Below are 72,089 nucleotides of genomic sequence, written 5' to 3' on the forward strand. Positions count from 1 at the left end.
TTCAAGGAAAAGGAGAAGGTGGGGGAAGGGGATGAAGTCGTAGAGGATGCGTATAGGGGACGTAAGGCAGATACAGAAGGCTAGGTGGAGTGCATGGTGCTAGAGGATTTGGAGGGCGTTATAGAACCTGGGAGGGGCGGTTATCCAAGCAACACTGTGATAACAAAGGATGGGGCAGATAAAGGATTGGTAGGTGTGAAGGATGGTGGAAGGATGCAGTCCCCATGTCCGGCCAGACAGGAGTTTCAGGAGGCAGAGTCTGTTGTGGGCTTTTTGTTGGATTGTAAGGAGATGGCGAGTCCAGGTGAGGTGGCGGTCGAGGGTGAGGCCAAGGTATTTGAGGGTAGGAGTGAGGTGGATAGGATGGCCATAAATGGTGTCATGGAGATGGAAGGAGCAGGTGGTGCTATCTATGATGATCGCCTGGATCTTGGAGGGGTTGATACGAAGGAACCACTAGTTGCACCAAGTGGTGAACTAGTCAAGGTTTGGAGAGTACGTTGGGACCATTTAAGGGTAGGACAAAGAGCTAGGAAGGTGGTGTCTTCAGAAAACTGGAGGAGTAGAACAGATCAGGGAGGTTTGGGCATAGCAGCAGTGTACAGGAGATATAGCAAAGTGAAAGGACTAGGCCTTGGGGTACACCTGTGGAGGGATAGAACGTACGGGAGTTGGAATTGTGGATAGTGGCATAGGAGGGAGGATGGGAGAAGAAGGAAGCAACAAGAGGGACGAAATTGATAGGGAGTTTGAACAGGAGCCCGAGATGCCAGACATGGTCATAGGCGTTCTGGAGGTCAAGGAAAACAAAGTGGAGTGACGGTAGTTAACTTGGAGGGAAAGAAGATTGGTACAGTTAAGAAGCTGGTCGTCAGCTGAGAAGGAAGTCCAGAAGCCACACTAGGTAAGGGGAAGGAGGTGGTGCTGGTTAAGTTGGTGGTGAATACAGCACGAGGGGATGGTCTCCAAGACCTTACTGGACATGGATGTGAGACAAATGGGATGATAGGAAGAGGTATCAGAGGGGTATTTGTTGGGGTTACGGAACAGCAGGACATGGGAAGTCAGGTTGGGGTAAAAGTCAGTGGAGAGGAGGACATTGTACAGGATCGCAAGGACTGCCAGGAAGGTTGGGGGGATTCCTTCTACGTGGCGGTAGGTGACGCCATCATGACCAAGGCCAGTGATGTCTTTGGAGCAGAGGATGAGTGTGATGTCATGAGTGTTGATAGGAGTGTTGATGTATGGGGGGATCTGATCCAAGAAGTGGAAGCTAGGGGCGAGTAGTGGGACAGAGGTTTCAGTCCAGTCAAGGATGGTGGGGAAGAGAGAGTAATCAAAATGGGGATCGTCAGGAATGAAGAAGACCTCAGAGAGGTGGAAAGCAAAATTGTTAGCCTTACTGTGGTTCTCAGGGAAGGGACGATCGTCGTGAAGGGTAGGGTAATGAGGGATGGGATGGCCACCAGTAAGTCGGTGGCAGGCTGACCAGTAATTGGAGGAGTTGACAGCGAGGGTGGAGTTAAGGCATGCGCATGTCTGGCCCCAGTCCTGGCGTTTCTTGGCTGTGAGGAGGTTTCAGATGAGTGGCTGTAATTGTCGGTGGTGGATGAGTGTATCCTGGTCATGGGTGCAGGGGAAGGAGCGGTAGAGCTTGCAGGACTCATGAAGAAGAAGGACAGCCTGCGGAAGAATTGTAGATCGGTGAGGGTGGAAGAGTTTGATAGGGACAAGAGCCTCCACAGAGTCAGTGATGGTCTTCTAAAGGAAGAAAGAGGCATGGGTGATATCAGTGGGACAGTGAAAGGTGAGGGAATGGCTTTCGACTTGTGAGGCAATGGATTCCGCATAGGCACCCAAGTTGGCATGGCAGTAATGGTAGGACTTCGGTGGGGCACCTAATCAGGTGGCTGCAGGGAGGCCACAGGCAGAGGCGACGGTGAGAATGACGGGGAGGTGGTCACCACTAATTAGATCGAGGACATCCACAGCCATGGGACCAAGGAGGTTGGTGGAAGGTGAGGGTAATATCAGGGGTGGAGTTACTTTCAGGATGGGTGTGTTGTGAGAGTGGAACAAGGTTACCATGGAGGGTGGCAAGGAACTGATGCCACCGTGGAAAGGTAGCAGGGTCACAGCTGTGGATGTTGAGTTCAGCGGCAATCACATAGATGGAAAAGGTTCAGTCAACATGGGAAATAAAGTTGTAGGGGAGAGGACCAACAGGACAGATAAAGATAGTGGCACGTGTGATGGTCAGGGAGGGATAAAAGATGCTGAGGGGTATGTATGTGTTCAGTTGGGTCATTGAGGAGGGGTTGTGGCCTGACAGGGAAATGCTTGAGGTTGCCAATAGCGAACCTGCCTCGGACGAGCGCCAGGGAATTGTTGGTGCAGTGAAGGAGATGGGGAGAGGTGCAGACAACATGGTGAGGTTGGAGTAAGGTTCCAAAATGGTTCAGCTGGCTGTAAGCACGATGGGACTTAACATCTGAGGCCATCAGTCCCTTAGACTTACAACTAATTAAATCTAAAAGAAGTCGGTTCTGAACGGAAGTGCCTAGCACAACTCGCCACTGCCGTCAGCAATGGGGAAATGTTTCATTAAGGATGAAGGAGTCAATCTGGTGCTGGTATAGGGTATGCATTAACAGGTATTTGTTGGCATGGAGGGAGCAAACGTTGAGGTAGAGGAGACGATACCAGGAGGTGGGAGGGGGAAGGAAGTGGGGCGAGGAAAGAGGGTCTTAAATGAGGTTGTCTGGGTAGGTGAAGGTGAAGTGAGTGGAGGGTGGAAGTATTGTGTCAATACTTCCATATATTTGACTTCATGATCTGGCTCCACACATGAGAAGATTGTTATTAATATGACGGTGTATACATATTAGATATGCTATGTACCATTTTGTAGTGCAGAATAACTGATATATCATGTTGATATAATGCGACAGTGTAAGGAGCCGTCATGTCTGTTGATAATATCGAATGTAGCTACCCAGCTTAGTGCAATAGGTGGACTGACCGATATTGTGTACATCGACTTTTGATTCACTAAAGCTGCCACCAGGTGTCAGTTCAGTGGAATGTCAGATTCCTTAATCGGGCAGGTAGGTTAGAAAATTTAAAAGGGAAATGGATAGGTTAAAGTTAGATATAGTGGGAATTAGTGAAGTTCGGTGGCAGGAGGAACAAGACTTTTGGTCAGGTAACTACAAAGTTATAAACACAAATTAAAATAGGGATAATGCAGGAGCAGGTTTAATAATGAATAGGAAAATAGGAATGCGGGTAAGCTACTACAAACAGCATAGTGAACGCATTATTGTGGCCAAGATAGATACGAAGCCCACACCTACTACAGTAGTACAAGTTTATATGCCAACTAGCTCTGCAGATGACGAAGAAATTGAAGAAATGTATGATCAAATAAAAGAAATTATTCAGATAGTGAAGGGTGACGAACATTTAATAGTCATGGGTGACTGGAATTCGGTAGTAGAAAAAGGGAGAGAAGGAAACATAGCAGGTGAATATGGACTGGGGCAAAGAAATGAAAGAGGAAGCCGCCTGGTAGAATTTTGCACAGAGCACAACTTAATCATAGCTAACACTTCGTTCAAGAATCCTAAAAGAAGGCTGTATACATGGAAGAAGCCTGGAGATACTAAAAGGTATCAGATAGATTATATAATGGTAAGACAGAGATTTAGGAACCAGGCTATAAATTGTAAGACATTTCCAGGGGCAGATGTGGACTCTGACCACAATCTATTGGTTATGACCTGTAGATTAAAACTAAAGAAACTGCAAAAAGGTGGGAATTTAAGGAGATGGGACCTGGATAAACTAAAAGAACCAGAGGTTGTACAGAGTTTCAGGGAGACCATAAGGGAGCAACTGACAGGAATGGGGGAAAGAAATACGGCGGAAGAAGAATGGGTAGCTTTGTATGATGAAGTAGTGAAGGAAGCAGAGGATCAAGTGGGTAAAAAGACAAGGGCTAGTAGAAATCCTTGGGTAACAGAAGACATATTGAATGTAATTGATGAAAGGCGAAAATATAAAAAAGCAGTAAATGAAGCAGGCAAAAAGGAATACAGACTTCACAAAAATGAGATTGACAGGAAGTACAAAATGGCTAAGCAGGGATGGCTAGAGGACAAATGTAAGGATGTAGAGTCTTATCTCACTAGGGGTAAGGTAAATACTGCCTACAGGAAAATTAAAGTGACCTTTGGAGATAAGAGAACAACTTGTATGAACATCAAGAGCTCAGATGGAAACCCAGTTCTAAGCAAAGAAGGGAAAGCAGAAAGGTGGAAGGAGTATACAGAGGGTTTATACAAGGGCAATGTACTTTAGGACAATATTATGGAAATGGAAGAGGATGTAGATGAAGATGAAATGGGAGATATGATACTGCGTGAAGAGTTTGACAGAGCACTGAAAGACCTGAGTCGAAACAAGGCCCCCGGAGTAGACAACATTCAATTGGAACTACTGACGGCCTTGGGAGAGCCAGTCCTGACAAAACTCTATCATCTCGTTAGCAAGATGTATGAGGGAGCTGAAATACCATCAGACTTCAAAAAGAATGTAATAATTCCAATCCCAAAGAAAGCAGGTGTTGACAGATGTGAAAATTACCGAACTATCAGTTTAATAAGTCACAGCTACAAAATACTAACGCGAATTCTTTACAGACGAATGGAAAAACTAGTAGAAGCCGACCTCGGGGAAGATCAGTTTGGATTCCGTAGAAATGTTGGAACACGTGAGGCAATACTGTCCCTACGACTTACCTTAGAAGCTAGATTAAGGAAGGGCAAACCTACGTTTCTAGCATTTGTAGACTTAGAGATAGCTTTTGACAATGTTGATTGGAATACTCTGTTTCAAATTCTGAAGGTAGCAGGGGTAAAATACAGGGAGTGAAAGGCTATTTACAATTTGTACTGAAACCAGATGGCAGTTATAAGAGTCGAGGGACATGAAAGGGAAGCAGTGGTTGGGAAGGGAGTGAGACAGGGTTGTAGTCTCTCCCCGATGTTATTCAATCTGTATATTGAGCAAGCAGTGAAGGAAACAAAAGAAAAATTCGGAGTAGGTATTAAAATGCATGGAGAAGAAATAAAAATGTTGAGGTTCGCCGATGACATCGTAATTCTGTCGGAGACAGCAAAAGACTTGGAAGAGCAGTTGAACGGAATGGCTAGTGTCTTGAAATGATGATATAAGATGAACATCAACAAAAGCAAAACGAGGATAATGGAATCTAGTCGAATTAAGTCGGGTGATGCTGAGAGAATTAGATTAGGAAATGAGACACTTAAAGTAGTAAAGGAGTCTTTCTATTTGGGGAGCAAAATAACTGATAATGGTGGAAGTAGAGAGTATATCAAATGTAGACTGGCAATGGCAAGGAAAGCGTTTCTGAAAAAGAGAAATTTGTTAATATCGAATTTAGATTTAAGTGTCAGGAAGTCATTTCTGAAAGTATTTGTATGGAGTGCAGCCATGTATGGAAGTGAAACATGGACGATAAATAGTTTGGACAAGAAGAGAATAGAAGCTCTCGAAATGTGGTGCTACAGAAGAATCTGAAGATTAGATGTGTGGATCACATAACTAATGAGGAAGTATTGAACGGGATTGGGGAGAAAAGAAGTTTGTGGCACAACTTGACCAGAAGAAGGGATCGGTTGGTAGGACATGTTCTGAGGCATCAAGGGATCACCAATTTAGTACTGGAGGGCAGCGTGGAGGGTAAAAATCGTAGAAGGAGACCAAGAGATGTCTACACTAAGCAGATTCAGAAGGATGTGGGTTGCAGTGGGTACTGGGAGATGAAGAAGCTTGCACAAGATAGAGTAGCATGGAGAGCTGCATCAAACCAGTCTCAGGACTGAAGACCACAACAACAACATAAAATAAAAAATATACAGTAGGGTTAAAATGGATGTAAAATACAACACAAGTTCCGTATTTAAGAATATGAAAACTGCACAGATAAGAGACAATGGATGGCGTAGATGCTTAAGACTGGCAGTCTCATAGTGCAGTACATCGTACTATATGCAAATAATTTAAAGTGATATGATGGCATCTTCAATTTTTTTCTTCTGTTATGACCATCCCACCTGGATTTCCAAACCCTCCTACCTACTACAAGTACCTTCAAATCCTGGAACGCCATGCTCCCCACCTGGCCTATCACATCCGCCACCCATCCCCCACGCGGCTCCTCTATGACTTAATTCCTTTCCCACACCTCCTCCTCTCCCTCGAACAGATACAGATCCTTTACACCTACAGTAAACTTGATGCCACTCACCCACTTGTCTCTCCCATCCTCTCTCACCCCTCCCTGCTGCCACGCCTGTACTCCTGCATCCCACATGCTCTCCTATTTTTGGCTATTAATGTATGTCTGTTTCTATGTCTTCCTGTTTACTGTCTGTTTTTCTATGACCTAAGAGCGGCGTAGATAGGCCGCTGGCCGCCTACCTTTTGTAAGGTATGAAAATAACAATAAAGGAAAGAATCTTCAATTTAACAACGACGTTTTATACCACATTTTTAAAAAACAAGAACTCACAGTTATGAACTTACATTGTGAGATGATCAATGTCTATTTACTACTGTGTTTGCTGTAAAACATAATCCCAGTTTAATATTGACTATAAGAAGCAATAATACCAGTAACAGAAAAGCATGGTAGAAACGTAGTGTATGGAGGCAGATCTAAGTAACCACTATAATTCTATATATTACAGGCAAACGCTCAAGATTGACATACTGCAGAGATACACGCCATTCATAACAGAATGAGAAGAAAAGAAAATTATTAGAGAAGGGCACATATTGCTTTTGCCTAAAGACGTGGAAAGGCTATCTAATATGAACAAGAAGTAATGTTAACAAAAAGTTTGTGATCATAGACGTAAATTAAAGGAATCTTACTACATATACGGGTCACTGTTTTTTCGCAACGATGTCGCAGGTTTTGAAAGAAGTAATGTTATTTTCTCCTGTCTTCCTAGTAAAAATGAAGAATACATGAAGTATCCGGGACAATGCACGATTTCTACCTTAAAATCTTGTTGGCTCTGACCACTATGGGACTTAACATCTAAGGTCATCAGCCCCCTAGACCTTAGAACTACTTCAACCTAACTAACCTAAGGACATCACACAACACCCAGCCATCACGAGGCAGGGAAAGTCCCTGACCCCGCCGGGAATCGAACCCGGGAACCCGGGCGTGGGAAGCGAGAACGCTACCGCACGACCACGAGATGCGGGCAAAATGTTGTTATCGAAGCATATAATACGTGGACTGTTTCCTATATAATGTTATTACTCAACAGTTATGCTGTAGTATAACATAGGGATCTATCTTGAAGGTACAGAAACCATTATTTGAAAAGTTATATTAATGAAATGTACGATATGTAGCTAGGTGTCTACTTTGTAATTCTGCTTACACACCTGAAAGCACATTCAGTTATTGGTTCGTTTAAACGCATGTCAGAGTTTCCTTCTGAATAACAGAAAAATTAAATTACCGTATCGAAATTGCCGACCATAACCTGACAGGTACGTCTAAGTGAATGTTATATAAAAATAACGAAATAAGTCTGTCTAAAGGCAAAATACCATAAGTACGTACCGTGGTATTCGATGAGGAAGTAAATAGAAATATGATGCCACCTTACATACAATCAACATAAGTGAACACTGTGTGGAGAGTGCAGTATTCTAACTCGTTTCATGTGATATACAGGGTGGTATTTCAGGGTCGACTAGGCCGAAAATAACTGTTAAGAAAATAAATCGATACGTTGTGCCGTTCCCGAGTTAATTAGCGTTGAAACTAACCAATTAGGCCGTTGCGTGCGTAAATTCAAGTGGCCCGCCAGGTACAATTAGTGTCAATTGTTTCACAGCGTAGATGATAGCACATGAGACTCCCCAGCCTTTGGTTCGGGTTCGATCTTTAACTTCCATTCCATGTCCAATGTTTGTGTGGCCGTATTGTTCGGTTTTAGGAAAGCAAACGAAGAAGATGTTTGGCCACACGGTCTGTGGCAGGCCACTTGAATTTGGGCGCGCAACAGGCTGACTGGCTGACTCTAATGCTAATTAACTCGGAAGCGACGTTGGTATCGAATTTTTTCTCGACGATTATTTCTCGGCACAAAATATCCTGCAATATCCTCACAACCTTTTTGGACTATTTCTGATCAATCTGTATATGTACTAATTACAGCACTTCCGTTTGTAACACCACCGGAATATAGCCTTTCTTCACAAAACAAAACAGTTTTGTTTAAATAATATATTGTGTGCAGATCGAAGTCTGCGTTATGATTATGTTGATTATAGACGACATTGCGATTCCCGTGTTGATTACAGACATTTATAAAAATGGTTCAAATGGTTCTGAGCACTATGGGACTTAACTTCTGAGGTCATCAGTCACCTAGAACTTAGAACTACTTAAACCTAACTAACCTAAGGACATCACACACATCCATGCCCGAGGCAGGATTCGAACCTGCGACCGTAGCGGTCTCGCGGTTCCAGACTGTAGCGGCCAGAACCGCTTGGTCACTCAGGCCGGCCAGACATTTATACATTTACATACTAGACATACGGCACCTCCAGCAGATTTTTCGAGACGGAACATCAGATGAAGTGAACCTCAGAAACTTAAATGATTTTACTGTGCACTCTGTTTCAGTTACAATACATATGGTATCTTTGGAAACACTGTATCGACTTTTACTATAACGAAGTACAACGGACTAGCTATGGCTTATAGCTACTTACATACAGAAGAACTTCCCAAGCAGCATAAAAATGGAACGATAATTATGTATGTACGCTGCCTAATAAAACAAATGAACCACCACAAGACATGGTCGGATGTCAATATACCTTTGTACACGCTTAGATCATTGACGGCTATGTAAATGATTAGAACTGTGATTCTGTGTGGCAGGCAGAACAACAACCCGGGAGCACAGTGTAGTTCGTGTTTAATGTTGTTAACCAAGTTTGGTGCAGTATATAAAAGGCATGAACAGCGTCAGATTTTGGGTGATCACTGCGAAGGACACGGAGCTGCCTCATACAACTGTGACACAGTGTTACCCGTATGTGACAGAGTTTGAAAGAGGCCCATTTTGGGTCACCATTTGGTCGTATGGTCGATGTGGTGTGCGTACTGTAATACCTTCGGTACACACACCATCAGATTATTTGACTTGTCGCTCTAACGAAGTAGGCGAGTGTCAGCAATATGTCTCGTGGTCTTATCGTGGCGTGTTTATCTTCTGCCGTTAGGTCAGACGATAGAAATGACACTTGCACGCTTAGAGTAGCAGGTTGACGGTGACCAACTTTAAACAGAACTTGATTAATTTTCACACACATTTATTAAAATAATAAAAGGCATAAAAATAACTTAACTTGGTTCTGGATGTTATTTACAATTGACAATCTGAAGTTCCTTTGGTCTCGGTGCATTAATCTTATTCTCACATATCTCTGATACTTGACAAAATGTCTATTCATTTCTCTTCATGGCTATGTACAGGAATATGATACTCTTATTAGGCGCAGACTGAAACTTGACTATAGACTGGTACAGACAAATGCAGACTGGTACAGACTAATGCAGACTGTGTATATACTAAGATGGTATCTGTTCTTTCGCACATGTCCGAAAAAAACAGATGCCATCGGTGACCATGCAGCTAGTGAGACTGAAATTAGAATGAAATGAACAGATACCATCTTAGTATATATATAGTTAAGGCTCACCGGCCACTTGACCTTCTTCTGTGCGAATGTACAAACAGTGCCCAAACTCTTACGGGAATTTGCAACGCGCCGCGAGTAATGAGTATAATGGGCGGGGGCACTACGAATGTAGTGCGGGACAATACGTTGAGAATGTTGGTTTCGCGGGAGGCGTGCCAGAGATATATCCCTGCAGTGACGCTTCCCTCTGTATCCTCGGTGGCTCAGATGGATAGAGTATCTGCCATGTAAGCAGGAGATCCCGGGTTCGTGTCCCAGTCGGGGCACACATTTTCATCTGTCCCCGTTGACGTATGTCAGCGCCTGTATGCAGCTAAGGGTGTTCATTTCATTCTAATGCAGACTGACTAATCGGGGGTCTGTACACTCGTTATAATACCTCTCACGTTCAGGTATCACTGCGCGAGTGGGATCCGGGAGGAGAAAAGGTTCTACGTTAGCAGCAATCTCATTGGCTGCGTTACATATTAATACGCGGATCAGGGGAAGCAGAATTTGGTCCGTGTCTAAGACAGCGCCATCTCGTAGTGCGGAGACGGACGAACGCTGCGCCTGCGCTGTTGTGCTTAGCGGGGCGCGCTCTATTGGGAAAGTTGTGTACGCGCTGACTACGCCGAACTATGTACACAACAGTCGAACTGTACAATACCCAGATTTTTCTTGCATTTGAATTTGACAGTAGTCCGATTCTGGACTGCATGGAAACGTGAGGATTGACATACTTGTTGTAAACTTATGATTGACTACATTTAACCATCATAAAGGAAGATGGCACTTTTGTGCACCAAGCACGTCTAACCCCTTCACATCAGAGCCTGCTATCTGACGACAAGAAATGGTCTCCCTGAAATACTGGGTTCTATCTTGCACCAGTAGTCGGAGACTAACAGTAGCAGGACTAGGGGGGAGTACCGTCCCATGCGTAGGCTGCTGTTTATACCATAACACAATCGGCTGTGTTGGGATTGGATCCCTGACAGAGAAGTGTAGACTGCTGATGAAGGGCGTCGCATTCTGTTCAGCGATAAATCGAGGTTCTGCACTATCTCGGAAGACTATCGTCGGGAAGTATGGCAGCAGCTTGTAGAGATATGTCATTCTTCCAATGCTTTGGAGAAGCACAGCGGTGTCACTCATGGCGTCATGGTTCTTGGTTAATGCACACGCAGAGTACTATGATCACGCGAAGTCTACCTTTATCTCTAACGGGGACGTAGCGAAGAAACTATTACGGTCGTGTTTGCTGACTGCTGGAGTAATAACAGATTTCGCTGTCGTAATGCGGAAATGGTTTAGCCGGCCGCGGTGGTCTTGCGGTTCTAGGCGCTGCAGTCCGGAACCGCACGACTGCTACGGTCGTAGGTTTGAATCCTGCCTGGGGCATGGATGGGTGTGATGTCCTTAGATTACTTAGGTTTAAGTCGTTCTAAGTTCTAGGGGACTGGTGACCTAAGATGTTAAGTCCAATAGTGCTCAGAGCCGTCGAGCCGCGGAAATGGACGTTCAAAAGAGCATGATCACTGGCTTTCGGACCAAGGATGCAAGCATTTCCAAAACGGCCAATTCTGTAAGACATGCGCTTGCCACCGTGATTAAAGTATACCGTGCATGGTGAAACAGCGCTATCCAAAACCGATGCCGAAACAACTGTAGTGGACCAAGCGCCATAGAAGACAGGGGTGAACGACAGCTTAATAGATGTGTACGGGAGAACAGACTTGCAGCTGTTGAGCAGCTGACCACCCAGATGAAGCGAGGGGCTACCAACGTTGTCTCTTCAACGAACGTTCAGCGAACATTGTTGCGTAAGGACCTCCGCCTAGTTCACATACCCATACCGACTGCTGTTTATCGGTGACTAAGGCTGGTCCGGCTGCGGTGGTCTAGCGGTTCTAGGAGCTCTGTCCGGAACCGCACGACTGCTACGATCGCAGGTTCGAATCCTGCCTCGGGCATGGATGTGTGTGATGTCCTTAGGTTAGTTAGGTTTAAGTCGTTCTAAGTTCTAGGGGACTGATGACCACAGATGTTAAGTCCCATAGTACTAAGAGCCATTTTTGAACGAAGGCTGGGATTTGCACACCAATAACGCAATTGGATGTCCACTGAACGACGACTGGTGATCTCTCTCCCTGCACGTGTCGCAGCGTTCCGCGCTGCCAAAGATGGTTACTCAAGCTATTGACAGTAATAATAACACTGGAAGCAATGACAGGAACTATCATCACTCAAAACAAGAGATTAACTAAAAACTGCCGTTATGTCAGGAGAGCGAGCTCAAAAAATGCTGAACAACGAAGTGTGGTTGGGACGCCATCTAAGGTCGTCTATTACAACATTGTTTTATCTACATTAATTAAACCATATGAAATAACCGAATGTATTACGATGCACGTGAGTAATGAATGATATTATTGCATGTAAACTGGTCTAATACAAGAACCACACTGCAGTCTTTCTCGGCGTATTCCACTGATGAATTCTTCTGGGGTTATCTGCCGAGTGGTGGCGTCGTATTGTCGCAACGTTTCGACGAGTTTCGTACCCATCATCTTCTGGCGAAATGCCGGGATACTGCTGCTGCTCTCATCTGTTACTTTCCCCTCTTTGGGGAAGTATGAGGGGGAGTTTGTAGCCTTTCGGCCATTAATCCCCTGTGTACGTGTGTGTGTGATTATATCTGTAGTTTTTTGGTGTCTGTGAAATGTGATGATTGTTCTGTTTGTGTCTGGTACTTGCCTCAGGTTGGCGAGAAGATTGGTGTTATATGGGAAGGGGGAGGATTAGGGATTGGATATCGGGATTTTCTCTTCGACTTAATCGTTGAAGATCGTCATGGGGCGCTTGTGCTTGTCGCGGGACATGTCATGCCGACCTAGGGAGTGGATGAGGGCGTTTCGTGATGGGGAAAAACCCTCATAGAAGGCCCTTACCAGATCTTGGAAACGCTCTCTCAGGAGTGGGATTTCAGCTGCGGCGTTCAGATGATCTATGGGGAATCAAAGAGGTAAATGCAATGTCCTCCTGAGGGCGCGGTTCTGCAGCCTCTGGAGTTTGTTCAGGCGCTACTTTGTCGCGTATCCCCAGACAGGGCACGCATATTCCATTACTGACTGGATCAGGGCCTGGTACACATTTACTCCTACTGCGCAGGGAAGGGAACTGGTTGAGTTCAGGATTGGGTATAGGATGGACATTCTGACGCAGAACTTCCTGTGGACCTCGTCTATGTGGGGTTTCCACGTAAGGCGAGAGACCAAAGTGACGGCAAGGTACTTGGCGGTTCTGCGCCAGGGGAGTTGAGTTCCGTTTAGGTGAAGGTGGAGGGAGGGGGGACGATAAGGAGGTTCGTGCCTTCCGAGCCTGCGGGTAATCAGCATAGCCTGCGTCTTTTCAGAGTTGATGGTGATACGCCAGCGACGGCCCAAATTTCTGCGTCGTCTAAAACCCTTTGTAGCCTACGAAGAACCAGGTCCTTGTTCGCGTTTCTCGTGTAGAAATCTGTGTCGTCCGCGTACTGTGCAGTGTGCATCAGGGGGGCCGTTGGTGTGTCCACAGTGTACAGACTGTATAAAACGGGCCCCAGGACCGATCCCTGTGGCACCCCAGCACGAATACGCCTTTTGGTGGAGTTGGCAGTTTCTACTTTGACGGAGAAAGTTCTTTTCGTAAGATAGCTTTTAATCAGCTTAACTGTACTCCCGGGAAACCCTTGTGTGTACGACTTGTAGAGTAGCCCTCTATGCCATACTAAGTCAAAGGCTTTGGCTACGTCTAGTAGCACTATCCCACAGTATCCTCTGTAGTTGAAGCCCACTGTGGCTGCTTCAAGCACTCTCATGACCTGTTGTGGGGTAGAGTGGTTTTTGCCGGAACCCGAATTGGATTCCGGCAGAAGTTGCTCTCTGGTAATATGTTCTTGTATGGGACTTAGCAGGAGGCGTTCATAGATCTTGTTGAGAGTTGACATGAGGCTAATCGGCCTGTAGTGCTGCGGGAATAGAGGGTCTTTCCCTGGTTTGTGTATCGGGATGCTGAGTTCTGCATATCTATATAGCTGCTTGGCCGTCGTCCTCTTCTGTAGACCGGCCAATCACGTTTCTCCAGAAGGGGGTACCGCGTCAGTGTTGGTGGGAGCGACCGCGGCGCGTCCCGGTGTCGAGACCCGGTGGCTATTCCTATCTGTTTGCAAACGCCGCTGAATTAAGATTTGAGCGTTCCTGACGTATTTTGTCAGTTGTGGGATTCCACCTGCACTGAGCTGAAAACCGCTATCCCTGTTTACTAAATTGTTGTGCAGACGTATCGCCACTGCCTCTTTGAAGATCGAGTGCCAGAAGCCGTTGGCGCTGCACAGCTTCTTCGTTTTTTCTAATTCTAAGGTGTGTCCCTCGATAATGCTATGTTCTACTACCTCGGACTTGTTTGTCTGTCCTAGTCGTACGTTTTTGATGTGTTCAGTACAGCGCTGGGAGATACATCGTTGTGTTTGCCCGATATATTCCATCCCACATTCGCACTCAATATTGCAAATTTCCGGCGTCTGCAACCCCAGTTGGTCTTTGGCAGAGCCAAGTATATCTCTGACTTTTTTCGGTGCGCGAAAGATGGTCGTTATTTCGTGCTTCTTTAATATTCTTGCGATCTGGGCTGTCGGCGGGCCAGCAAACGGCAGAAAAGCCACAAGTTTTGCTTCATCTTCTTCTGAGTTCTTCTCCCACCACTTGTCTGCACGCAAGGCTTGTCGTATTTGTGTCTCGGTGTAGCCGTTCTTTCGGAAAGTTTCCCGCAGATGTGCTAACTCACGCGGCAAACTCTCGCTGTCACAGATCGACCTGGCTCTTTGTACTAAGGTGTTCAGTAGTGAGTTACGTTGTGCTCGGTGGTGGCAGCTCCGAGCATTGAGATACAAATCCGTGTGCGTCTTCTTCCTGTCGACCGAGTGTCCCAGCGTACTGTCCAGATTTTTCTTGATCAAAATATCCAAGCAGGGAAGGCAGCCACTCTCTTCTACCTCCATGGTGAATTTGTTGCTGTCATATATGCCGCTCAGATGTCGTAGGAACCCCTGTAGTTTCTCCTTGGCATGGGGCCACACCACAAAAGTGTCGTTTACGTATCTGTAGAACACTTTTGGTTTATGGTGGGCGGTGTTCACTGCAACATCTTTAAAGTTCTCCATGTAAAAGTTGGCCATACCTGGGCCCAGGGGGGAACCCATGACTACACCATCAGCTTGTTCATAGAATTTCCCACCAAATTTGAAAACCATCGTGCTTAAGAGTCTGAGTGTGTCCTCATTGAAGTGATCTTCGAGTAGCGCTAAGAAATCATCCAGCGGCGCCCGGGTGATAAGAAACGTGACATCAAAGCTGACTGGTAGATCCTTCTCGTCCAGGCGTAACCCTTGGAGTGCCTTAACAAATGCGGTAGAGTTCTTGACATGGTCAGGGCAATGACTCACGAGTTGTTTTAACAGCTGTGATAGTTGCTTGGCTACACCATACGTCGGAGAACTTATGGCGTTCAATATAGGACGTTCTAGGACATTCTCCTTATGGATCTTCGGGAGGCCATACAGTCGCGGTGGAGCCGGTGCCCGAGGGTAAAGCTTCCTGATGGTGTATCTGTCAAGTCCTGAGCTGTTGAGAAGATCGATGGTCTTGTAGTAAGGTGTCGATCTTCTGCCAGTCATCTTCTGACTTCAGTTGTCTGTTGCTAAGACCACTATATCCTTGTCATCGCGAAGGTTCAACAGTGCCTTGCGCTCTTCTGCCGTAATGTTGTTATTCGGCATTCTTGCTTTCTCGAGTACCCTGCTGGCCTCCAACCCTAATTCCTCGGCTGCTCTAGGCGGGAGTCCACGTATGGCTTGCTCGACGTTGCTGATGCTGTCGCGTTTTGGTAACGTTCTTGGAGTCGGAGCAAAATTAAGGCATTTCGACATTACGGAGACTGTTGGCTCATCCAGTGCTCTCTCTGTCAGGTTGATGACGGTCTTAATATTGCTGGCTTTCTCCTCCTGTTGACGTTCGCCCGGAAGTCTGAGGAACTTTTCGCACTGTTTGTTGGGACGGGAACACATACGTGTTACCAGAATAGAACTTGCGAAGAACGCTGACTTTGCTCACTCATCACCTGTACCTGACTTCCACTCTCCCAGCACACACTTGGACGGTAACACGTACGCCAGTAGCGAGCTCCACAAGAAGAAAGCCACCAAAAGTGCGAGACGTTCCTCAGACTTCCGGGGTACGTGCAGGTGCAGGTTCTGATTTGTACCGATAGTGCCGTGTAGTCGAGGATAAGGGAATTTTGTCTCGTTATCTGTCAACGATAACATAAAATATATGACAACGTTGAAACATTATGGATTAAGGATGCTTTTCTACATTTTTTCGTCTTCATTTGTTAGTTGACAACTGGTGATTACTCAGTTAATTGAGAAGTGATTCGTGGAATAAATAAATGCCACCATTACGTTTCCAGTTTATCAGGTTTCCAATTTTAAATTTAGTGCTACGATGAAGCAGTTTTTACAAGTCTAGTTATTAGTTTTGTACTTTGGAACATCTGTAAGTTTCGTGTTTTTAGTGACTTCAGATGTCGTATCAGCTGCTTTTATGTAATGTGTGTTTTTGACATTTGCCAATACTGTATTAGAATCATAACTTTCCCTCATTATTATTTAGTTCAGTGGTATATATTAAGCGTACAATATCAATTTATTTGTATGTTTTGATCACTGCCGTTAGGTGTTACTTATGATTTCTGATGTTGATAATTCGTGTATACAGCCCCTGCGATGTACGTATTTCATCTGCATGATACAGATGGCCGATTTTCAGCGTTTATTCGACCAAAATTATTTCAGCACTTTAGTTCCACTTTTCACAGTGCATTGAAAGTGTGTGATTACGGTGCGTGTGGTGTTGTCAAATGTCGGTTTGTGGTTATACTTCATCTTTTGAACTTGTTGTGGTGTCTATATGTGGGTTGATATTTGTTCAGTAGTTTTTGCTGTGTGTGTGTATTGTTATGTGTGATTGTGCTATTCTTTGTGTAAGTGGATTGGTTTGTGTGTGTGTGTGTGTGTGTGTGTGTGTGTGTGTGTGTGTGTGTGTGTGTGAGTGAAAGAGAGAGAGAGAGAGAGAGAGAGAGAGATACAGCAGAAAGAGAGGGAGAGAAAGTTATTATTCTAGTGGCTAACATGACCAGTGCGTCATTGCTTATATTCACCTGGTTATTAATTACATTCTTCTTCATTGCAAAGGATCTTTGTGTACGACAGTTATCCCGTAATGTCAGGAATTTTTTGTTATGCCAGTTCACTTTATTAATTTTCATGTCCTGTTCCATGGTGGGTGGTTCGTATCCACGGATTACCAGGTGTTCAACAAAGATAGAACGTCTGTTTTCATTCTTCCTGCATTTTGTATATTTTTATACCTACTCTTGAAAGAACTAGAAAGTAATTAATGACCAAGTCAGTACAAGCAGTAACTCACTGATCAAGTTAACCACAAAAAAAAATAAGGAACAGAGATTTAAAACAGACTCAACACAAACGGAAAAAAGAATCTTAAGTCTATGCCAGCAGCATAACACAGTATTAAAATCAACATTCTTCAAAAAAACTTCCTAGAAACCAAACTACATGCGAATTACCAAATCCGGTTTATCGTGAAAAACAGCTTGATCATGTTGCTATAAGTAGACACTCTGCAATAGAGGTACTCGGTGTAAAAATTGCCAAGAGCGCCAGTTTAGGTTCACATCACTACACATCTACCATTAAATTCAAGGACAGACCAACAGTTAGAAAAAAATAACAAATACACGTCAAGGAAGTTTGACACACAGAACTCATCTAGAGAAAATGACTTCTAAATGCAGTTGGAAAAAAGAATACCTAAATGTTGGGAACAATTTCAAAAAGACATTATTGTAACTGCAGAGGGAACTATCCCTCTTAAAGGGAAATGGAAACATGCTTGGTAAAATGATGATTGTGATCGATTAATTATAAAGAGAAAACGAGCTTGCAATATTTGGAACGCCAATAAAAATGATAAGTACACAAAAAATTTGAAGAAGGAAAATAGGTCTCAAAAACATCAGAGTACAACGTATACAAGATCAAGTAACGTCACATTTTCAGCAGAGCAAAACAAACAACTTTTATAAAAAATTCAAAAATAGTTTAAAGAAGTACACGCTACCAAGTTTACAGTTTATAGATCCAAAAAAAGAAAAGACTGCATGTAGTAACATAGAGAACTGCAGAACACTTACGGACTACTTCGAAGAGATACAAAACTGCGACTCACCAAATGTACTTCATTTTGAAAATGTAACATGTAATCGAAATACCATCAGATTCAACGTTACCAACAGCAGAGGTAACTAGAGGAATCTTAAATCAGCTTAAAAATAACGAATTATCAGGAGAAGACAATACAGTTGCTGAATTGTGGAAACACTCTGTTGACAACATAATTATATCTCTTACAGAAGTCATTAATGAAATCTTGACGATAAACGGCTTACCATAACAGTGGATGTGACACTAATCCATCGAATACACAAAAAAGGAAAGAAAATTGATCCTAACAGTTATAGATGGTTTTTCCCCCTTACCAGTGACGTATAAGATCTTGTAAATAATGGATTTCAGCTATCAGTCGTCCTTTTGAAATTATATTGGCAAATATAGATTTGAGCTAGAAACTAGCCATTCTCAATGCACTGTCATTTTTGATCAATGCATGTAATGCCTGTTGGTCGGGCTTCATCCAGAGGTCATTGAATAGAAATGTTTGCGAAGGCGGGCTGTGTGGCGCCATGTAACCAACCGACGTGTTCTCCACACAGCCCGCGTTCGGCAAACATTAGTATTCAATGAACTGTCCTTGAAGCCCGATCAACAGGCATTACATGCATTGATCAAAAATGATAGTGTGTGATGAATGTCTAGTTTCTAGCTGAAATCTAAATCGGCAAATAAAATTTCAAAAGGACGACTGATAGCTGAAATCCATTATTTACAAATCAATACAACAGTCGCTGTGTGCAACCCGCCTCTGAATGGATACTAAATCCAAAGAACATAATAGAAATGAGGAAAATCAGGAACATGATATACATGATAACTTTTGTAGATTTTGAAAAGGGATATGACTGAATCGGTAGGAATGCACTAACAATATTTTATGGGAATTCGGACTCGACAATAAAACAACAGAAATAATTGAAAGAAATTTACCAAACACAACATCAAAAGTAAAATTTATGGGGGAACTGCCAAAACCTGTTGAAATAAATTCAGGAGTAACATAGAGAAATGATTTATCACCTCTACTCTTTAAGTGTGCATTAAAGAAGGTAGTGAGTGAATGGGGAAAATGCATCAATACTAAGGGTGTTCGACTAGAAAGAAACACAAATAAAATCACCATAGATTTTCTAGGTTTTACAGAAAACGTGGAATTAATTACTGTCTAAATGGATAGGTCCACAGTATGAGGGCTGAATGAAAAGTAATGCCTCCATGTTCGTTAATTGGGTTTGGATGGAAATATATTAATAAATCGAACACAGAAATAATCCTTAGACTGTGATCTTTAATTACCAATATTTCACTTTTCCACATAATCACCAGCCAATTGTATACATTTCTGCCAACGATGAACAAGTCTTCTGAAGCCATCACGGAAGAAGTCGACACTCTGTTTCCACAACCATCGTCTCACAGTTCTCTCAGCGTCTTCATCAGAAGCATAATGATGTCCCCGAAGATCCTCTTTCATTATCGGGAACAGATGGAAGTCAGACGGTGTTAAATCTGGACTGTATGGAGACCGTACGCTGTTGAGATTCAGTCTCTGAAGTTCTGTTGTGGTTGCACGTGAAGTGCGTGGTTTGGCATTGTCATGCTGCAGGAAAACATTTCCCTTTTCCTTTCGGACCCTTGTTAGTCGTTACTCTCCCAACGACGCACAGTAATCACATCAACACAATCACCATAAACTGCTTTCATTCTCTGATGAATCTCCTTTGGGGTAACGCCTTCTGCTGTCAAGAAGTCAATGACTGAACGTTGCTTAAATCACATTGACCGACCGTCTGCGCAGGGTTCCATACTTTACATTGTAACAACACAACCATTAAATGCTAAGGCTTCCGCCAACTGAAGCTGTAGAGAAGAGGCTACGGAACAAGCCATTACCTGCCGCATACCAATGCTACCAACTGTTGAAGAGTTACGAAAGTGGACGCATTACTTTTCAGTCAACCCTCGTACTAAGCACACAAACAAGCAGACAAAATAGGACTAAAAATGTCACTTAAAAACACATTTCATGACAACTGTCAATGATACCGTTCCAAATCGCAAAATTCATAACAACACAATATGTAAAGCAAACTGTTTTAAGTGCCTAGGAGGTTAAATAACAAGCAACACAAAAGAAAACGTAGCAATACCAAACAGAGTACATAAAACGGAACGGGCATACCACATGACAAAAGACATAAAAAAACTTTGTCCTGGAACACAAAGCTAAGACACTAGCAGACAGTGGTATGGCCTGAAACACTGTATATAGCAGAAACACTTAAACCAAAAAGATTTGGGGATCTTAAGAAACAGGAAAAAGTTAAAAGAAGAGTTCTAAGGAAAATACTGGGACCTAGAAGTAATTGTAATGTTGAATTCAAATGAAGACCAAATGGAGAGCACCTCTTAAAAATGGAAAACCTAACTGACGTAACGAGAAAGAAAGAGATCTATAAAAGAAAGAAAGTTGACACAGAAAGACAAGGAACGACACTCTCGAAGGATGAAGGAAGTGTGGGAGCAACAAGTATTAAACATAAAGAAACAAACCCAAAGTTGATTTATCGACCCCTCCAAAAGAGTTATTTTAATAAGTAAACAATCAAATGCACATGAATTACAGGCCACTGAAGATGTTTCACCAATAAAAGTAGCGAAACGCGTAAGGCAAAAAACAAACTACCTTTCATTGAGCTGCAAAGACGGAATACACCTCCATTAATAAATGTATATAATAAATACAACAAAAATATCCTATTAGAGCTCAGATAATAACCTCGATGAAGCAAGGTATACTGTGCAGCGTTGCCACACGCTGACCAAGAAGACTGCAACGTATCCTCAACAAAAGTAATTTTGTTAGCGATTACCTGAAATGATAGTCGGAAAATAGTAATATTTCTTTGAATCTGTTCAAAACATTTTTGCTCTTGGTAGCCAACTTCTTGCAGCACTAATGCGTAAATGTTATCATCAGTCTGCAGCCAGCGCAGCTCAGTGATGATAATGTGTTAACTGTAGACCATAATGCAGACGAAACAGCACAAAGGGACGGACAACGATTGAGGTCACTCCACCTGCTCTTTCTTTGACCTGCTTCTCATCAGCGACCACTGTTCATTGTACATGTCCTCGTTGACAGTTCGGAGGCGTTTGTCACGCGCCAGTGGCCGTCACGTCATCTACCATCTATGTCAGTTCAGTAACTGTGACTAGAGAACACCAACGTGTAATGCTCTAAAATTTACTGCCGCTGTTGCGTGACACTTGAAAGAGGAACGCAGTCATCACTCACTATTTTGTTTTAGGGTCCATATTACAGTCTGTTTACTCAGATGTACTTAATCACGAGTAACTTTTATTTTGTATGTAAATTGTACATACAGCTATATTTTTAAGTTATCTCCACGTAACACAATCGCGTACACTCAAACATTTCTCTGGAGGTAGTGATAAATAAGTATTTTCAGCTGAATTTTTGAGAGTGAATTATGCTATAGCAGATTCCGCACAGTGAACCAATAATTTTCATTTAAGTCTTTCATTGTTGAGGAATATTTACATTATTCTCTTTAAATATTATTCTAATATCTGGCCTAAAGAGTTTTTTTTATAATGAATTGCTGTAATTGTGTCATGTATACTTAACTATTAACGAAATTCGCCAGAAAAGGAAAAGACACATTATACTAAAGTTGCTTGGATTTTATACCAGGTAGCAGAAAGTACATGAGTTCCTCTGTTTATTTGCAACGTATTTTACAGCTTATTTATTTTAGAAAAATAGCACGTCATTCGTCAGTCTTCACGTACGCTCATATTCTCTGCCAACTATTCTGTGCACATTTCGCTCAGCAGTAATAATAGCTAAAGGGCTCAGAATGACGAATGCTCTCAACACATACCCAAAATGGTGATGGCAGTTAAAAGTGTGTGCAGATATCCCAGAAGAACCTGTTTAACATACAAAATGTTAGTATGAATGTAGGAGCAACGTTATTTTTGTGAAGAGTTGCAGATGACTAATGTGAATATTACAGGGAACATTTATAACGGAGTTTAAAACTGTCAACGCATTTCATGATGCCTTGAAGTTTTGCAATGAATATTGTTAACATCGCCCCACAGGGGTAGCTGGCAGATTTTCCAACGGTACAAATAATTTTCTTCATAGAAATTTGATTCTGTTATATCGAAAGGCTTCTTGCTGTTTCGTAATTTTTCCCTATAATTTTTAAAGAAGAGTAGGTCACATCATTCGGATTGTGGCAAGTTGGACTGTGTTCCTTTTGAGAGGCTTACCTGTATGTACGGAGTTAATCCTCCCATAGTGCCTTCATTAAGATACCCTGATCGTCGTTACAACTGCAAAGCCATGAAGACGGAGTGTAATAAACCTTAAATTGGCATAAAGCATACTACATGCTTGGATATGCTAATGATTGACTTTTTAGCACAGGCGCACGAAGTATTCAAAGTACAGCCATCAATATCCTTTATATCACTAAGCGATTATCCCGGAATCTGGTACCAGTTTACGGTTGCCTTTCTAACGGCTTCCCGTATAAAAATCTGATTTTCAATATCGGGCTTAATTACCGAACGAATTGAAAAATGTAAACTGCTGTCATAGCCTACTCATTGAGAAGCATAATCTTAAGCAAAAAGTTTAACACAACAAGACAAGTACTGCAGCTACAAACTGTGTTTGTCTTGTTGCAGCACGTCTCTGAACTACAGATCAGAAACGGAGCTAGTACGAGTCCAACTTTGCGGGTTGCATACATTATGAATCAAAATTTATCAGTGCTAATGGGCTTCATTCGCTCCTGCTGTAGTTCCACGACGGTTCTGAGAGCTGTGGCACTACTATAGATATATTCACTCGGCCGATATATCGGTATCTAATAATCGTCATCTCCAATGGTTAATTATGTCATTTAGGCGGGTCCGACATTTCGTGACATTTCAACTTGAGCTTGAGAATGTATATAAATCCGAAATCATCATAGTGTATAATAAATGAATAGCAGATTGATGGACAGTCTAAGGACGAAAACGTCTTCAAAGAAATTCGAGAATCAGAACTAATACACCAGCTTACCGACGCTCTTTCTTCCGACACACCAATCGCGAGTGGAACCGGCGGGGGGGGGGGGGGGAGATAACATCTGTTGCTGGTACCAGAAATCCCCCCCCCCCCCCCCCCCCCGCCCGCTAAACACCTTTAGGTGGGTTGCGGACTATGATGTAGATGTCGATTTAAACGTTTCGTATGAAGCTGGAATTCCGCGAGTCCGCATTTATACCTACTTCCGGACTCGTGAACTCGCTGTACTCTCTGAGCGATTCGAGTCCACTCGTAACCGAAAACAGGGTCAAGTGACAAGTGGGCAGCGGCGGAAACTCGCGAGTCGGATTGGAGTTGACGTCACAGAATTTGTTGGCGAGTTTAAAGTGAGTGTACAGGGCTGCCCCCACACCCGCTCCCTCATGAATCATGGACCTTGCGTTGGTATGGAGTCTTATTTGCCTCAGCGATAGAGGTACTCATACCGTAGATGCAACTACACGGCGCGATGTCTATTAAGAGATCACAACGACGTGTGGTTGTGGGGAGAGGCAGCTGCATTTTCAGTAGCTGCGGGCCGGTCATCGTGCCCAAGCGGTTGTAGGCGCTGCTGCTACGGTCGCAGGTTCGAATCCTGCCTCGGGCATGGGTGTTTGTGATGCCCTTAGGTTAGTTAGGTTTAATTATTTCTAAGTCTAGGGGACTGATGACTTCAGATGTTAAGTCCCATAGTGCTTAGAGCCATTTGAACCATTTGAAGTAGCTGCAGGGAACACAGTCTGAATGACTGACTGATCTGGCCTTCTAACGTCAACCAGCATGGTCTTGTTGTGCTGATAATGCGAACGGCTTAAACGAAGGGTAAACTACAACCATTGTTTTCCCCGAGGGCAAGGAGCTCTACTGTATTCAAATAGCTCTGAGCACTATGGGACTTAACTTCTGAGGTCATCAGTCCCCTAGAACTTAGAAATACTTAAACCTAGCTAACCTAAGGACATCACACACATCCATGCCCGAGGCAGGATTCGAACCTGCGACCGTAGCGGTAGCGCGGTTCCAGAGTGTAGTGCCTAGAACCGCTCGGCCACCCCGGCCGGCGCTCTACTGTATTACTAAATGATGATAGCATCCTACGGGGAAAAATATTCCAGAGGTAAATAGTCCCTCATTCGGATCTCGGAGCGGGCAATACTCGAGGAGGACGTCGTCATCAGGAGAAACAAAACTGGAATATATGCGATTGCAGTCTTTCTCGGCGTGTTCCACTTCTCGCATTATTTGAAAGGCTACGTATAATGGGAATTCGTGAAGTTCGGTGGCAGGAAGAACAGTACTTCTCGTCAGGTGAATACAGGGTTACAAAATCAAGTAGGTGTAATGCAGGAGTGGGATCAATAATGAATAAGAAAATAGGAATGTGGGTAAGTTACTATGAACAGCATATTGAATGCGTTATTGTAGCCAAGACAGACACGAAGCCCACACCACCAATGTAGTGCAAATTTATATGCGAACTGGCTCCGCAGATGGTGAAGCGATTGTATAAATGTATGACGAAACACAATATAAAGGTAGTTAAGGGAGACGAAAATTTAATGGTGAATGAATGAAAGAGGCTTCCACTTGGCATACGTTTTCTCAGAGCATAATTTAATCGTCGCTAATACTTGGTTTAAGAATCATGAAATAGGTTCCATACGCGGAAAAGACCTAGAGACGTCGGAAGGTCTCAGATTCAGTATATTATTATAAGAGAGAGATTTCGGAACCAGATTTTAAATTGTAAAACATTTCTAGAGGCTGATGTGGATTCTCACCACAACTTATTTTTTATGAACTGTAGATTAAAATAAAACAAATTACAGAAAAGTAGGAAATTAAGGAGATACCACCTGGATAAGAAGAACACGTGGTTTTTGGGAGTTTCACATGGAGCATCAGGCAATGATTGAATAGAAGAATACTGTATAAGAAGAATGGGTAGCTTGGGAAAGGCAACAGTGAAGGCACCAAAAGATCAAATACGTAAAAGGATAAGACTAAGTAGGAATCCTTGTATAATACAGGAGATACTGAATTTATTTGATAAAAGGAAAAAAATTAAAAATGCAGCAGGGGAAAGGGAATACAAACGTCTAAAAAATTAGATTGATAAGAAGTGCAAAATGGCTAAGCAGAAATGACTAGAGAATATATTTAAGGATTTAGAAGCATCCATTACAAGGGGAAAGATAGATATCGGCTACAGCAAATTGAAGAGTCCTTTGGAGAAAAGAGAGACAGCTCTACGAATATCAAGAGCTCAGATGGAAAAGAAGTCCTAAGCAAAGAAGGGAAACTTGAAAGGTGGATGGAGTATATTCAGGATCTGTATAAGAGGGCAAAAATTTAGAAATGGAAGAGGACGTAGATGAAGATGAAATGAGAGTTAGAATACGGAGACAAGAATTTGACAGATCACTGGAAGTCGAATCAAGGCCCCGGGAGTTAACGAAACTTCGTCAGAAACTCTTCCATCCGGTGGGCAAGGTATAGGACACGTGTGAAATACCCTCAGACTTCAAGAAGATTTTACTAATTCCAGTTCTAAAGAAAGAGGATAGTGAGAGGTGTGAATATTACTGAACTCTCAGTTCAATAAGGCATGGTTCCAAAATAATAACACGATTTCTTTACAGAAGAATGGAAAAAGTGGTAGAAGCCGACTTCGGGGAAGATCAGTTTCTATTCAGGAGAAATGTAGGTACTCGCAAGGCAATGCTGACCCTACGACTCCTTTTAGAAGGTAGGTTAAGGGAATCAAACATACGTTTATCGCATTTGTAGAAGTAGAAAAGGCTTTCGACAAAGTTGACGGGAATACTCTCTTCGCTGACTGTAGAAGAGGTAAAATATAAGAAAGAGACAGGGTTGTAGGCTGTCGCCGATGTTATTCGATCTGTACACTGAGCAAGCAGTAAAGGAAATAAAAGAAAAATTTAGAGTAGAAATTAAACTTCAGGGAGAAGAAGTAAAAACATTGAGGTTTGACGATCGCATTGTAATTCTCTCAGAGACAGCAAACAACTTGGGAGAACAGTTAGAAGGAATGGACTGGGTCTACAAAGGATATAAAATCAGGTGGTGCTGAGGGAATTAGATCAGGGAACGAGACACACAAAGTAATAGATGAGTTTGGTATTGGGGCAGTAAAATATCTGATGACAACTGCCAGAAAAGTGTTTCTGAAGAATGGAAATTTGTTAACATCAAACAGGAAATCTTTTCTTAAAGAATTCGTCTGGAGTGTAGCCTTTTATGTAAGTGAAAGGAAGTAAAATGTGGACGATGAACAGTTTAGACATGAAGAGAATAGAAGCTTTTGAAATGAGGTGCCGCAGAAGAATGCCGTACTTGAGATGGGCAGATCTCGTAACTAATGCTGAAAAGAAATGGGTAGAAAAGAAATTTGTGGCACAACATGACTAGAAGAAGGGATCGACTGATAGGACACGTTTTGACACATCAAGCAATCACTAATTTAGTAATGGAGGGAAGTGTGGGGGGTAAAAATCGTAGAGGGAGTTCAAGCGATGAATGCAGTAATCACATTTAGAAGTACGAAGGTTGCTGCAGTTATTCGGAGACGAATAGTCTTGCATAGGATAGACTAGCATGGAGCTAGCATCAAACTGGTCTCCGCACAGAAGACTACAACAACACCATGGAGCTCATTTCTGACCTCTGCTCGGAAGTCGGCAGGGGCAGCACGTTGGCCGGTCGAGATAGCGCTCTATTGTTCCGGTCGATATGACTGTGGTCTCAGGAGTGTTATGTGTATATGGAATTCATTGGTTAAAGGGTGCCATTGTGTATTAAACCGAGGAACCAAGAAACGACGGAGAGGCTTCGTCCCACCGTAGCCCTCAAGGGTTCACAGCCCCACAACAGACCACAACAGTCCACGCACCTCACCGCCGCTCCACACCGAACCCAGGGTTATAAGGAGTGCCATACCCAACGTCATGCAGAGTCTCAACGAGCTCGCGAAACTAGTGCTCAGTAGGTTTTTTTCAGCTGTGCAGGATCGTACAGAACGTCACGTACCTTGAGTCAGGAAATAGGGTTGTTTCCAGCGAGACAAGAATTCACACGGAGAGCGCGATGACGTCTGGAGCACCAAGGACTGTCACCATGGCGACGACTGGTGCGGCGACAGCAGAAGAAACAACACCGACAGTTATGAGTCCAACAACCACGTATTGCCGGGAGACTGTCACAATATCACTCATTAACCACAATTTTGTTACAGGGTTGACGCAGCATGAAATGACATGCCCATATCTGTAAACAAGGTACAGATCGACTCGGTGCCAAGCCAGGTTAGAGCAAGTGTTGATGCCATAAGTGGGAGCTGTGTATACGTAGTATTATCTCAAGTATAGCTCCAAATCACCTTTAAATTCTGTCGTGTGTTCTGTTTACAATACTTTATATGCACAACGAGTAAAGCTTCGTTAACTGCTGTCCTTACTGATGTTGCAATTGTAATGGTCTGCACTGTATTAATCCGCGCTTAATGCATGACTATGCTTCGTTCATTAATGTCATCCACATCACACAACTCCGCGGCTGCCGCAAGATACACAGATAAAAATAAGCCAAGGTAAAATACTTCCACAAAATCACAGTAGTATGAATCGTACAGTGTACTGCAAGTCGTTATGGTGAGTCTCTTAGCACTTTGGCTAACCTGTTTTCCAATTCATTTAAATAATTGAATAATTACATAAAAGACATTTAGCAGCATTAGTACAGGACATAAGGCAGACATCGAATTTCTATATAGAGAGTTTTACGTATTATCTTTTCTTTTATTCTGGAAATAATATTTTTAATTACGCCAACAAGTGATCTGTTATACTGACTGTATTATCGGGCATATTGGTTAACTTCAAAATTTGGTAAGAGTTAACAGTAAAACATAAACTGTAGTAAATATGGCCGGAGAATAAATGAATAAATGTGCCTACTTCTGTATGGTAAAACGTGGCGAACTGTTACTGATGGCACCGCTTCTGCCTTCCGTACAACACAATGAGACACGCGCAAGAGCTATGGCCTTCACGCTGGAAGTTCGTAAAGAGATGAAGTGGTGGATGTATCGTCGCATCATACTATGGAAAATGGTTCAGAGAAGCGAGGTCGGTAAGAGAACATTAGATACAGCAAGGGGCAATGGCAACTGAAACCTCTAGTAGAACGGAGCTGGACTTCACTGTTTCTTACGAAGTAACGGTGAATGGAGACTTTTAGGCTGTACTTAAAATGTTCATCTAGGAGAAACGTCACGTTTCCCATCAAGAGCAGGGACAATGGAAGCGTGTATCAGAACTGCACTGTCGCTCAAGTATTTCTTCAAACAACAACATAGTTGGCTATTTCCCTCTTCTGGAAAGTGTCTTAGAGACGGTCTGAAATAGAGCCTGGTATTTATAACCGCTATAAAAGAACATTTGTTCAAATGTGTGTGAAATCTTATGAGACTTAACTGCTAAGGTCATCAGTCCCTAAGCTTACACACTACGTAACCTAAATTATCCTACGGGCAAACACACACACCCATGCCCGTGGGAGGACTCGAACCTCCGCCGGGACCAGCCACACAGTCCATGACTTCAGCGCCTTGGACAGTTCGTCTAATCCCGCGCGGCAAAGAACATTTATTACAGGAAGAACATCGTTCCCAGTTTTGCGACTGTTGCAAATAATACTGTAAACAGTTACTAAGCTCCACCTGTTTAGAGAGGTGCCCCCAGGGTATCAGTATGTGATTTGTACACGATGTTTAGAGTAGTATTTTTCTTACATGCTACTGTGAAGAATTAAAGAAGAAAAGTTTATTTATCTGAGGTGAGAGTGTTTATAGTTTTTTTGTAAGTTTTTCTGTATTTTGGGATCCTTGTTGTCACGTAACTACAGTGTCGTGTAGGGACGGTCGGGAGCAGTGTAGCAAGGGTACTTAATCTACGAGAGCAAATCATGAAGTCTTTGCCCCTATTTTTTATTAGCCAAAGTAACGTATGTACAGGTAACTAGAAATATACACCCTATTCTACCTACCTTACACACACAAGTTCACACATTTGGCCCATCGCAGTACCTAATTTAAGATGTACATGCGGGAGAATTCGTCTCGCTGACTACCGTCAGACTGCTGTCTAGGCTTCATCGTTACCTGCGAATCTTTTTTCCTGCTAAGAACTTCTTCAGCACCTCAGAAACATGCAAACCACTAGGGGTGATGTCTAGACTGTATGGTGGGTAATCCAGAATCTCTCAGTGGAATGCCCGGAACTCTTCGTCAGATTGCCACATGTGGTCTCGCCTTGTTTTGGATGAGAATCACGTTGTCCACAACGAGAATCCCTCGGCGCCTTCGCCCTCAGACAGCCCTCAGGCGTGACAGTGTGCAACAATAACTGTCGCCATTGATGGTTGCACTTCGTGGTATGAAATCGAGAAGAAGCGGTCCCGACTATCCCAGCAGGCCGTTAACATCACTTTCCTGACAGATGGCGCTGAAGAAATTTTTATCATGTAGTCTAACTGCTTAGGCACCCACCGACATGAAACTATCCGGTACCCTAAGGACACGTGAACAATGTCATAAGCACCCGCATACGATATGCCAAGCTCCCCGGAAATGTCAGTGATGTGCACACGCCGATCTCCTTTCACCATTGTATCCACGTGGGAAATGTAGTCAGTCAGCAACGAATGCGGCCTCCCTGACTGCTCATTGTCATGCAAGACTTCACGGCCTTTATCGAACTCACAACACCACCCCGTCACAATTTTCAAAGCGGGTCAGTTTTCCCCATATGTAGGTTGCATTTCCCTATAAATCTCAATGAACTTTCCTCCCTCGCTCCATAGAAAGCGAATTACAGTTCGATGCTCTAACGACGTGGACGTGTGAGGCACCGCGGTGGAGCTACCGACAGTTAAGGCCGGCGAGAACCAAGAAAAGTCCAATGGTGGGAACGGCTATGGCAAAAAATATGGGCAAAGAATTTCTGATTTGCTGTCGTACATGTAACAACTGCTGATGACGACGTTAATGCACAATAGTTAGGCGTTTAGCGCACATACATTACTCTCACAAACGTGTGTGCTTAAAAAGGATAAAACCATTTACTTTTAACAAGAATTGAAAGTTTGTTGATCTATGAAAGCTATAAAAACGCGGACATTAAAGTCAGTCCATTCGCCAGATTTAAGACTTTTGATTAAAAGAGATAGGACTGAATGAAAGATGAAACATAATACAGTAGAACTCGATGCAGGCAGATTATTGGGCTAAATAAGGATGAGCCAGTCACTCTACAACACACTAAAATTTCCACCCTAAGAGTATATGCTGTAGTCTTGATTATTCTTAAAATTTTAAAAAGCTGTTCACACTTGTTTCGTCGTTTTTATGCTGGAGGACAGGTCCCTACTTAAATTTCCACCTGCCCTCTTGTAAGGCTATACATTTCACTCCTTTAAAATTCGATGTACTGAAATACGTACACCACATGTACTGTGAAGGGATGGGTACTACAGGAGAGCATTTAACAACGTATAGCGGGGCTATTTCATACACATAAGCAAGTGAGTGAGAGCCCATCTCGTCTGTGCGACAAGGAGGAGGAACGTCACTGACCATTATTTGGTTCCACGATGCATAGCTTGTTCCTTGTCTTCTGCCATTCTTCCATCCATTGATGACTGACTTGGCTCAACAGCGGGTTTAAGGACCTCAAGTGCATAAAACATTACTGCTGATTTTTGTTTCAAGCGCATTACGCCAGAGTCCAAGGCCCACTGTCCACAGGACAAAAATCAAAGACGTCGCAAATACCGGCCGTGGAAGGCTGTATCGTATAAATTACACTTTTTTCAACTCTGTCAGCCCGACAGGTCTCCTTTGCCATTGCATCACCTTCTTCACTTCCCTTTATTCCAGTGTGTCCAGGTACTCAGCAGAATGTCGTCTCCTTCCTTCTCATGTTACTGTATAATTTTTCTTGTGGAGACATTCGTCGAGGTGCTTGAATGACAACAAGAAAACTGGAGAAGATGAGGAACATCGTTTCGTTGTCTTGCCTCATCTGTTCATGTGCCTTCAGGACTGCATACAGCTCAGAATAACATACCATAGACATATTAGGTAGACGGATCCTGACATGGTGAGGCAATGTTATTGAGAAACCAAGAGAGTTTTCCAGTTAAGACACATCTGAGTATTTATTCTCAAAATTCTGGTACTCAATTGAAATGTTATCAAACAAACATCTAAAAATCACATTTGGAGTAAAATGTTGATGATGTTGAGACAGCAACCAGCCACAATTTTATTTTCAGTTCCTTTATTCAAAAGGTACCGTTATCAGTTTCGAATCATTACAGTTCATCTTCAGACGGTTTTCACGGTCTCATTACATGTGGTGCACTTTTTTTTACAGATTAATTTTCTTGAAATGTCGGTTTTTAGTGTTTGTTTTCATGGTCTAAGAGATGTGAATACATTCCCACTGCATTCTTATCGTTGTACACGTAAATTTTTGTCACTGAACGCTTTAGATTTGTCACAGAATAATTTATAACAACCCCCACCCCCCATGTTATGACATATGTTTCTAAGCACTTTGTATGTATCAGAACATGTGGTGCGTGTTAGAAATCTATTCAGTGACAAATGTAAAGTGTACAGTGAGAAAAATTTACGTGTGCAACGATAAGAATGCAGTGGGAATGTATTCACATCTATTAGACCATGAAAACAAACACTACAAACCGACATTTCACGAAAATTAATCTGTAAAAATACGCACCACATGTAATGAAAGCATGAAAACCGTCTGAAGATGAATCGTAATGATTCTAAACTGGTAACGGTACCTTTTGAATAAAGGAACTGAAAATAAAATTGTGGCTGGTTGCTGTCTCAACACCATCAACTGTCTTCAAATAACAGCCACGGTCTCCAACCATGTCATCATATGACAAAATTACATTTGGAGTAGTTTCTTTTCTAAAATTAGTCGAATTCATAACGAATCTGGGCCTTTGAAAAGGTCAAAATTGTGATTTGCTTCGTTCTTGGCGGAAAACTTAATATTTGCCACACCAGTTTCTTAAAGTTCCTCTGATCAAAAATGACCTCTTTTCTCGCGGATGGCTACTGAAAAGTTGGTGAGGTGGAGTATGGTATGCATTATGGGGCTTGGAATACGTCATGCGCTCTAGTCGCACCATTGGTAGTAGCCTCCTGATGGGGAGTGGTGGTTCGCCTACTTAGGCTCAAAAACTAGGAAAGGGGCTAGTTCTAAACGGCTCTGTAGTCAACCTAATTCTCTCATGGTGGACTGTGTCCAGTAAACAATGTACGGTGCTTTACCAGTCCCATATATTGCGCACCCAAAATCAAGAAAGAACCAGTTTTGATATCACATTTCTTGTTTTTATTTGAACGTAAGTAAAGAAGGATGTAGGGTTAAGTTTGCCACTGTCTAGAAACAGTTGAAATCTGAGTTGGCTTCAGGTTCCTGCCCTGAGCTGTAGTGGCGTGGGGCGCCAGCAGCGGAAACTTCTTGGCGCATCAAGCGTCGCCTGGGAACGCTGAGATTTCACGGTTTCGTAATACTCCTGACTTGGACTGTTTACACCATTCCAAGCTCTGGGAGGAAGGAAAAAATGGCTACTGCCCTCAAGGCAAGCCCCATACGCCTTAAAAACAAATTTAATGCCTTTCCTCTTGCTAACAGTACGCCTGTGTGAGCACTCGACGCCTTGCCTGTTGAGACTGGGGCCAATCTCCCTTGTCGACATTACATGGCTAATGGATCCCCTAACTGAGATAGCGGCCAGATCGAGTAGAAAAGCCATTGTCTATTCGGTATTCTTGATGGGGGTGTTTCCGGCCATAGGGACGAGGCTCTGCAGGCTGCTGTTAAGCGCACTGGGTGCAGGTTGCTGCAGATTGTGCTTCATACCGGGTAGAATGGTACATATAGCCTTGGTTCTGTCATCCTCGGTTCCTGGAGGCGTCAGCCTGAACTGTTCAAGGCAGCCAACATCAAATGCGGACGGGAAGGTAAACTGTCCCTTTAAAACATCGTTCCCAGAACCTACCCTTTAGGATGAAGCTGGGAAAAAGGCATGAACCAGAGTGTCAGATGAGTATGAGACGATCTTCGAACCCACTTCCAGGAATTCGTTGTCGTATAAAGAATTTTATTTCTATTTCAGCCACAGCCCCCACCACCACCCTTTTAATACGGCTGGCCTACAGAAGCATCAAGAAACTACGAGGGTAGCAGACTACATGTTGTGTGCACGTGTCGGGTTTTTAGGATAGAGACGTCCCCCGATAGGATCGATATATGCAGTTCTGATTTCGAATAGGGGAGATTATAAGTTCCTTTAATACAAAAGTGGCATTTATCATGGGAGACTAGAGAAATAAAAAGTTAATACAGTATTAATTAATTACAGTATCATTCAAGTCCTCTAGTCTAGCTAGACAATGATAATAATACCCACGCGATAATAGCAACAGAAAGCTGGCTTAAGCCAGGAGGAAATAGATAAGAAACTTAACTTTAAACACTTCGCAAAGACAGACTGTAAAATGATGGTGGCTTCAAGAAACCACAATATCTAACGAGGTTTAAAGAAATTCCGAAAATGAAACATCTTGGGTGATGGATAAGGGTTGAAGATGAATAAAACACGATGATCGGGTATTTTAACTGACCGCTTGCATCAGAAGCCGTAGTAGTGGCTCCACATTTCAGGGAAATGTAGATAAGGACGCACTGAAGTTTCCTGATATTGTTACAGTGTTAGGAAATGATTTCGATTTACCGGCTGTAGACTGGCAGACTCGAGTGATTAAGGCAGGTTGTACGGAAAACGATTCCCGCTATATTGTCTTAATGTTGTGTCATAAAATTATAAAATTGTTCAGGCTTTCGTGGCCATTTGTTGGCAAACTGCCTATTGGCTTCTGTCTCGGATTCTTCAGCCGACGTTCGTCTGACGATTTTGCTGACGTTTCTCCAGCACGAGTGGCTGGCATTGTCAAAGCTTCAGCCTCCAGCAATAGAAGGTGAATCTTTGACAATGCCAGCCACTCGTGCTGGTGAAACATCAGTAAAATCATCAGACAAACGTTGGCTGAACAACCCGAGACAGAAGTCGATACGCAGTTTCTCACAAAATTATGTTGAGTAGTTATGTTGCGAACCGACTCATGATCGTATAGTCCTGATTCCTGATTACAAACAGGTCCGAGCTTTTCTGTTCAGTGAAGGTAGTTCAGGGAATCAATGATCAGAAGGCTGTTTAGAATCACTGACAACGGATATCGGTAGGAAAGTAAAGATGGATAGCTAGAGATTTCTACTTATTAAGAGCGACGAGAAACAAATTTGGGATTAACTGAGCAGTCAACGCCAAGTATTCATCTCTGAGACTTGAATATATATAAATGGGTAAAATTCAAGGGTATTGTACAGTGCGCCTTGAACAGGTGTGTGCCGAGGAAAGTCTTGAGCCACGGGAACGACCAGCCGTGGCCCAGCAGGCGGGTTAGATATATAAAAGCATCTGAAAGATAACAAAACTGGCATAGGGTCAGCCATGTGTGAAGCTTTCAGCTAATTCAAAAGTAAAATTCTGTCTACCCTTCTAACAGTAATTAATGTGAAGTTTAAGTTTAATTTTAAGCTAGATAAGGGATAAAAGGCATTTGTCCACCAGTCAGTGACAATAGTAGCTCCGAAACAAAGGATGGCATGGAGAAGGCCGAAATTCTGTTTCTTTTCCGTTATTGCTTAACTAAAAAAAACTCTTTGCGGGATTCCTCCATTCAGAAAGAGATGTCGAACAGATAAGCTCAGCTATAGTCCTATATCGCTGACGTGAAATCTGCTGTAGATTTTCGGAAAGTGTTTCATGCTGTCGTATGATAAACTTCCTGAGATCCGATACCTCCTCTGTAGAAATCAACATGGATTCTACAAATAACAATCGAACGGTGCATGAAGCCCAAAACAAATTCAAATGGCTCCAAGCATTATGGGACTTAACATCTGAGGTCATCAGTCCCCTAGACTTAGAACTACTTAAACCTAAGGACATCATAGACATCCATGCCCGAGGCAGGATTCAAATCTCCGACCATAGCAGCACCGCGGTTCCGGACTGAAGCTCCTAGAATCACTCGGCCACAGAAGCCGGCTGCATGAAACCCAGCTAGCAATAAATACCGGTTCCCACGTTTATACCATGTTTACTGATTTCCAGAATGCGTTCTATACACTTCCGCACTGTTGCCTAAGTGTGTGTACTCTTTTGTCAGAGAGTGTACCTACAAAGGCAAAGTAGTGAAAGTAAAAAAAAAAAAAGAAAACTGTTTAAAAATTAACTTAATCATGTTTGTGGCTTGAGCGACGCACCAGCTGGAAGGCAAAGGTCATGGTATCTAAGGTTAATTCACTAGTTAATTACGGTAACAGTTCTGGTCTTGTTTCTGCTAGAACCCTGAAGAAAAGTTTCATGTCAATAGTTCCAAGAATTTGTAAAAAAAGGAATTGGGTAGAAAGTTTGTTAAATAATAACTTTAAGTCATGAAATTATTGTCAAGATACACACTGACGTTGCAAAATTACATCAGCAACAACGCAAAATAGTATTTACCTTTATTTCTATATCTACATCTATATAGTTACTACCCAAGCCACCGTAAGGTGCGCGGCGGAGCGTACCCTGCACTACTACTTATCATTTCCCCTCCTGGTGCACTTGAAAATAGAACGAGGGAAAAACGACTGTCTGTACGCCTCCGTATGAGCTCTAATTTCTCGTATTTTATCTTCGTGGTCCTTACGCACGATGTATGTTATCGGGAGTAGACTCGTTCGACAGTCATCTTCAAATGACAGTTCTATGAATTTCTCCCAAGGGTTTCCCGAAAAGAACGCCGCCTTCCCTCCCGGGATTCATATTTGAGCTTCCGACGCATCTCCGTAATACTTGGTCGTTTTGTTCGAAACTACTGGTAACAAATCTAGCAGCCCTCCTTTGAATTGCTTCGATATCTTCCTTCAATGCGATATGGTACGGATCCCAAACGCTCGATCAGTATTCAAGAATAGGTCGCACCAGTGTCCTATATGCGCTCTCCTTTACAGGTGAACCACTCTTTCCTAAAATTCTCCCAATACACTGAAGTCGATCATTTGTCTTCCCTACCACAGGTTTCACATGCTCGTGCCACCTGTTATCGCTTATCAACGCTACGCCCAGATATTTAAACGACTTGACTGTGTCAAGCTGGACATTAGTAATACTGTATCTGAACGTTACAGGTTTGTTCTTCCTACTCATCCGCGTTAAATTACATTTTTTTTTCACATTTAGATCTAGCTGCCATTTGTCACACCAACTGGAAATTTAGTCTAAGTTGTCTACTATCTTCCTACAGTCTCTCAACTTTAACAGCTTCCCTTACACCACGGCATCATCAGCAAACAACCGCAGACTGCTGCCGACACAGTCCATCAAATCATTTATGTATATAGAGAACAGCAGCGGTCCTATCACACTTTCCGAGGGCACTTCTGATGATACCCTTGTCTCGGACGAACACTCGCCGTCGAGGACAACATACTGGGTTTCAATCATTTAAGAAGCCTCAAATATCTGTGCAGTTATTCCATATGCTCGTACCTTAGTTAACAGGTTGCAATGGAGCACCGTGTCAAATGCTTTCTGGAATTCTAGAAATATAAAATCTGCCTGTTGCCCTTCATCCATATTTCTCAGTATATCATCTAAGAAAAGGGCAAGCTGAGTTTCGCACCAGCGACACTTTCTACAACCGTGTTGATTCGTGGACATAAGCTGCTTAGCCTCAACAAAGTTTATTATATTCGAACTGAGAAAGTGTTAAACGATTCTGCAGCAAAAAGAAGTTAGCGATATTGGTCTGTAATTTTGCTGGTACACTCTTTTACCTTTCTTATACACTGGAATCACCTGAGCTTTTCTCCAGTCTCTGGGGATTTTGTGCTGGACGAGAGATTCACGATAAACGCAATCTAGGGAAGGGGCCAATGCCGTTGAGTACTCTTCGTAAAATCGAACTGGCAGATATCTGTTTTTGGTTTTATTTAATCGAATTTTTATGTTGTTCAGAAACTGCAACACCTTCTAAGCTTTTCATCCAATGCACGTCTGACTAAAAAGCGATTCCAGTTGCTGGATACCAAAGCTTTTGTTAATTATCTCGTTCGTGTTCTTGCGGAGATATTTCCCATATCAAAGCGGTTACTACAGCGATGATTCAGTCGTAAATAGAAATATTAAAAAAGTAGGAAGATTTTTCTGTTTAGCAAAAGTAACAAAAAGCAGATTTCAGAGTACTTGACAGTCCAACACAAAAGTTTTATCTCAAGTACAGATAGTGTTGAGGATCTGTGGACAAAGTTCAAAACCATCGTACAATTTGCATTAGATAAGTATGTGCTGAGTAAGCTCGTAATATATGGAAAAGAGCAACCGTGGTACAACAACCGAGTTAGAAAACTGCTACGGAAACAAAGGGAACTTCTCAGCAAACATAAACATAGCCAAAACCTTGCAGATAAACAAAAATTACAGGAAGCGAAATGTAGTGTGAGGAGGGCTATGCGAGTGGCGTTCAGTGAATTCGAAAGTAAAGTTCTATTTACTGACTTGGCAGAAATCCTAAAACAAAGAAATCAAAAGAAAATGTCCAGGCACTCTGTGAACAAAATGGTACTGAAACGGAGGATGACAGACTAAAGGTCGAAATACTAAATGTCTTTTTCCAAAGCTGTTTCACAGAGGAAGACTGCACTGAAGTTCCTTCTCTAGATTGTCGCACAGATGACAAAATGGTGGATATCGAAATAGATGACAGAGGGATAGAAAAACAATTAAAATCGCTCAATAGAGGAAAGGCCGCTGGACCTGATGGGATACCAGTTCGGTTTCACACAGAGTACGCGAAGGAACTTGCCCCCCTTCTTGCAGCGGTGTACCGTAGGTCTCTAGAAGAGCGTAGCGTTCCAAAAGATTGGAAAAGGGCACAGGTCATCCCCGTTTTCAAGAAGGGACGTCGAACAGTTGTAGAATTTTGGAACAGGTATTATGTTCGAGTATAATGACTTTTCTGGAGACTAGAAATCTACTCTGTTGGAATCAGCATGGGTTTCGAAAAAGACGATCGTGTGAAACCCAGCTTGCACTATTCGTCCACGACACTCAGAGGGCAGTAGACGCGGGTTCCCAGGTAGATGCCGTGTTTCTTTACTTACGCAAGGCATTTTATACAGTTCCCCACAGTCGTTTAATGAACAAAGTAAAAGCATGTGGACTATCAGACCAATTGTGTGATTTGAATGAAGAGTTTCTAGATAACAGAACGCAACATGTCATTCTCAATGGAGAGAAGCCTTCCGAAGTAAGAGTGATTTCAGGTGTGTCGCAGGGGAGTGCCGTAGGACCGTTGCTATTCACAATATATATAAATGACCTTGTGGATAACATCGGAAGTTCACTGAGGCTTTATGCGGATGATGCTGTAGTATATCGAGAGGTTGTAACAATGGAAAATTGTACTGAAATGCAAGAAGATCTGCAACGAATTGACGCATGGTGCAGGGTATGACAATTGAATCTCAATGTAGACAAGTGTAATGTGCTGCGAATACATAGAAAGGTAGATCCCTTATCATTTAGCTACAAAATAGCAGGTCAGCAACTGGAAGCAGTTAATTCCATAAATTATCTGGGAGTAGGTGTTAGGAGTGATTTAAAATGGAATGACCATATTAAATATATCGTCGATAAAGCCGATGCCAGACTGAGATTCATTGGAAGAATCCTAAGGAAATGAATTCCGAAAATAAAGGAAGTAGGTTACAGTACACTTGTTCGCCCACTGCTTGAACACTGCTCACCAGTGTGGGATCCGCACCAGATAAGGTTGATAGAAGAGATAGAGAAGATCCAACGGAGAGCAGCGCGCTTCGTTATACGATTATTTAGTAATCGAGAAAGCGTTACGGAGATGATAGGTAAACTTCAGTGGAAGACTCTGCAAGAGAGACGCTCAGTAACTCGGTACGGGCTTTTGTTGAAGTTTCGAGAAAATACCTTCACCGAGGAGTCAAGCAGTATATTGCTTCCTCCTACGTATATCGCGCGAAGAGACCAGGAGGATAAAATCAGAGAGACTACAGCCCACACACAGGCATGCCGACAATCTTTCTTTCCACTAACAATACGAGACTGGAATAGAAGGGAGAACCGATAGAGGTACTCAAGGTACCCTCCTCCAAACACCGTCAGGTGGCTTGCAGAGTATGGATGTAGATGTAGATGTATAAGTTTCACCCCTTAACAAATATTACTTTATATCTAACCAAGAGGTGGAAGACTAATTTTCATAAATTTAGCTTCAAAATGATTTTAATGCAACTAAACAGTTTCTTAAAACATTTTCATCCCGTATTTCACTCCCTTACGGGTTAAATTTCCAGAAACACTATAACACGAATTTTTTTTTATTTCTATCCCAAAAGTCAAATACCAATTGTCATAGATGAAGCTTTTAAAAGCCTTTAACTGTTCTTTAGTACTAATTTATATTCAATAAAGACTTTCACCCACTATTTTACCCCTTAGTGATTGAATTTTCAAAAAATGCAGAAAAACGAATTTTTTATTTTCTGACTGAAAAACCAAATACCAATTATCTTAGTTCTAGCTTCAGTAGCGACATACTTTAAAAAATCCTTTCATCCCCTATTCCATGTCTTATATGTGGAATTTCGGATAATTCCTTCTTAAACGACGCCTAAAGTATAAAATCCACACGCTCCCCAAACTTGAAGTTCATATCCTTATCAGTTTATCTGGGCGATAATGAGTCAGTGAATCGGTCTGGCCCTATTTCACTCCCTAAGGGATTGAATTTCCAAAAAGCATGCAACGCGCATTTTCTCATCTCTAACCGAGAAGTCAGACACCAATTTTCAAATATATATCTTTAAATATGTTTTCGCTAACAGTCATTTTCCTAAATGTTTCACACCCTGTTTCACACCCTTAGGAACTGAATTTTCTAAAACAGTGACATGCGTATGTCTAATTTCTGACAGAGAAGCTAAATACGAAATTCTAGAGATTTAGGTACAAAAATGCTTGCACAATGAAATATTTTCGTAAAATCTCTCATTTCCCGTTTCACTCTCATAGGGATTGGATTTATAAAACAGTGAAGCAGGTTGTTTTTTATTTTTGACTGAGAAGCCAAATTTAAATTTTCACACATTAGCATTAAAAATACTTTCATAACAAAATATTTTCATAAAAAATCTCGTGACCTGTTTCAACCTCTTAGGTTCCAAAAACACTGAAACATGCATTTTTGTATTTGTAACCGAGAAGCCAAAACCGAGAGCCCGGATCATTTTATTACTTGTGAGGATGAACAATTTTTTATTTTGATTTATTTTTACTCCCATAGTCAATCTGAGACAGAGAGCTTACGATAAGCAAAAGCCTTCTGCTTCTTAGGACTGTTACCAAGCTGAGATATTATGTGGCAGTTACATTTGTAATGGATGTATTGCTAATCAAATTTCGTTAAATTCTTGTGTGGATATGTTAAACTATGTGTGATTGCTTATTCTATAGCAAAATAACTCTTATAGGTTTAGTTTGTCCTGCACAATTGACTAGATTACATGAAACTCACTGAGCCTTCAAGAAGTAGATGAGTTGAGCACTGCCGGTGTCGCTCACGGAGTGACCTGTGTGATCTGCCTGGCCTGAACTCACAGACTGTAGTCTGGGAGGTCTGGACGGGCCAGCCCGCTTTGTGACTGGTTAACTTCAACTGAAGCAGGCTAGTAGGCCAACGAATGACCAACCAACCAAGACGGGCCACCTCCTCGATGGCGGGGCGGGTTTCTTTGGGCTAGTAGTCTGAAGCGCACTGTGTAGTGCCTCCTCTAGGAATGCTGACAGAGCCTAAGTAATAAACTGTACGTGTTATTTTATCCATAATGGTTTCTTCGAAAGAGTGACAACCAGTCATGTTGTCTTCAACAAACCCACACCAAACAAAAATACTTCACTGCTTCCAGTGTTCAACAGAAGTGTACACATTCCGCTTCCAGTCTAACCATACCTGCTTGTTAACCAGGGAGTCAAACTGCCACACGTTATTAGCAGAATGGACAGGCTGCTTTACTACCATCCAAGTCAAGCTATTGCAAACTCAAGCGGGCTTAGAGAGTCTTACTTGCCTGCCTATCTTCACGCTGTGCTACGCTAAGTAGTAATATATTAGAACGCTTTTATTGTAATGTTATGAGTCCGGTTCGGAAGTTGATGTAAAGTCCTTTTACCCTAGTATTACAAGACAAAGCTGAATGAAATATATTAATTTTAGGTCACTGCAGGCCAAAAAATGGTCGATTTATTTTGTTGCTTTCCGGGATATTTCGGTTTTACTAATTTATTTCAAATTGAAAGATTTTCCCCGCACCTCCAGTTTCGACTAGTACTGGCTATTCTAAATTCTAACCATCATCAGGTCACCTTCAAAACATGTTTTCTGTAGTAAGCAGAGCCATCTCTGAAAGTCGAGGTCTTTTGCATGTAAGAACCTGAAGATGTCTACTATACAGCAACACCAACAAAAGTATGGTTTTGGAAATCTAGTTATTGTAACCTTTGTTTCAGTCAAATTTGCAACCAATAATACAAGTTTTATTAACTTTTTCCAGGATATGTAGTGCAGGTTTTCTGAATTCATTCTATGTGACGAAAATAGATCATTATAAATATTCCAACTGCATTTAGCAAATACGAAGTTCATTTTTCATATTATTTCCATTTGTAAAGTACATTTTTGGAAGAGATAGCTTACCTTTCATACGAAGCTTTCTTCATACTATGTCACATACAACCAGAATGTGGTATTTAATATTCGCTGAGCTATATATTTTTCCAATTTCAGTCAATGTTTGCCGTAAATTTAGAAACCGTATACACTGCTAAATGGCAGAAAATGCTTAGAACATATTTCCACACACACCTTGTCCTCTTTCAAAATATTTATGCAATGAGGAAACTGCTGGTCAGATTTACAAACATGTCGCAACATACTCGAGAATCCCGAATGAGGTTTTAGCATCTTTTTGCACAGACAGACACAAACTCTTCCTTGTTCCTGATACGAATGTTAGAAATGAAATCTTATTTACATCTACAGATGGGCGAGGCATCTATCATTGCCGTCGATAGTTTCTTATATGAGCGGGATTATGGACAATGTAACGACATTTGATTACTGATTACCGCAGTCAGTTTACATAACCAATTAAGATTTTCGCTTTACAGTTTTTTATTTAACTATGACGACTTAGCTCTAAAAAAATATGACGATGTGTAATGAGGACCATACATTAGACAACATTTTAAATTTATCTGAAGATGGCTCGGCAATGAGCTCGTAATCAGTCAAGAAAATTTGCGACCTTTACGTAGGATTTCTATCCTCACATGTCTCTTTAGTTTGTTTATTTTGCGGCTTCCACCGTTGTGATAAATGAGCTGCAATGAAATTACCTGGCTAGTCACGTTGGATTGACAGTGTAACCTGCTGTTAGGTGCAGAGGCTGAACGAGTATCGTGAAGTTTGCTATGCTTGCGGAAACCCAAGTTGGCCTGCCTGAACCACTGCGCATCTGTTCAGATGTACTCTTGTATCTCAGTTGCGACAGGCTAAGCTTCTTTAATGGTTGCAGTGGAGACAGGGGAAGGCAGGCAGGAACGAGAATTTCTACATCTCTGATATTCGAGGTGCAGTCGAGTACACGATGCCACTGAAGGCGGATCGCGGTGCGAGCGCAGGCGATGGCCGATCGCTGTCCGGCGAGGTTTGCCCTACCGCCGGTCCCATCAGCCGCCCTACTCACGACCCTGGCAATGGCGGACGGTCAACGGCTTATGATGATCCAGGCAACAGACACGGAACAAGATGGAGCAAATCGCGCAGAGGACAACGGAGGGCCGGGGAGCCGCCTTAGGGGGGCCGTCGCCCTCACAGACACAGGTTGCGGTCGGGAACCAGGCAGGTGGAATCAAGCAGGATCGATACTATAGAACCACACAGTCCTCCATCCCGGACAATTCAACTGTTGCTGACGGCGCGAGGACATCGCACTTGTTGCAACGGAATCGACAGAGCCAGCAACTTCGTCAGATTCTGAGCCACCGAACGTGTCCGATGACGACTGTGCTCGATCACCCAATCACAATGAACATCAAGCTTTACAACTTTTTGACGATCAAAACGCAAAAACGCAAAAACTCGTATGAAACGGAGGACATAGTGAAACGACAGCATTCTGTGGTCCCCTCAAAAAAATACGCACCGCTACGGCCTGACGACGTTCAGATGGAGGTGTCAACCGAACAGAGTGTAGTTAGAACGGACAACGACTCAAACTCCGTACAAATCCCTCCGACACCACAAGCGGGGATATCACCTATTACCATCCATTAATCAGTGCAGTAGCTACTCCTGAACAGTGACCAGTAGAAATATGACGGAGGACACATAACGGTGGTGTATGAGGGCGATACAGTCAAGCATCACTTGTCATCACTGGCTGACCAGAGGACCAGTCTGTGGGTTTTCAAGGATTCAAAAAATCCGTTTTCTAAACACCAATTGTGAATCGGAAAGCCTCTCCAGGTCGTCATCAAGTACCGTCCCACGGAAATCACGAAGAGGAGATAGCACAAGCTCTGAACAACATTGGTTTCCAACAAGCCTCCGTTCATCAGTTTTAATGGAGAGCGAAAATACCAGCAAACTGTGAGGCCTTGTCGGTAGACCCAGCCTTCCAGTCACCATATGACTTCAGAGATCTTCTGGACACGAAAATGGTAATTGAAATATATATACCAAAAAAGGGACCTCCACAAAGCAGAAGATGTCAACGATTCTTCCATACGGCCAATTACTGCGACCTGGCACGTCGCTGAGTTAAGTGCATAGACCACCACCAGTTTAAGGCTTGCCAAAACTCCTACACCAAAAGAAAAAATGTGCAAACTGTGAAGGCGAACATCCAAATACATGCAGAAGATGCCCCAAATTCCAGGAGGCAATGCGGACTTACACTGCCTAGGGCGAAGCACAGACGCCAAACAACAACCGGTTGCTGCCCCGCTCAACTGAATGTTGCCAACGAAAAGAAATTTCATTCTTTACGTCGGACAACAACACAGTCCACAGCCGTCTGGTCCAGATCAGCAGGCACCAGAAGGCCACAACCTAGCCCTACTGCAACGGACGCACATTTACAGTTCCACTTGTTGTAAGTCGTGAAGATGGTCACGAACATAACAGAAATTTTAGCGACTCTCCAACAGAGGAAAATTTTTATCGTCGTTGAAGAGACCCTACCAAAATTTAATGAAGCGCCAGAGATCCTATCAAAACTAATCACCTTAGCAGATGGAGCCATGAAGATAATCCTCCCCCTCTCTCCCTTTTCTCACGTGTTTTAAGGTAGGCATTCAATTGCTGACGGAAAAGCACTGCTGCCCCATCCAGGCTTTCAGCTTACGCAACATGGTGGGTTACGGGTCGGACAGGGAAAGTGGCCGAGGGTGCGGCACAGCCTTAAACTGCATGAGTCACGGAAGACCTAAAACATGTTTATTTCCTGAACAGTTGCACATATCGAAACGCGGTTTTCGGAAAATATTAGAGCGTCGTGCGGCACGTATATTTTTATTTGGTTAATGGTTTTAGCGCTAGTATCAACTGAGATATTGAAGTGAGTACGTTTTTTCTGAATGAAACCGTATAGATTTTAAAATTGCATTCGATAGCTCTTGAGAAGACAAATAAGCGGCCTGCAGTGAAGAAAAGTAAACAGGTATATTTGTTGACATTCTAACACAGCATGGCGGCGATTGCACCGCTAATGCCGATTCGGGCCCCTTTCTCTCAAATTCTAGGATATTTGTGGAATTTTTACGACAGTTTTCAACGTCAACATTAACAAACACCATATAACTGTAATTATCTCGTCAAGAGCAATCGAATGCAGTTATAAGATGTACACGGTTTCACTAAATAAAACGTGCTTACTTCAATATCTCAGCTGATAATAGTGCTAAGAACATTAGCCGAACAAGAACTTACGTGCCCCTCGACGCTTTAAGATTTGCCAAAAACCACGTTTCGTTATATGTAACCATTCACGAAATAACAGGAGTCTTGAGTCTTACATGACTCACCCCGTATATAAAGCAATTGATCACATACGTGCCTCTCACACCGCCACAATTTAAATCCCTGGAAACAACCCTAGTTAACGTCTCCACGCTTTTTGGCGTCATTATATTGACTGCGGCGTATCTTAGCCCTCGGAGGCCATTCGTTGAGGACGACTTTCTGCTTCTGTTTGCTCGACACGAGAGAATTCCGCTCTGTGGGGACCTCAACACCAAGCATTTCGCGTGGAAATCGGTCTGCACCAACCACGAGGGAACCAGCTGTATGACTTGCAGCAACGACTGGAAGTCATCAGTTTTCGGCCTGGCGTTCCAAGTCATGCCCAAAACAATCCAGCCCACAGAACCAACGAGGTGGACATAGCTATCATGAAAAATCAAAGAACCGATCTGCGCCGGCCGGAGTTGTCGAGCGGTTCTAGGCGCTTCAGTCTGGAAGCGCGACTGCCACGGTCGCAGGTTCGAATCCTGCCTCGGGCATGGATGTTTGTGATGTCCTTAGGTTAGTTAGGTTTAAATAGTTCAAAGTTCTAGGGGACCGATGGCCTCAGAAGTTAAGTCCCATAGTGCTCAGAGTCATTTGAACCATTTTTGAACCGATCTGCTCCTTCAAACCATTACCAAACTGACTTTCTAGCAACATCCGATGGGCAGAATCATCACAGACGCGCTGCAATATCTACCCCCTCCAATACAACACACCACAAACCGAGACCAGTACCTAGCGTTCCTTAGCAACAAGAGATGTATCGACAATATTTCTCATAGAGGGGGCCGTCTCTGCATTGACTGGAAAGATCCGAAGGGCCTACCATAAGGATTGGGCAACAACTGGGTGGCACGCATTCCACAGCGCAGAGTTTTCACCACTGCTCCAGGACTTGAAGAAACTTAAAAAATGGAGGCGAAAACGCTGGAAGCGACATAGTAACCCCGAGGACTGAGGAGAATTCCCGAATTTCTGTTGGGAGTTACATTATAGAGCGGTTGAATTCTTCCGAGAAAAGTGGGTAGAAAGATGACTACTCTCTCCTCACACACCAGAGATGAATGGAGCCTGGTCTTGGCGCTCTGAAACCCAAGATTAGTAAATGTCGTACTTCTGATAGCAGCGGGACCATCGTTTTGCCCATAGAGTATGGTAGAACGTTTTGCTGTGACGTATGTGGCACAAAATGTCTCAACACATAAGGACGCCGCCGAAGAGGAGAAAATAAGAAGATGCCAGCCAGAAGACATCAGATGGATGACATGACTCACAGAGCCACTACAAACGACATAAACGTAGATTCGATCGATTGTACGATTACTCGGAAAGCACTCAGCACCCCCACCATATAACGAACAAATAATTGAAGAAATCGTCACGCAAACCACTATTGTTGATAACCCGCATTTTTAACAGTTGCCGCCTGAAAGAACATTTCCCGTCCAACTGGTTGACTGTTCGCATAGTACTGTTACGAAAACCTGGAAAGGACCATCGCCAACAGCAAAAGCATCGGTTCATCAGCCCAGTGCCAACACTCTCCAAAGTACTGAACCTGATCATACTCCAACGACTTCTCCCAGAATCCACCGAAGGGGCTGTAATATGCCCATACAAGTTCGCTCTCCAGCCACGCCTGTTGGCCGAACTCCAACACCTGTGGCTCACGGAGTTTATAACACATATCAACCGTGGAAACCATACGGCGGTGGCCTTTCTGACGCTGGAAAGGCATATGATCGAGTATGGAAAAACAAGCTACTCACCAAACTGCATGACGTCCCCACCATCCTTGAACACAGCAGGAAGATTATTGACAGCTACCTTCAAGAAAGGCATTGTCCAAATTGATGGTTAGCGGTCCAGTGTTCAGCGGCAGCCGGAGGGCATCCCACAAGGCTCTGTTTTGATCCTGATTCCGTTCGCCTCGTACGTGAATGACTTGTCATTACTTCCACAAGTCGTTCTTGCGCAGTACGCCGGCGATACAGCCATCCGTCCCAGCAGCCACAGAATCGATGCACCAATTCGTCGCCACCAACGTCAGCTAACACTTATCCAGATACGGACAGCAGCAAACCGCACTACACTTAATGTGGAGAAGACACAGGCCGTGACGTTTACTCGCCACAGGCTGGAACTCAAGCAAAGCCTCATACAGCACAACATCGCACTCCCGTGGAAAACTAAGGAAAACACGTGGGAGTGTATTGGACCGGGAAGTCTTCTTAAAGGACCATGTTCAAGGAAAACGCAAGAGTACACTGCGCCTGTTTCGCCAATTATATCCACCACTGTCGAGTCAACATCTGAACATGAGGATCAAACTGCGCCTCCACCAAGCGATAAACTTCGAACTATAAATCAAGAGCAGTTTCAGTCACACTGCGGATTCTACTTAATGCTCTTTCAACGTAGCTAACATGTGAGTGTTGCAGCTAATACGCGTCTTTGTTTATGATTTTAAGTATTTACATTCTTGATTTTGTTAAGTGAATTCAACCACATTTTTACTTAAATGTTCGAACCACTGTACGTTAATTTGGAGCATCATTGAAAGATGCGTCACATGTTTCTCTAAACTGTATTTTTTTTTACTTTTAGTCGAATCATTTCACAGAGCATTTGACTTTTATAGTAAGAGATTTTTATTAAAGGTTTGCTGTAACATGCAGCAAATTGTTACAGTTTTATAACATCATTGCCCTAACCTGTAAACCAGCTATCATTGCCCCATTCTGTAGAATGGCCATCATTCCTTCTCCCCCCCCCCCCCCATCTTCCCAACTGAATACAGGGTAATGGTACTCACCATGCATCAGCTGACTGACGTTTCCGGAACTGCATTTGGTGGTTAACCTGTAAACTGACTATAATTGACTCCAGGGATAATTGTGGTCACCCTGTAATCTGACCACCATTATAATACTGCAATATCTTCAATATCTTTTCATATTTCTGAACATAACGCAAATCTCAGAGGGTTGAAATACTTTTGAGTATGGCGACGTAATGACTGCTATCACAGGTGAGCTGATTCCACCATCTCCTTTTCTTCGAGTTCTTAAATTTTTTAATGTTCTTTTTGAGTTTTCCACTAGCACAACTGAATTAGCTACTCCATGTTCCGTTCTTGAATTTCGTGCCACCTCTATCTTGAATTTTTCTAATTTTTGCCAGTGTTTCCCTAGATTCAGCGATTGTAGCACCGAACTGCAGCGGATACTTTAACTACGCTCCAAATAGTACGTAGCCGTGGTACTCAAAGGAACTGACATTTTTCTGGAGCTAACATATCAATTATGAGCAACAGTTACGAGAAATGTATTTCGTTTTTTTTTCGTCGCTGCAGGCTCGCTACTTACTCCTTTAACTGAATTGTCATTCCTCTTTGGCACCGTCTGTGTGGATAACTTCGCGCGTACAACACAAGTGTTCTCTTTGCATTCCTTGTGCGTTCTCCGTAGATAAATAGCATATCTACTTTCCATTGGTTTTGGAAAGACTTTTATGTTTTCAGATGATCCCGTACTGGACACATGTGAACAAAAACACAGAACGAATACTATGTTTCCTCTGTGGTATTTTACATCCGTACCACGGCAGTGAACATTCTCTCTCCTCTTATCCGATGTGATGTACACTCCTGGAAATTGAAATAAGAACACCGTGAATTCATTGTCCCAGGAAGGGGAAACTTTATTGACACATTCCTGGGGTCAGATACATCACATGATCACACTGACAGAACTACAGGCACATAGACACAGGCAACAGAGCATGCACAATGTGGGCACTAGTACAGTGTATATCCACCTTTCGCAGCAACGCAGGCTGCTATTCTGCCATGGAGACGATCGTAGAGATGCTGGATGTAGTCCTGTGGAACGGCTTCCCATGCCATTTCCACCTGGCGCCTCATTTGGACCAGCGTTCGTGCTGGACGTGCAGACCGCGTGAGACGACGCTTCATCCAGTCCCAAACATGCTCAATGGGGGACAGATCCGGAGATCTTGCTGGCCAGGGTAGTTGACTTACACCTTCTAGAGCACGTTGGGTGGCACGGGATACATGCGGACGTGCATTGTCCTGTTGGAACAGCAAGTTCCCTTGCCGGTCTAGGAATGGTAGAACGATGGGTTCGATGACGGTTTGGATGTACCGTGCACTATTCAGTGTCCCCTCGACGATCACCAGAGGTGTACGGCCAGTGTAGGACGTGGGCGTGAGCGGAAGACGGCCTAACGGTGTGCGGGAGCGTAGCCAACTTCATGGAGACGGTTGCGAATGGTCCTCGCCGATACCCCAGGAGCAACAGTGTCCCTAATTTGGTGGGAAGTGGCGGTGCGGTCCCCTACGGCACTGTGTAGGATCCTGGCGACAACATCGATGTACTGTGGAGACCTCACGCCCCACGTGTTGAGCAATTCGGCGGTACGTCCACCCGGCCTCCCGCATGCCCACTATACGCCCTCGCTCAAAGTCCGTCAACTGCACATACGGTTCACGTCCACGCTGTCGCGGCATGCTACCAGTGTTAAAGACTGCGATGGAGCTCCGTATGCCACGGCAAACTGGCTGACACTGACGGCGGCGGTGCACAAATGCTGCGCAGCTAGCGCCATTCGACGGCCAACACCGCGGTTCCTGGTGTGTCCGCTGTGCCGTGCGTGTGATCATTGCTTGTACAGCCCTCTCGCAGTGTTCGGAGCAAGTATGGTGGGTCTGACACACCGGTGTCAATGTGTTCTTTTTTCCATTTCCAGGAGTGTATTTCCTTATTTGAGCATGAAATCAAGAAATACCGATAAGACGAAAATCGGTTCCATGTTCAGTGCAGGTAAATCATATGTTGTAAGTATTGAAATTTCACCGACACTACCAATCGAACTTAGAAGAGCGAAACTCCATTGCATTTGTCCCTCTTAGAGTTACGGTTCTAGCACTACTAATTACTATACATCCATCGGAGAAAAGCGAAGTTGACACCGGAAGCTATTAAAATAATATACCTATAAAAAGAGAGTACTCGACGTTTAGTGAGGATTTTATAAAAATTCGTCTTGGTGAAAACAGAATTAAGACATCTTACACGGTTGTGGAAATATTTGAGGTGACATGTTAGCTTAATCGTCTTGTATATCTGTAACCGGAAGGATAACGTAATATTGTAGAAGAAATGGCAACTGAAGAAATATATGGTGAATAGAAAAATCTACAGAGGGTGGACGCATGGTGCAGTGATTGGCAGTCAGCCCTCAGTATAAACATATGAACAACGCATAAACAGGTGGAATGACCGGTTTATGTTTAACTACACGATTTCTAACAATCAAAGGAAACAGTACTATACATCAAACACCTGAAAGTTTGAGTGTGGTAAGATTTAAAGTAGAACGACCTCATAAAAGTAAACTGTAGTAAAAGCAGATGCCAGAATGAGATTCATTGGAGTATTCTTTAGAAAGTGTTGTCCACCCATGAAGGGAAATTGTTTACAAAACAGTCATTCGACCTATACTTAAGAGTTGCATTTCATTCTGAGACTCTTACCATTTATGACTGACAGAGAAAACAGAGAAGATCCAAAGAAGAGTACCGCGTATTAAAACGGACTTGTTTAATAAGAGAGGAAGCGTTACGGAAGATGCTCATCCAACTCCGGCGGCAGACGCTACAGGAATGGCGTTGTGCGTCACGGAGAAGCCTACTGTCAAAACTTTTATCAGTTAATTGGCTTTAAAGCTACTAAAACTTCCTCTTAATGGCATAAAGAAACGCGTTGGACGTAAGAATTCGTTATATTAAAAGATATCATGGGCATCTAATGAGGAACACTCCGAGCAAAATATAACAAAGGATGATGCGTAAGACAAATCCTTAAGTTCTATACTGACAGCGTACCTTAGTACATAAACCGTGAAAAACTGTGCGATTGCAGGTGAGACGGATGCAGTTTGAAAAAAGAGGGTTGTTTTGACTGAGTTGCGTGACAGTCTCTCTGCAAATAAATTGCTGCACGCGTTCTGTCAGGTGCAAATCAACGTTTCCCATTTCTGCAGGGGACGTGACGAGAGAAACAATATTCTTTGACATACACTATTCCGTTTTGTACCGGCTTGTTAATTAACAGTGTAGTCAGTTCAAAGGTTAGAAAAACGTCCTAACTCCATAGAACATAAAAACAATGGGAACAAAGGCGGGTAAAAAAAAACTGAAGGAAATTGCAGAACACGATACTATCTAACTGTACAGTGGTGCGAGAGATATTTCACACTTTTTCATGTACTCCCAGAGAATGATTGTGACAAACAATTAGTAGGGCACAATTTGCACCATTACGCGAAGAATACATAGAAACTTGACGAGGTGACCACAGAACTGACAGAGAAGAATGTTGATATTTTATACTTTACGAAATAGTTAATTAACTCCGTGTTCCATTTGCTGATTTTCTATTCAGATTATATTAAGTGAATCAATTTACGGACTACTATATGTTTTCCATGGTAACTGGTAGATGCTGTGTAGAAGTACTTATTCAATCCTGATTTCAAACGTGAGAGAAGCTTTATGTGCATTTAGCGTAGCGTAGTCCGTAATCGGTGAAGTGGGCACAGGAATCAGGAATACTTTTTGTCTTCGTTTCCCTTCAAATAAATATGTTTAAGAAAAATGATCCTGCTTTGAACAAACCCTCCTTGTTTGCTTATGGCAAAATCCTTTTTCTAGAATATACACCGATGATCCAGAATATCATGCCCACTTGCTTAATAGAATATTCATCCATATTTGGGAAGCTGTATATGAGCTATTCTGTGTTTCATGGATTAGATGATATTTATAGGTTTACAGAGGAATATTGCACCAAATGTCTCCGCGCATATCATGTAATTCCCGTAAAATATGGGCCTGTGGTTCGTGAGGGCGGAGCTGGCTCCCGATAACGTCCCAGATGTCTTCTGTCGGTTGTAGCATAGGCGAATTTGGAAGTCAAGACACGAACGTAAGTTCACTGTCAAGCTTCTCAGACCATTGTAGCATGATTCTGGCTTCGTGAAACCCATAGTTAATCTGCTGGAAGATACAATCGCCGTCGGGGTAGACAACAAGCATGGAGGGATGCATGTGGTCAGTAACAGTGTTCATAACGTCCGTAGTTGTCATAGTCCCTTCAATTACTACATCATTCCCCCTGGAAGCCCAGGAGGATGTCCAGTATAGCATAACGCTACCCTCGTCTGCTTGTGTCCGTGGCGAGGTGCTCGATTTGAGTGGAAGTTCGTTTGGATTACGTCGTATCTAGGTACGACCATGGACCTGGTGTAACAGGAAACGTGATTCATCTGACGAAGCGGTGGGAATCCATGGACCCACGGTCCAGTATCAGTGATTTTGTGCCCACTGAAACCGTATTTGACCATGTCAATTTGTCAACATGGGAATGCAAGAGGGCCGTTTGCTATGGAGCTGCATGCTCAGCTATGTGCGCTGAATGGTGTGCTTCGAAATACTTGTGCCTGAACGTGCATTGTACTTTGTGGTCAGTGCTGGAGGGAGGGTGCCATTCGTTTTATTTGAACAAAAATACTAGATAAAAGTCCTCTACATGTTATAAATTAGGTGTACAATAAGAGTTCTGGTTGTGTGTGTTTAAAGACACGGACGATTTTTGCGGGTCCCAATGTAAAGCCCAAGTCAAGTCGTAATGCTATCAGAAGTGTAGCCAGATAAAAACACCAAACACAGCCTGAGCTCACAGCGTGGGTTATCAAGAGAGTGGTAGTCGGCGCGAATCTGGTAACATGCTGGAATAGATACGAGACTGAATTTTGGTCGCTGTTTGTGTGTGTGTGTGTGTGTGTGTGTGTGTGTGTGTGTGTGTGTGTGTGTGCAGCCCTATTCATCTTCGCAGACAATGGGAGCACGCCGCTCGACATGACGCACTGAGGGAAGGAGTATTTACGTGTTTACGGCATGTTCCTATGAAGTCGCTGCCTGCTGCTAACAAGATGCCAGATGCTCTCTGAGTCGCTGGATACAACAGTCAGATCTGCTAAACATCGCCTCATAATCTTCCACGTTCTGTTGTGAGGCAGGAAATGCAATACCTCTTCGTCCACTTGTGATTTCTCCGTTCTTAAACCACTTTCCAAAGATACTCAAGATAGAAGCACGCGACAAGCCGACCAATTACGCAGTTTCCTAGATGCTCTTTCCAAGGCACCAGCCTATAATAATAATTTGTTAATGTCAGTGATTTTCCCATTTACGAGCTGTATTTTCGTTAGAATGATTTCCCACTCGTCTGTGTTCCCGTTTCATACTTCCCTTGCCGCATCACGAAGCCGTAACGGCACCAGACGGCGTTTAGTATAGCGGTAGCAATGGCCGTATTGTTTCGGCTCATCAGTGTATGTTCGGCTAGGCAACTTGAATGCTGTCTCGTTATGGACTCGTGAGGCTTAACCCCAAGGTGGCATGCGCTCCCTTGCCTTATAAGTGCTTAAAATACACCAAAAGTGTCTTTATACCAAGAAATTAATTCCTGTGCATGTGATATTGATGGTATGAGTTGGATATACACACTTTTTTAATACTGCAATGCTGCGGTATTAATAGCATTTTTGTTGTCTGCACTCTAACACAAACAGTGATATCCGTATGGTACAGGCATCAAACCAACTGTGATTAGCAGCTGGAATTGCCGGCTAGCCAAAGGTACCCAGTGCAGAAAGAGATATGTAATTGGAGAAATAATGTATAGGTAAAATAATGTAATTCTGTGTGTTGCTTCTGTTGCCGCATACTTTCAGCAGTGTTCTTTTGAGGAGTGACTGAATTAATATTACAATATGCTGTGCACAAAATATGAGTCAATTAGTGAAAAGCAAGTCAAGAAACGTCGAATTAGAGAAATATGGCATTCCATGAAATGGGGTAGATGGTTATGAGTTACTTGCGTAAGATAAGCAAAGTATGAAGCGGAGATGGATATAGGGATTATATGAGGTGCAGTGGAATGAGACTGGATTAAATGCAATGGAGATGACAGTCGACCATTTGTACATATCCAAGGTGATTGTTCCACCGTGTACAAACTCGAGGGATCGATCGATGAGAGGACACGGAAGAAAAAAGATCTAATGAACTTATGTCCAGACATGCATGGTTTCCTCGCTAGAGAACATTAATTCAATCATACTTTGTTACAGAGACTGCGTTCTCATAGGCGCTGTACAATGCAGCCACACCTACATTACGCATGGTTTCCTCCTAGAGGGTGATACTGTTCCTCATACGTCGTGCCCTAGCTCCCTCTTCTGCCACTGTAATTGGTAATGTCATTTCCTGTTCACTTCTCTTGCTGACTCAGCTTGTAATGGACGTAACACATTGTTGTACACAATGGTTCCGTATTGGAATCGAGAGCTTGCCGACGTGGTGTTTACTTACGGAAAGGCAAATTTCAATGGGCTGCGGCAGAAAAGTTGTATCAGGAGACCTATACCCGTCTACAACAACCACAGCATTCCTTGTCTGTGACAGCTTTTCGGCGTTTGTCTGCGTCAGGATTTTTTCAGGAAGCAGGAAATCGTGAAGGACGTACCCGAAATGTTCGGACTCCAGACTTGGAAGAAAATGTTATTAACACTGTGGAAGGCGACTGTCATATCAATACCAGGCAGTTGTCCCGCCAGTACAGGGTATGCCAGGCAGCGGTGTGGAACATTCTCCATGACAACTGTTACTACCTTTATCACTTACAGCGTCTGCAGGGCTTACTAGCGATAGACTTTTCACATCAAGAGGAGAACTGTCTCTGGTTTCTTCACCAGGCAACCACGATACCGGGATATGTGTTGCCCATACTATTCACAAATGAGTCCACCTTTACGCGGAGTGGTATCGTCAACTTTCATAACAGTCATCTGTGGGATAGTATGCAGGACCCCCATGTTACGGTGACAGCGAATCATCAGCATCGGTGTAGCCGGAATGTGTGGACTGGGATAATTGGCGACCTTATTTTGTGACCAGTCTTCCTCCGAAGTCGCCCAACAAGCCGGAACTATCGGTGATTATTGCCTCCCTTGCTAGAAGAAGTGCCATTGATGGTTCGAAGCGTTATGTTGCTGCTACATGATGGTGGTCCAGCCCCTTTCACCGTTAAAGTCGGAACGCATCTCAATCGGTCCTTGGTTCGGACGAGGTGGTCAAGTTGCATGGCTTGCTCGTTCACCCTATCTGAACCCGTGCGATTTCTTGTTACGTAGCCATCTCAAAAGTATCGTGTATTCGGAGCGCATTCCCGAGGTATCGACACTGGAGTAGTGTATTCGTGCCACCTTTGACACTGTTCTGATGCAGCCTGGCCGATGTGAACGTGTGAGACATAGCAAGCTACCGCGTGTGCACGCATCCTTTGAGGGACATGGCAACCGTTTTCAACACATACTGTAACTGAGGCTTCATGGTACAGTGACTATTAGAGCGCAATCTCTGTAATAATGTATGATTGAGTGAATGGTCTCTAGCATGGAAACCATGCATCTCCGCACATAAGTTCATTAGCCCTTTTTTTGTTTCGTATCCTCTCACCAATCAATCGCTTGAGTTCGTACACGGGGGAAAAATAGTCACCCTGTAGATTGATATGCTGATAGACGTAAGGTTCAGAGCGGGATGGAGACGATGGCGGGGCAGCTGAATTTGGATAGCATGGGCAAAGAAACACACAAATAAGTAAAAAAGATACAGAAATAGGTAAAAAAGGATTATGAGACGAGATGGTGGAGGGTTGTGTATGATACAGAAATATCTCCACTCGTTGCAAAATGGAAAAAAAAACACGAAAATGAGCGCTCTTAGCGATAATTGTGCCACCACAGGACTGAAAGCTGTAGCTTCACGTGTGGGAATGTGCACAGGAATGTTGTACGCTAAAAAGAGGAATACTGGGTAGAGGAGGAGGGTGGGGGGGGGGGGGGTGAGGGGTGCAAGGGAGACGAAACGTGAAACTATTTTCTTACGTTATGACAAATTTTCTCACCATTTTCAGTCGATACATTCGTTCTAATTATCCTGACATAATTTTAATTTCGCACCTATTTCATAGAAGATGTATGTCAGTCATCTTGGATTGACAGATCTGCTGACAATGGTACTACATTAGTAATCAAGTTCTCTATTTTCGACAGCTGTACCTGGTTGATAATAACTAATGATGTCCCAGTCAATTGCTCTTCAATTATAGAATTCTTTAATTGATAGAAACAGCATGGTGTACTACATAAAATTGCGCCCAGTACAAGTAGCGACAATCTACAATTTCTCACTGTTCTTTGGTATGATATATTGTTGCCTGTATTACATTTTAGAGCAGACATGATCAACCTTTGGTGACCCGCGTGCGTGATTCATATATTTACTTTAAGTTAGCTGCTCTCATAATCCTGACGCGACAACAACGGTCTTAGCGCATAAAGTCAAAACTATAGCGTCCGTGAAGTTAATATTTATGTGGTAACGCACCGTAAATGGTACTCCTCGCCCGACACGCCACACCAACAAGTTATGCTCAAAAACTCGTGCTTTTGAGAAAATGATAGTTTTAGGATCACCCGGAATTTCTTCCGCGACATCATTGAAGCCAGTCGCGTCCTGGATGCGACTGAGGGCTGTCGGTTGTTCACTAGTGCTTTAGAGTATAAAAAATATGAATATCTTATGCCAAAGAAGAAGCACAAGTCATATTGTCTATATGAAGGAAGCGGCGTGTATTAAGACAAGAGCCGGCCGCGGTGGCCGTGCGGCTCTAGGCGCTGCAGTCCGGAGCCGCGGGACTGCTACGGTCGCAGGTTCGAATCCTGCCTCGGGCATGGATGTGTGATGTCCTTAGGTTAGTTAGGTTTAAGTAGTTCTAAGTTCTGGGGGACTGATGACCTAAGATGTTAAGTCCCATAGTGCTCAGAGCCATTTGAACCATATTAAGACGAGAAAAAAATCCTCTTCAGTGCCACAGGCGCTTCGAACTCTTGTCTGTTTAATGGTGTGTATCTCCTTACTGGTACATAAATTGATAGATATTTATTGTATTTCCCACCCGACATCCAAGTCCTGTAGTTACTCAAGAAGAGAACATTGAAAGCAGTACTGATATTGTCGTTTGCGAAAAATTCGGAGGATTATGGGAAAGTGTCAGTGATAATGATATTCAGTGTAAGGAGATTGTTCAACATCCTTTTAAAACCTTAGAAACTAAATACGAGCTTGAAAGTTAGGCTAATTAAATGAAGAATTGACTATTGAAAACTACCACAAACATACAGAAATTGCAGTGAAAGGCTAGTGGGTAATAAAAAATTAGCACTTGGACAGAGTTTACATAGAAAAACCACAATTTTCACGAGCTTTGATAGAGTACAAGTCAATTTATATAAATCGTCATGATATGGGCGAAGTGGGAGCGCGAGGATGTAGACCTTATGAAACGTATATTGAACTTACTGACACAGCTGATTGCCATTTCCTGTATTATACCGAAAAAGCAAACATTATACAGAGTGGGTCACTAACTATTACCACCAAGAATAATTCCGAAAGTATGATAGGAGCTGTAATGTTTGTGGGGCCAAAATTGCATGGGACAGTGGCGGCCGAAATAAGACCTCGTTTTTTGTTGCTAAGTGGGGTCGCTTCAGAGATATGACAGTCAACTTTGTTTTTTTATGTGGGATGCTATAGTTTGGCACCTGTTTTCTGTTAGCGGCTATCGAGACGAATCCAAGTACGTGTAACAGTAAGGTCTTTGAAGGTCAACTAAGGTCCCAAAGGTGTCATGGACGACCCTTTACAGAAGGTGTTCGAAGTGATGACCATTGGTATCAGTGCAGTGCTGCAATCTTCTTATCATGGATTGATTGGTATTCCTTATCACATTGGAAGTTATCGAAGCACATGCTCTGACAATTCTCTATCCCCTATCTTCAGTTGTAGTTTAAACGTCTTTATAAACAATGTCTTTTACGAATCCCCACAAGAAGAAATCCAGAGGCGTCAAGTCTGGCGAACGAGCCGGCCACGACACATCTCCTCCGAATCCAATCCAACGATTTGGGAATTGTCTCTGCAACTCATTTCTAGTCATCAGCGAAAAATGTGCCGAACACCCATCGTGTTGATACCACATTCTGTTCCTTGTTCCTAAAGGTATTTCTTCCAATAACAAACCTAACGTTTCTTGCAGGAATGTGGTGTACTTTCTATCATTAAAATTTTGTTCGATGAAATAGTGTCCTATAGTGCATTTTATGCAAATTAACATTTCCATGGATTGTGAACGTAGCCTTATCATTAAATAAAATCGAATTAATAACTGTGTCATCCCTCTGAATCTGAAGCTGAGTCCATCGGCAGAATTCAATGCAACGCATAACATCCTTACCAGTTAATTCTTGGTGGAGACTGATATGGTAAGGATGATATTTATGGCGATGCAGAACACGAACAACACTACTCTGGCTAATGCCAGATGCCCTTGTGATGTGACGCAAACTAACACAAGGATCTTGTACCACAGTGGCAAGAGTACCAATTTCCGTTTCCTCGTCAGTAAATTCCCTTTGCCGGATATGTTTCCGATGCGTTAAAGATCCAGTTGCTCTCAATTTATCATACACATATGTAAATGTACGACGTGTAGGGGTAGTACGTTGAGGATATATTTCAGCGTATAATTCTCTAGCTCTCACTGAATTTCGTTGGCATTTTCCGTAAATGAGAAGCATATCGACTTGGTCATCGAAGGAATACTTAATTCACAGTCCCTTGGTTTGACGATACTAGTCTTACCGTTCCTATTAGTATTGTACTGCGAAACCGTCGAATGGTATTTACATGTCAATGGCACGTTAGATGAATACCCCGTATTCGGCGAATATTTATAATTTGCACGATATATGAGAGAGAATTGTCAGAGCATGTGCTTCGATAAGTGCCCGAAATGATAAGGAATACCACTCAATCCATGATAAGAAGACTGCAGCATTGCATTGAGACCATAGGTCATCACTTCGTACACCTTCTGTAAATGGACGTTTATGATACCTTTGTGACTTTCGTTGACCTTCAAATACCTTACTGTTACACATCATTGGATTCGTGTCGATAGCCGCTGTCAGAAAATAAGTGCCAAACCATAGCATCCCACTTAAATAAACAAAGTTGATCTCCATATCTCTGACGCGACCCCATCTAGCAACAAAAAAGTAACGTCATATTATGACCCCCGATGTACCATGCACCATTCACCATTTGGCTCACAAACATTTCAGCTACTATTATACTTTCAAAGTTATTCTAGGTGGCAATAGTTAATGCCTCACCCTGTAGTCTTGCCACAACAGAGTCAGACTACAAAATTCGTGTAATCGATTGAATGTCTGCAAGTCTTATCGTGGGCTGAGCAGGTGCAGAATGCGTCTTTCGAAGAAGCGTCCACGATGGATGTACGAGGTGCATTCAAGCTCTAAGGCCTCCGATTTTTTTTTCTAATTAACTACTCACCCGAAATCGATGAAACCGGCGTTACTTCTCGACGTAATCGCCCTGAAGACGTACACATTTTTCACAACGCTGACGCCATGATTCCATGGCAGCGGCGAAGGCTTCTTTAGGAGTCTGTTTTGACGACTGGAAAATAGCTGAGGCAATAGCAGCACGGCTGGTGAATGTGTGGCCACGGAGAGTGTCTTTCATTGTTGTAAAAAGCCAAAAGTCACTAGGAGCCAGGTCAGGTGAGTAGGGAGCATGAGGAATCACTTCAAAGTTGTTATCACGAGGAAACTGTTGCGTAACGTTAGCTCGATGTGCGGGTGCGTTTTCTTGGTGAAACAGCACACGCGCAGCCCTTCCCGGACGTTTTTGTTGCAGTGCAGGAAGGAATTTGTTCTTAAAAACATTTTCGTAGGATGCACCTGTTACCGTAGTGCCCTTTGGAACGCAATGGGTAAGGATTACGCCCTCGCTGTCCCAGAACATGGTCACCATCATTTTTTCAGCACTGGCGGTTACCCGAAATTGTTTTGGTGGCGGTGAATCTGTGTGCTTCCATTGAGCTGACTGGCGCTTTGTTTCTGGATTGAAAAATGGCATCCACGTTTCATCCATTGTCACAACCGACGAAAAGAAAGTCCCATTCATGCTGTCGTTGCGCATCAACATTTCTTGGCAACATGCCACACGGGCAGTCATGTGTTCGTCCGTCAGCATTCGTGCAACCCACCTGGATGACACTTTTCGCATTTTCAGGTCGTCATGCAGGATTGTGTGCACAGAACCCAGAGAAATGCCAACTCTGGAGGCGATCTGTTCAACAGTCATTCGGGGATCCCCCAAAACAATTCTCTCCACTTTCTCGATCATGTCGGCATGCGCGAGCCCGAAGTTGTTTCGGTTTGTTGTCACACGATGTTCTGCCTTCATTAAACTGTCGCACCCACGAACGCACTGTCGACACATCCATAACTCCATCACCACATGTCTCCTTCAACTGTCGATGAATTGCAATTGATTTCACACCGCGCAAATTCAGAAAACGAATGATTGCACGGTGTTCAAGTAAGGAAAACGTCGGGGGCCTTAGAACTTGAATGCACCTCGTATGTGTCAGCTGCGTATTGTTGCTGATGATCGCCATCCTGGTTACATAACAGAATACAGATTCACACCTGGACAGCTGTATCAGACGAGCAGTCGTTATTAATCGACGGCAGCCAAAGAATGAAGTAGAATCAATGACGTATCCAGTAAGTCAGCCGGGAATATCAGAAACCGGCTGCCGCAAGCTGGACTACGAGAATAAGCCAGACTGGCTCTGATTGTCATCATTGTGCAGCAGGCATCCTATGATATCACAGTTCATAGTTGTGTTTATTCATGATTAATAAGTGAAACATGTTTTGTCGTTTAAGGATGTGACGTCGACAGTGAGAACGGCAATGGTCGGTGTCTATCAGGAAGCGACATACAAATTGAGCTCGGGTCATCATTGCCTGGAGAGCCGTTGCCGTGATGACCGTAAAACGCTGGTAATTTTTGAGAGAACAGTGAGTAGGTTAGGATATGTCATCTTGAGCACTAGGTCGCACATGGCAGGTCTTACAGTATGACATAGTGTTTCAGCAGAAATATGGCCGTTCACATACTTCTAGCATTTGACAATTGTGTTTGCTTGGATTCGCAGTGTCGCTGAAATGTTTCATGGGTAACGTTTGCAGTTTCTAGTTTTAAGTTAAATGACTTAAAATTCGAAATTATAATTGTCAAAACTATAATAAATAGTGTAGTCCATGAAGAAATGATGTTTGAGCCACATTATTTTGCTTGCTTTCATTGCTTATCAACCATCCATCAGTCATCCAACTCCCATTGACTAGATTTCGTGAAGATATTAGGGAAGGAGAAGTGCAAAACACACTGACAAGGAAAGGTAACGGCAGTTGTAACGGAGGATAGAACAAAACCATTTTTATTTTGTTACTGACTGGAAATAAAGACTCGTAGCAAAGTTTTAGCTGTTATGCTGCAACAGTATCGATAGGAGAGGGAGGAATAGGTGGGGTAGTAATAGGTTTCCCCTCTCTACTAAAACCCTCCGTTCACGTATTCCTCTGCAAGCAGCGCTGTGATCACAATACTTCAGACGGGTTTGTGTTAGCTATTAGAGTAAATCAGACTAACATTGTGGTGTGTAAGTGTGATTACACAATTAACAGGTGTTCCACAATGGACCTTGAGATAACCAGTAATTGTGAAACTGTTGTTGGAGTACTTTGGTATTGCAGAGTATGTACCTGCAGGAGAAGAGCGCGTTACTTATGACCAGGTAAAGCAACAGTTGACAGAAGAGAATGCGATAACAGCAGAGGTTATTACAATGTTAACAGATGAAAAGATGTCAGATGAAAAGGCATCAGATGAAGAGGCATCAGATGAAGAAAATGATAGCGCCACGACAGTGAGGGTGAGCAAAATCACTAGTGGCGGATTGCTAGCAAAGCAACGGTTCCCCTCATCAACCATTACCTCCAAGAAAACAACTGACGTTTCCAGAAGGGTATGTGACTGCGTCGTACAAGGTATTGTCGAAACAACCAAGGGAAGAGAAAAAGGAAATGCTGATATTGCTCGTTGGTGTCGTCCTGGATTAGAAATTGATATGACACCGTTCCTGAAAATTACAACAGTATTGGCAAATAAAAGAAAAATAAACAACAGTGTTGTGTTACAAAACTTTAAAAACAGGCTAAAACAATGTTATTTGTCAAACCCAAAGTTTGTGCAGGATATCACAAATCGTGAATTATGTCATCATCTCACAGGAAAGAGACAGGGAAACGCAATTATATGATTGCAAATTGAGGCTTTGGGCACTGAAAAGTAAAGACGAGAATTAACGCTCACAGTTCACTGAAGTTCAAAGCTTCCAACCCGTGGGTATAGAATTTTATATGTAAGAATAAGGCTGTCTGTCGAAAAATAGCCCGCAAAAGTAGCAAGGGAATGGTTGAAGGAGATGTTGATATTCAACGAAAGCCTCATCAGTCCGTGAGAGAAAGCAGATCTATCATTGAAGAAAAGCGTCTGTCACTAAACCAAATAATCAATACTGACCAGTCAAGACTTATAAAGAGTTATGATCTGGACGGACACTCGCAGTGAAGGAAAGCAAGCACGTATTTGGTGCCGTTGGGTCCGCAGCGTAACCACACACTCTTCCATGATAACGCTTGAGACTGTGATGGATGGTACGCTGCTACCCTATTTGTATGTCCCTTTATCGGAGCCCACCGGCCATTTTCCTGCAAATATGAATATAAATTTACCGAACATCAAGGCGTTTACTAGCAAATCTGCTAATATGACGAATAGGGATTTAAAGGGCTCCTAGCACAGGTAATGTGGCCAGATATACGAGAAAAACTAAAGCCCGCCTCTTAGTTGACTCCTGGGAAGCCAATAGAGATTACGAACAGTACAACTCAACTATTCCTGAAGTCGTTGAATTCATCAAGAAGCTGATTCCAGCGAAGTGCACAGGCCTTGTGCAACATGCAGACGTCTTCTCCTGTTCGTACAAAAATTTTGCGAAATTCGTCGAAGATACAGTTGTGGTATCTGTCGACAATACCATTAACATGTGGCGTACAGGCCACGTCTTATGCCTTTTTGTTTTTCAGTTCTAGGTGACACGATTTCCATGAGAACTGTGACCACCCTGCTTTCCTCAAACGTGCAGACTGCGAAAACTGTCTATGCACTGACCATGCTGTTATTGCTGACTTAAATTTTTTTTGCATCCGTTAGTGTCGTCAAGTAAGTAAACTGTGTTATAGAGCGCTCCAGGTCATATTATTGACTATTTGTCTCAAATAATACATTTGTTTAATAAATGATTCTCATCGTAACTTTGACGACTGATATCTCCTGTTCTAATAGTCCACAGCACCTGCAATTTTGTGGTGTAAGTATATGTTGCTACTCTATTAACTGCGCTATGTAGCAATATAATCTGATCAACAACAAACATATCGTGATCTTCCCTGTGAGATTCCTGTAGAGACAGACTTTCAGGAAAGCGTTAACATAAACAAATGATTCATAAACTACGAATGAAATTCTAAAAAGGAAACAAATGTTAGAAAAGGAAGTCGGGCACAAAAATATGAGATTTCATCTGAAGATTCATTTTTGAACAGTTGCGGTGATAACACTATAATCGTATTACACACGTTATATTACGAAGAAAGCAGGTTACAGCACTCTCAAATTGTTAAAAACTACGGCTGGGCTCCCGAACGCACTAAAAATTGACTATAATCCTAGTCACATATATGTCACCAGTTCCCATATATCCCATGTGTTTCGACAGAGAGGAGACTGCTACGGTTACTGTGTGAACAAGCGCAGTATATCTGTTGTCTGACGTGAAGCACTGAAAAGGCCTTATTTCATGGATGGAGACACAGCCGACACTTATATTGGGTAAGGTTGTTATGGGTGGTCCACAGAAGGAAAATACGTAATAAGTGCCTGTCATATGGTAATAAATATTTTATCTTCAGTATTATTATTTATCTTTTGAATTTCACTTTAGTAGGCAAAGAACCCATAAATATTCAGTGTTAATGAAATATTTGAAAAATAAAATCGTGTGTTGTCAGTCCAATAAAGGTGAGTAGTTTTCTTCATTGGGTGAGAGATATTCTGTTATAGTGTTATAGCTGTGAAATACAATAAATGTCTAAATAACTGCATATTTACTTCACATTTTTTATTTTTAGGAATATTTTGTTGGCATCTGATGCCGGATAACACGTATTCGAAACAAAAGTCTTCGAAAAATATAAAGAAAACGTTTTACTGATCATCAAAACACTTACAGACTATTGAAAAACAACTAATGAAAATCACTCTTTACGTTTCTTTCACAGTACTCTGCTTTGGCGTAAGATTAGACAAAATTCGGAGTAGTTCATTAGAGACAACTCGTACGGCATCGCTTAATAACACCTAGTCTCCGTGCACAACATGTAGCTTTGTTTTCTAATATGACAAACTCGTGTGGATTGCACTTACTTTCCAATGATGGCTGCAGAAATTTAATAACTATTACCGTATCACTCCGACGTTTTAGTCATTAATACTAGTCAATTACAAGAACGCGGTGCCAATCTTACCTTCTTTCACTGTTGTTTTGTATATTGGTGGAACGACTAATCATTGAAATGGCGAATCTTTGACAACACAGAATATACGTAATGACCGTTATAACGTGCCTGTTATCACTGTTCACAGAGTAATCGTACTGTCCCATTGATGGAGCCAGCTCATTGATAGCATCGTACTGCATTTGCAGCAGCAATGGGAGCAGCAGTTGGCACCACAGAGACACAACGAACTGTTACAAATCAGTTACATCAAGGACAACTCCAACCCAGAAACTCTGTGGCGCGCATTCCACTGACCTCAAACCGCCAAAACTTGCAACTTTATTGGTGTCAAGAGCGAACTTATTGGAGAGAAGGATGGAGGTCTGTTGTGTTTTCTGATGAAAGCTGGTTCTACCTCGGTGCCAGTGATGGCCGTGTGTTGGTTAGAAGGATGTCATTTGAGGCAATCAACCTTTCTATGTGCTAGACACACTGGATCTACACCTGGCCGTATAGTCTGGGATCGAGTCATATGACAGCAGAAGCATGCTCGTGGTTATAGCATGCACCATGAATGTAGAATTTTACGCCAGTCTGGTGATTTGACCTGTTACGTTGCTATTCATGAACAGCATCCGAGGGTCTGATTTCCAACAGGATAACGCTCACCCGCATACTGCTGTTGTAGTCCAACATGCTCAACAGTGTGCCGACACGTAGCCTTGGCTTTCTCGATTACCAAATCTGTCTCCATTCCAGGACATATGGGACATCGCCGGAAATCATCTGCGTTATCCACAAACGCCATTAAGCGTGCTTGTATTGAGCGACCAAGTGCAACAGGCATGGAACTCCATCCCACAAACTGACATCCGGCACCTGTACAAAACAATTCATGGACATTTGCATACTTACATTTAACATTCTGGTTATTACACCGGTTATTAATGTACCAGCATTTCACATTCGAAGTGGCTTATCTCGCTATAGTATTAACTTGTGATCTTGCAATGTTGATAACTTAAATGTTGCCTAGACAAATGTATTCCAGAAATTTCATTACTCTACATACATTATTTTTTTGGTGTTGCGATTTTATTCTGTTAGTGTAGAAGGAACACAAGCTCGGATGTGGGATGGAAGTTGGTCGTGTCCGTTTCAAACGCATAGTGTGGGAACAGGCGGTGTGTTATGCACTCTCCACTATATCCCGAAGAAATTTGCAGAGTGCAGATTTAGAAGTATGATAAATTTAGGGAGGGTGAAGTACATAAAGCAAGTATAACAAGTTTCTGACAGCAGTATTTTTTGTTTTCAGTTTCTGTTTATTAATTCATTCATGTTCCCTGGAAATAAATCCCAGGTTAGCGCCCACAACTTATGTGCGGAAGGCTTTACACTCAGTATGTAGTATGATGCATCTCACCCGAGGCGGCCGTTCTGGGGACGGTTGATCTCCGAGAGACACACTTGTCATTTCATATTACGACCGACGACGACAGAAGGGATAACACACACTGAGTGCGAGATAGATGCTCATTTTGTGACTATGCATTGACGTCAGTTTCTTCAGGCACATGAAAATTTCTGCCGGTCGGAATTCGAAACCGGAATTTTTGCTTATCACGAGCGATCGCCTTAATCACTTGGGCTATCCGAGTGCGCCTCCAGGACCGATACAAACTTCCATATGCAACGTAGTCATAGCCCTTAAGCTCGCGCAGTTCGTGATTCCCGCACAGACAAATATTATATCATCATTTTAGCACGTCGAGCCACCGGTACATCAGTGGTGGTTACAATCTCTGTGTTTATACAGTGTCTGTATCTTCACAATACAATATTCTTCAAACTTGTATGCCATATTGACCAAATTCCGGTGTTTCGCCAAAACTATTGTGGTAGCATTGTACCAGTGTAAAATTCAGACCAAAAGTGACTTAGGGTAACTACTCCAAAGTTATCGAGAAATTTGGGCACTATGACAACGTCAATATAACAAATGAGATCACAGACTACGTCTCTGGGCGAATATCGAAAATGTTCCAGTAAGTATCACGTACGTCTCTGAGTTTTATTAAATACAAAATCCGTTTTGAAACTAGTCGTTTAGGGTACAAAAATGGGACCATGACAATATGGACGACAATCAGACTTAGCCGCTGATTACGATGATGAAGGAAATCATTGAAAGCTCGGAATGTTATCCCAGTTTGACGTGATAAGGAAATCGAGAACTTTTTATCCTAGGACTCTGTTGTGAAAGACTTCGTGATTTAAACCTTAGGTTAAAATAACACTCTTCTAAAATAAGCAAGAAGTACTAGTACTACATCTGGTAAAAATTAACTCCGAAGATTTAAATATAGTTTTGGTCGAGTAAACACTTCATTACCTTTCTGGACGTGGTTTTCCTTGTTGTATAGATGGGAAACGGTCTCAGCTACTAAAGTTGGTAGGTATACATTCTTCAATAATAATGTAATTGTTGTGCAGTAACCTGATGTATCTGACTAGGATCTCCAGTTATGCAGTTGCGGTCTCTACCCCTTGGACTAAGCGAGATAGTGCAGTGGTAAGACGTTGGACTAGCATTTGAGAGGACAGTGTTTGAAATCCCTGGCTGGCTCGGCAAATTTAGATTTTCCGTGGTTTACCTAAATCTCTGAAGAAAATGCTGTGAAAGGTCACGGCCGATTCCATTACCCAATTCGAGTCTGAGTTTCGAAATACTTAAAACTGCTTGTGAGAGTCAACGCACCATTGCCGAGCGAGGCCTACGAGGCTGGGGCTCTAAATTCCAAGTGAGATTAACATGACTGAATTCCAGGCTTCTTCGACATGGTTAGACTGATTCAGGAAATTGTACGGAAAAGAAGTCACAAAATTACGAAGTTTACCTCAATTAAACCTGTAGATGAAATGTCGTTAATAGGTATTACCAGTGCTTGATTTGTAAAAAGATGTTCCTGTACTGTGACCTTCCATGGAAGTATTTTTGAAATGTAGACGTCCTGTAAAGTTATTTCAACCCTCTCTTTTCTTCAGAAGCACTGGGTATTACAATAGACAAGTGCATATGTGATGTGAAGCAAAGATTCTTTTTATCCACTAAAAGCCGTGCATGAAGCAGTCAGTAAAGTTTCGTGCAAACCACACTTTATCAGTTTGAGTGCAAAAAGGACAGAGCCGTTTGTGCAGTCGATGAATGTTATGACACATTAGTATACAATAAAGCTAGTGGTACGTGTCAGTGGATTACTGTTTTCGCGACTGTATCTCTGTCTTCAGGAACATCAACGCCAGTTAGGAGAAAAAAAAAGACTTTTTACTTGCAAAAGTCGTGTAAGTGACGCAACAAATTCTGGAAAATGGGAGAGAAACGTCTTCTTATCATCTGCAGGGAATAATTCATTGCTGTTGTTGAACTCTTGACGTTGAAATAACGACACCTGTGTCTTTCGCAGGACGATGAAAAGACAGCCAATATAATTTAGATTTCACCCAGAACTAATAGTGTGATTTACTCTCCCGGTAAAAAAAATTGAACAGTGTATAGCATTTTCCAGATTGTTGTCTGATACTACACTCTCCGATAGTCCTTTGTCATTTCAGGTTTAACAAAGGAACAGTATTGTTGAACTTCAGTCATTTCTGCATTGTTAGTTTGCATCACATTTTAAGAACTTGATAAAGTATACGTAGTACGCTGCACAATATGCAGAGCAATAGCCACGACCATTTCTTATTTCGTTCCATTTCTCCCTAATAATGCTAGCAATTACTGTGAATTACTGAATGCATTACTTCTTCTTTTAGCAGCCGGCCGCGGTGGTCTCGCGGTTCTAGGCGCGCAGTCCGGAACCGTGTGACTGCTACGGTCGCAGGTTCGAATCCTGCCTCGGGCATGGATGTGTGTGATGTCCTTAGGTTAGTTAGGTTTAAGTAGTTCTAAGTTCTAGGGGACTAATGACCACAGCAGTTGAGTCCCATAGTGCTCAGAGCCATTTGAACCATTTTTTCTTTTAGCAGGTATCCATGGAGTAAGGAAAATGGTTTCGTCATACAAAACACTCTTCGCACTTTTGTGACAACTAAGGGAATAAACAAGGAACTGATTCATTTTTAGCCAAATAAACGTTATTAAAAAATTATCATTATAATGTCTACAAAGTAAAGTTCCGATTGATGAAAGTCGTCTTTAATGTAACGTCATACACTGCCTTCATTTTTCTTTCTTTTACTGGCCACTTGAGTAACAATTACATGTGCAACTGTTTAACTGTTGAAATGAATTACAAGTTATTAAGAAAACTAATCATCGAGACGTTATTGCTATTGTGTGAGTGCTTAAAACCCACATGCGTGCACTTCAGATTTCGTGCTACTTGGCGCTACGTCCACGTGTCACGGCTACGTCTGCTTATTCAGCGATTCGAGCGCTGAACGGGAAGGGCTGTTCAATCCGCTGTTCTAAGTGGTGACAAAAGTGACAAAAGTGACAAACATGAACATTCTGTTGAAAGTACTTGCAGAGCGCCTTAGTATGTAAAATTTTGACATTGCATTCCTTCCGATGTATTGTGCCTACGCGAAAAAATTCTGCAGAAGTTTCGACATGTCAGATTTTACAGTATTCTTGTGAGATCATTTTGGCAGTTATCTTTTCTTAAGGAGTCTGCCCTCGATATCAAAGCTGGCTGTTGTGAATTAAAGAGTATACATCAATTTATAGGACGAAAGTTTGATGGAATTCTTTGTGTCATTTCTTCTCGGACAGTAGATTAACTACAACATATTTGAGCCAATCGAGAACTTTTACAGAAATAAAGGACTGGTTACATAAATAACATCACATGTCATCCGAGGCAGAAGGTCATTAATTAAATTCGTTGATATATGGTCATAATCATCAATTTGTTTTGAGTTTATCAGTCCCATACTACAAATTACTTCTTCTGGTGTAGTGAGGCTCCCATTCATATTTCTGAAGTTATTTTAAATGCCTGGGCTGAGATATTCCACGACAGCATCTGCTGAACCTGTAACCCCTACCGTTTAGTAACAGATATAAAATGCTTGTCGAAAAGCTTTTTAACTGCACACATCTGTTACCAGAGTGTCATTTACTCTGCTCCTCGTCATCTGTGGTTCTGTTAGGCTCCTCCATTACTAAATTTCAAATATATTTTTGTTACCTGATGTGATTATCTCGTTCCAGGAACGTATTTGCTTCGACGTCAACATTATCATCTTGCATAATAGCAATACTCCTTGGAATGTGCTATAGCGCCAAGAACAACGATGTTCTTGATTAAAGGTACAGTTTCCTTTCTGTCCTGCAAGATACCAGGTCAATTTCATTCTGAATATTTGCGTCAAAGCTGTCGGAAGAATCCTTTGCCTGTTCCTTCCATTACCTGTGGCCACTTCCCACCTCTCTTTACCCTTCTCTCTCCATAACCTGACCAAACCTTCCCTGCCTTTATCTAATTCTGCCTTAAAGGCATCAGTTCACCAATCATATTTTACTATCTTCTCATTTCTACTGCATATTCTGCAAAACTACTGAAGACCGTCATTTACTTTTTCAATTCCAATGCTACCACAGTCACCTAACTGGAAAAATAAAAGCTACAGCAGCCAATACACAATACCATAGAACTAACAAAAATGGTTCAAATGGCTCTGAGCACTATGGGACTTAACATCTATGGTCATCAGTCCCCTAGAACTTAGAACTACTTAAACCTAACTAACCTAAGGACATCACACAATACCCAGCCATCACGAGACAGAGAAAATCCCTGACCCCACCGGGAATCGAACCCGGGAACCCGGGCGTGGGAAGTGAAACGCCACCGCACGACCACGAGATGCGGGCATAGAACTAACAATTTTGTATCAAGTCGGACACCTCTCCCTCATAGTAATTAATTATGAGGCAAGGATAAGTTAACTGCACTTTCTAGTAAGAGAAAAACACTTCCACAAAAATTTGGCGTACATACATTTGTGCGTAAACAAACTAATTGTGCAAATTTGTTGGAAATAATTTTTTTTAAGTACCGCACCTTCTTGAAATATGAAATAAATAAAAATGGGGTAAACTCTGCTCAGTTATGCTGGGAAGCAGAAATAATTATACGTGACTGCCTCTGTTTATTGCGGAGAAACTTAAACAAATATACGACTACAGCCCGATTTACGACCATTTAGCGTTTTCTCGAATAGTATGTAGAGAAAAGTGAAACTTACAGTTGTAGGCTTCAAACACACACTAATAAATGTATTTACTGCGTAGACTACACTCAATAGGCTGTTATTGTAAGGCAAAAAACTTATTTCTACGTGAGCAAAATCTTGTGTGTACCGCCTGTGGCATGGTTGTCAGTTTACGAAGCAAAAGGTTGATTTCGCGATTCATAACCATACAACGCACGACTTTGTTGGCAACTATGTTAACGTAGTAACGAAAATAAACGTCAAATCCAAGGTGAGTAATTCTCCAGTAAATGCCGTCGGGGCTAAATAGAGAATAATAACAAATGAAGGATTTAGTTAGAGTATCATTGGTAAACGTTACATCGGTAGTACGAGTCATATGTGCCAGCGGTACATCTGTGTTAAAGCAAGGGGTATTCAAGAATTTGGCTCACGGACCATGCCCTGGCATGAGTAACATAACGCTCGGCGTGGCTGGCACGTTTCCCCTATTACCATACCATGATGTCTGAACAAAGAGAGGG

This window comes from Schistocerca gregaria, chromosome X, assembly GCF_023897955.1.
Source record: "Schistocerca gregaria isolate iqSchGreg1 chromosome X, iqSchGreg1.2, whole genome shotgun sequence".
NCBI lineage: Eukaryota > Metazoa > Arthropoda > Insecta > Orthoptera > Acrididae > Schistocerca > Schistocerca gregaria.